At 33.4% G+C, this 72,089-nt stretch overlaps 3 protein-coding genes across 6 annotated transcripts in view; 1 reads left to right on the forward strand and 2 right to left on the reverse strand.

The window, feature by feature from the left end:
* Window positions 1-9,989: 9,989 nt before the first annotated feature.
* Window positions 9,990-52,258, reverse strand: LOC143071351 (uncharacterized). 3 transcript variants are annotated; one of them, XM_076245601.1, is made up of 6 exons: window positions 51,669-52,258; window positions 44,258-44,514; window positions 43,502-43,637; window positions 39,177-39,290; window positions 37,609-37,809; window positions 9,990-12,161 (listed from the first exon to the last, which is right to left on the reverse strand). In XM_076245601.1, the coding sequence occupies exons 1-6, from the start codon at window positions 51,736-51,738 to the stop codon at window positions 10,954-10,956; spliced, it is 1,986 nt and encodes a 661-aa protein (XP_076101716.1). In that variant the 5' UTR covers window positions 51,739-52,258; the 3' UTR covers window positions 9,990-10,953. The 3 variants fall into 3 exon arrangements, with proteins under 3 accessions (XP_076101716.1, XP_076101724.1, XP_076101732.1); XM_076245617.1 differs by lacking the exon at window positions 9,990-12,161 and adding an exon at window positions 34,572-37,418 and having other exon boundaries at window positions 51,669-52,252; XM_076245609.1 differs by lacking the exon at window positions 39,177-39,290.
* A 9,157-nt stretch (window positions 52,259-61,415) lies between these two features.
* LOC143071292 (uncharacterized) lies at window positions 61,416-64,204 on the reverse strand. The gene is made up of 2 exons (XM_076245519.1): window positions 63,938-64,204; window positions 61,416-62,630 (listed from the first exon to the last, which is right to left on the reverse strand). Exons 1-2 carry the CDS (start codon window positions 64,084-64,086, stop codon window positions 61,745-61,747), a joined length of 1,035 nt encoding a protein of 344 aa, XP_076101634.1. The 5' UTR covers window positions 64,087-64,204; the 3' UTR covers window positions 61,416-61,744.
* Window positions 64,205-66,543: 2,339 nt separating this feature from the next.
* LOC143071371 (uncharacterized) overlaps window positions 66,544-72,089 on the forward strand; it is a 14,976-nt gene continuing 9,430 nt past the window's right edge. The window contains exons 1-2 of one of the 2 annotated variants that reach the window (XM_076245626.1): window positions 66,544-66,696; window positions 71,726-71,824. In XM_076245626.1, coding sequence (XP_076101741.1) covers window positions 71,758-71,824 — 67 coding nt within the window. In that variant the 5' untranslated portion in view covers window positions 66,544-66,696; window positions 71,726-71,757. Of the gene's footprint in view, window positions 66,697-66,859; window positions 66,878-71,725; window positions 71,825-72,089 lie in introns of those variants that run through there. The other variant, XM_076245633.1, reaches the window with a different exon arrangement.

A 72,089-nucleotide genomic window follows, 5' to 3' on the forward strand; every position in this document is an offset into this window, starting at 1 on the left:
AAGAACACATTGTTACACCAAGAGACATGGGCACAATTGAATTTTTTTTTTTAAAGGTGCAACATACAACAAACGTATTATAAGTGAATAAGTAACAGGGTATTAACCGAGCACTGGAACGGTTGCAATCGCGCTTATAGGGTCATTTCATCTGTAAGAACACATTGTTACCACCAGAGACATGAACACAATTGAAAAACGATTAAATTCAAAGTGCAACCGTATACTCCGCGCATTAAAAACGAATAAGTAACAGATGTGCATATAGAGAAAAACTATGTGCATATAAAGTAAACTATGTGCATATAGAGAACAAGTATGTGCGTATAGAGAAAAAGTATGTGCATATATAGTAAAACTATGTGCATATATAGAAAAACTATGTGCATATATAGAAAAACTATGTGCATATAAAGTAAACTATGTGCATATAAAGAAAACTATGTGCATATAGAGAAAAAGTATGTGCATATATAGAAAAACTATGTGCATATATTGAAAAGTATAAGCGTATCTAAAAACAAGTATGCATAAGGCAGCTACGGCGTTCCATATAAATAGCTTCTTGTCGAAGTATTGATTGCTCTACTTCTACTTTCAAACGTTGGGCACGATGTTCTTGCAACACGACGTTACACTTAAAATGCAGCATCAAAGAGGGTGTTTGACTTCGATTAATTTTTGCAAGTTTTATTCGGTTTTTTATATTGTTGGTTGATTCTGGTTCTGTTCGTTTTGTGATGTCATTTTATCAAAAATTACCTCGAGTTGTGGAAATCGATTTAATAATGTTTACCCTTTAAGTTATTTCAACTAAAAATGCACTACTGTCGCAAGTAATGTAGGAAGGAAAGATGGGACGGAAGTACATGTATACGGTTTAGTTAATGAGAAAAGAATCTTGGCATTTTTAACTCTTCGTGTATCTAACTTTTGTTTTGATCAATTACAAAAAATACGCGTTAACTGCTTTGAAAATGAAATATCAACTTGGACAAAATGGCTACCGTTAGAAAAACGACTGTGAAGAGAAGATTTTATTGAATCAGCAATATTTTAACTCACGAACAATGAGGCAAATATTTGTACTTTTGTTAGATATTATTAGACTAGTGTCTTACTCTTTTTATTCATTTTCTGCTATATCTACTTATAAAATTCACTTTCAGTCGTTGAGTTAACGAAATACGTCGTTGGACATTTTTTTTATTCCAGCTTAATATGCAGCCACCGAGTCAAATGAAATTTGGCAAAAAAACGGCTTTAACGCCACAAAGAACCGACACATGTCGCTGTTCCTGCCAAGAATCAAAGAGATCAGAGAATAATAAATAGGATCACTTTACATAAGAGTTAAAACAGTTTTTCATAAATAAAACGTTGGACATTCGTTTTTTTCACATAGCTTTGTTATTTTAATCCTCAAATAAACTAGGTATTACTTACTAATGATGAAGAGCTGTAAAAACATAATTTAAAACATATATTGATTTTGTTTTAATATTGGTTCGTGTTTTCTAACATTTTTATTTTGTTTTGCGGATGAAATTTTGAAGATTTTGTTTTAAATCCTAGGGGTTGTAGGAACATCGTGCCCACCGTTTGAAAGTAGATATAGAGCAATCAATACTTCAGTTCACCCTTTTTACAAGAAGCCATGTAGTTTGCGCTTTTTACAGGGAGGAGTCAACTTGGCTTGCCTTGGTAGGACTGAAACAAATAGAAGTTTTTATTGACCTTGACAGGCTATATAGCCCTTCCACGATCGGCACTTTGTTTAACTTCAATGGGATCTATAAAAATATATAAGTTTCTTACAGAAGGTAACCAAAGAAGGTACCAGAGATTTTGCGACGATGCAAAAATTAAACTTTACAATATAAATAAATATCTTTAACCAATGAATTAAAATAGCAAAAGCTATGCAATTAACAAATATATACTTATTACGCTTCATGTAATTATTTAACAATGAAATACATTAAATATGAAATTTGGAGTTTTACCAAGGGAGCTAATAATTAATTAATAACAATGTCTGCCACACAGCATTTTGGAGACTCTCCCTCTAGTAACTTTCGACCGTCCCTCTTTTATAGCTGACTATGTGGGGACTTTTCTAATTATTGGGGGCATTATGATGACCTATAGTTGTTAATTTCTGTGTCATTTAGTCTCTTGGCAATCATAATACATATTATTTTAAATATATAGCGATGTCGTTATTACGACATAGCTATGTCGTTAAAACGACATAGTGTATGTCGTTATTACGACATGTTATGTCGAAATTACGACATAGCAATGTCGTTATAACGACATGTTATGTCGAAATTACGACATAGCGATGTCGTAATAACGACATGTTATGTCGAAATTACGACATGCTATGTCGTAATTACGACATAATTTATTTTTTTTTGAATGGCCCTTATCGGCTTCCGTAATAATCCAAACTGCATGTTAAGTTTAGTACTTTGAAAGTTTGATAAAAAATTAAAACTATCAAATTTAAAAACGATATTTAGAATTTATGAATTTTAATTATTTGGTGACAAAATTTGGAATTTTGATATTTTAAAACTGATCAAAATTCTAAAAATCTAAAATTTCAAAACTTTTTAAAATTTGAATTGATAAGTGTTACACGGACCATTTGTATAGTGACACTATGAACCCAATGATTTGTCACTCCTTCTCACTATACAAATCCTTAATAAATCAGATATTAGACAAATGATCTACATTTACACTCCATCATGAATAGCATAATAACGCTAGGTATATTTTTTTTTCGTCAAATGATATATACATTGTTGTTACCTAGACTCTCCTATGAGAATAACAGTGTACCTTCTTGTATTTATTTTATCATTGACAATCAGAATTTTTCCCATATTTTATATTTAACTGTTTTTCTATTTGGTACTATGAAAACTTTGGCATGTCATTTAGCATTGTCCCTTGGTGCCTCTTGCAGTCGGGTCCTCTTACAATATGTATCAACCCCTTCTGCATCAGTCACAAGGATGACATACCAGCTAGGTTTGTGCATCTGCTCATAATATCATAACCAATTTATCTATTTTACATTCATGTATACTATGTGAGTATCTCCCACCTTGCCATGCAACACCGTCTCTTAGTGGCTTTTGAAGATAAGCGAAGTATTGACGGAGTGAAGGTCTTTAATTTCTATATTACATATGTAAATAATGTATTAGGAAGTGACGTTCAATGTTCTTTCTGTGTATTTTCTAATTATATTTTGCAAGAATTTAAACATGCATGTTATTGAGGATATCATTTTCTTTTTAAACTTCATAGCTTGTTGCATTAGTAATCTTGTGGATAGTTGTCTCATTGGCAATCATACCCGTGACATCTTCTTTTTTATATTATATTCTTAACTTCTGCCTTTAACATACAATTCTTGAAATCTCCTGATAAACTTGCAAATTTTCTTTTCTGATGCAGCGTACCTCCGTAGTTGTTATGTGTTTAAATAAACAGTTTTTTGACAAAGGATTTTAATTTTAAAAGATGTGTCCCTGACATTCCTGACAAAATGTCAACTACGAAACGAAGTAATTAAATTTTGCTAATCAAGTTTTATAAAATCAATTTTTGCAAGAGACTTAAACATTAGGGTATTTTACAATAGAAGTGATGCTTTTATAACGGCAGTTAAATTGTTGGCCAAAAAAATGAGCGCATCAAATGGACCCGAGTGATACCGTAATTTTTTTCTTATGTCCACTACGAAATGGGTCAAATCTCCTTCAGTATCTGGTTTTAAAATTATGAAAAAAAATATCAGTGTACAGCTTAAGCATGAGCTTTGATGAAAATAATTATTTTTGTTACTATTGCAATATAGAAACTGTGGGGAAAAAATAAAACATGTGAATATGTCCACTACATAACGGTCAACTACGAAACAAGATTGGGAGAAAAACATTTCGTAGTGGACACTACCACTACCCATCTTCGCTAGCCAATGTTTACGATCCACTCCACTCCTCGGGAGTGGATTGTAACCCTCGGCTAGCGAAGATGACCACTACCATACAGTCGTATTTTTATTCTTTTTTCAATAATATTTGTTAGTTTAATGTAATTTTCCATATATTTTTATAAACAAAGAATAGGGTTGATGTCAACTACGAAATTTTTTGTCCATTACGAAACTATTTTCGTCAACTACGAAACTCAAAATGTCCACTACGTAACATGAGTTGTACCTTCATTTTTGAAGTAACTGTCTAATCTTTATCGATAAAAAAAAATGGTTCTCTATTTTTTTATAAGTGTTTGCATACGACAAGAAGACAGCAAACAAATGTAATTAGTAATATCTTCAAAAATGGTTTTATGAAGAAAGAATAATTTGTTTTTCTGTCGCCTAACCTGGATGGAACCCAACCTAATTCCTTGTATTTAAGCAGCAGATGATTGTACGGACTCCATAAGATCTGATTTTTCTTTTGTACAGTTATCCCAAATTATGATCCGATATTCCAAAGTAGGTCTAATATAGGCAATATAAAGTCTTTCTAAAGACTGCCTTTCAATCTTATTTTTTAAATATCTCATAATATTAAGACCTCTACAGGCTTTAGTATAAATATCCTTTGTGTGACCTGCCCATCTCGCATTATATGGTAGGGTTATGCCAAGATGTTTATGTTCTGATATTTATTTTTTTAGATGTGCATTATTCGTGCATAATGATGTAACATCACCATTACTTTTTCTCGTAAAGTAAATAGATTTAGTTTTGTCTTCTTACTTCTGGGCTATTGATGCGTTTCCCTCAGTTTTAGTTTGTAACCCGGATTTTTTTTTCTATCGATTTATGACTTTCGGAAAGCCGTATACTACTGTTGCCTTTATCCATTGATAGCCCCGAGCACTCGCGTATCAATAGCAGAGTTGTTCACACAATGATAGAACATAGAATTCAAACCTTATACATCTAAATTATGTCCTAGGCGACTTACTAACTTCTGGGCTGATGATAGCACCGGGAACTGACATATCATAAGCAGAGGTATACCCTAACAGTAGACCATGAAAAATGAATTTTATACATCAAAATAATGTCCGTGGCGACTAACTAACTTCTGGGCTGATGATAGTACCAGAAAATCGCTCATCAATAGCAGAGGTATACTCTCAACGATAGAACATGAAACATCTACATTATGTCTGTGACGACTTGCTGACTTCTGAGCTGATAATGGCACCGAGGACTCACATCAATAACAGAGATATACCTGACAATAGAACATGACTATGACCCACACCCCTAGCGATAGAACATGAAAGTTACACTTTATACATCTAACATTATGTCTGTGACGACTAACTGACTTCTGAGCTGATAATGGCACCGAGGACTCACATCAATAACAGAGATATACCTGACAATAGAACATGACTATGACCCACACCCCTAACGATAGAACATGACTATGACCCACACCCCTAGAACATGAAAGTTACACTTTATACATCTAACATTATGTCTGTGACGACTGATGATAGCACCGGCAACTCGAATATCAATTACAGAGGTATACCCTAACGATTGAACATGAAAGTTAAATTTTATACATCTAAATTATGTCCGTGGCAACTTACTGAATTCTGAGCTGATGATGGCACCGGGACTCGCATATCAACAGCAGAGGTATACACCCTTGATTGAATATGAAAGCAGTGGCGGATCCAGGGGGGGGGGGTTCCGGGGGTGCGCACCCCCCCCCCTTTATTTTTGCCGATCAATGCATTTGTATCGGGACATATGTTTTGCACCCCCCCCCCCTTTGCCCTGGGTTAGCACCCCTTAGCACCCCCCCCCCCCCCTTTCGAAAATTCCTGCATCCGCCCCTGGAAAGTTAAAACTTTATACATCTAAACTATGTACGTGGCGACTTGCTGACTTCTGGGCTGATCATAGCACCGGGAACTCACATTTCAATAGCAGATGAATACCCTAACGATAGAACATGAAAGTTGAACTTTATACATCTAAATAATGTCTGTGGCGACTTACTGACTTCTGGGCTGATGCTTTAATTAAACAAATTGTGACATGGATGGAAAGTTGTCTCATAGTCACTGCAACCAAATCTTCTTATATCTATGATGATAGCACAGGGAACTCTCATATCAATAGCAGATGTATATCCTAACGATGGAACACTAAAGTTGAACTTTATACATTTAAATTATGTCCGTGGCAACTTACTGAATTCTGAGCTGATGATAGTACCGGGACTCGCATATCAATAGCAGAGGTAGTCCATAAACGATAGAACATGAAAGTTCAAATTTGACACTTTCCCAATTTCCATTCTCAATTTTATTTTTATACATCTAGTATGAATGCATGCATGATACAAGATAAAGAAAAAGAACGGACAAAAATATTACATGATTAAACCGAAAAATAAGCCCTGCAATTGTCTACTGGTCGAATGCTATCCTCGAGGATTTATAATTCACTAGCTGTGGTACATAACTGTTTACTAGGCGAATGTTACCCTCGAGGATTTATAATAAACTAGGTGTTGTACAGAACTGTTTACAAGGCGAATACTATCCTCGAGCATTCATAATTCCCTAGCTGTGGTACAGAACTGTCTAGTAGGTGTATGCTACCCTCGAGGGGATTTATCAATCACAAGTTGTGGTACAGAACTGTCTAGTAGGTGAATGCTACCCTCGAGGATTCATAATTCCCTAGCTGTGGTACAGAACTGTCTAGATGAATGCTACCCTCGAGAATTTATCAAACACAAGTTGTGGTACATAACTGTCAACTAGACGAATGCTACCCTCGGAGAATTATAATTCACAAGCTGTGGTACAGAACTATCTACTAAGCAAATGCTACCCTCGGAGAATTATAATTCACCAGCTGTGGTACATAACTATCTACTAAGCAAATGCTACCCTCGTAGAATTATAATTCACAAGCTGTGGTACAGAACTGTCTACTAAGCAAATGCTACCCTCGGAGAATTATAATTCACAAGCTGTGGTACAGAACTATCTACTAAGCAAATGCTACCCTCGGAGAATTATAATTCACAAGCTGTGGTACAGAACTGTCTACTAAGCAAATGCTACCCTCGGAGAATTATAATTCACAAGCTGTGGTACAGAACTATCTACTAAGCAAATGCTACCCTCGGAGAATTATAATTCACAAGCTGTGGTACAGAACTATCTCTAAGCAAATGCTACCCTCGGAGAATTATAATTCACCAGCTGTGGTACATAACTGTCTACTAAGCAAATGCTACCCTCGGAGAATTATAATTCACAAGCTGTGGTACAGAACTATCTACTAGGCGAATGCTACACTCGAGGATTTATAATACACCAGCTGTGGTACAGAACTGTCTACTAAGCAAATGCTACCCTCGGAGAATTATAATTCACAAGCTGTGGTACAGAACTATCTACTAAGCAAATGCTACCCTCGGAGAATTATAATTCACAAGCTGTCAGTGTGGTACAGAACTATCTACTAAGCAAATGCTATACTCGAGGATTTGTAATTCACCAGCTGTGGTACAGAACTGTCTACAGGGCGAATGCTACCCTTGAGGGTTTGTAAGTCACTAGCTGTGGTACAGAACTGTCTAATAGCTTCTAGTTGTTATTGTGTGTGTGATGTTAGTTAGATATGTACCCGTGCAATTGACGTTCTTTTTTATAGTTTTTATTGTGTATGTGATGGTACTTCAGTAGATGAAAATGTAACTGTGACGTTGACAGATATGTCCTCTATTCATAGTTGTTATTGTGTTTGTGATGGTACTATAATAGATGGAAATGTGCCTGTGTCATTGACAGATACGTCTCTTGTTTTAGTTGTTGATTTGTTATAAGCTGATGCCATTTGGAAATATATTGAAAGTGATTTTGAAAATCAAATCACAAATAAGGCACTGAATGCATAACATTAACAATCCTTCTATAATTTTGTATCGGGAATTATTGGATGTTAACACTTGGAAACATTGATGTACTAGCAGACCATATATAATTAACTCATAAGTTAGTGTCTTGTTTGCGCGCTACATTATGTACTCAAGGCCATAGGTCTGCAAAACAAAGGTCATCGTAAGACAAATCAAACCTTGAACAGAGTTATATGAGAATTCAGAAAATGACAATTTAATGGATAGCAACATTGCTTATCAATTCAAAGTTGATGGACTATGAACTAGATGACAGAGCCTCGAATGGTCAACAGACTAAGACTAACTGATAGTAATGAAAATTTTATAAAGGCTTTTACTGTTTTTCAAAACAATTTAGGATGAAGTACAAATGTCGTCTTACTTCGACTATGATTTTTCATTGTCTCTTTGGTATCCTCTGCTTCTTTTATATTACTTTCACATATAGGAAATTAGCACATGTTAAAGTGTCTGTCAATCATGAAGAACTTCAACAGCGATGGTCTTTTTTAAAATGTCTTCGGAACTTAGAGAATCACATCGGTATTTCATTGTAGCTTTCTGGCCTCGAGTGTGCGTCGCGTCAAACTAAAGACATGGCAAGTGATGATGGCTTATTCTTTGATAAACACCCGGACTTCGTATTTAAACAAAAGACTGCATAGCCGTCTCAGTTTCAGAATTTTGTATCCCTGTATGGTGCATTATAAGTCTTCTTGCAGACTAATACTTTGTGAACTAGCATGTTGAAAATCAAACCCAGCGTGTTGACCTTAGTACAAATCCTATTATATATATATATATATATATATATATGTGTGTGTGTGTGTGTGTGTGTGTGTGTGATAGTTGCCACTGGACGTTAACATTTACCCATCATCATCGTTATTATGTTTATGGCAAATCTTTGATGGTTTCAGTTAAATCTATCCGATACTATTCTAGACTCGGTTCAGAGATTGACAAATTGTATAGACACCGGTTCAGTGCAGAAGACAGTATCATATGTTCATCTAGTTAAATCTATCCGATACTATTCTAGACTCGGTTCAGACATTGACAAATTGTATAGACACCGGTTCAGTGCAGAAGACAGTATCATATGTTCATCTCTAGATATGATTTTGTGGTGGTTTTTTTTTTGTCTGTGGTGGCTTTGTTTTAGTGTTGTCCCAAAGGCGTATCCCCACTCTCGTTCTATTTATAATATTACATAAATAGACAAGTGACTGCCCGTGCATTGTCTTCGAGACAAACTGTAAAAATACCTGTAAAATTTGATATTGTAAGATCTTATATCAAATCTTGACAGGCATACACTTACACATTAGGTGTCAGACCACAAATTAATAATCCCTAACTGTTCAACCTAATTTTGCAATTTTCACAGCTTTCTAAATAATTTACCTTAAGTTTAACTTCATAGAAACCAGGTATATCCTGAATTGTACATGTATTACCTTTCTACATGCCAATTTTCAACCTACCTTTGAAGTCTTAAACGAAAATTTGACCTTGAGAACACAGGTACTACCAAAATAACCCCTGTTTTTCTGGAAATCTTAAATTTGTATACTATAGATCGCATTAATCCTGAATTGTTAATGCAAACTCATAGACAAGTTTTTGGCTCAAAATGGTCTAACAAAATGAGAATGGAAAATGGGGAATGTGTCAAAGAGACAACAACCCGACCAAACAGCAGACAACAGCCGAAAGCCACTAATGGGTCTTCAATGAAGCGAGAAATTCTCTTTCACCAAAAGTTTCATTTCTGAAAATTTTTGTTAAGTAAACAATGACACCAAAAGCATTATTTTGTATCAGAGTAGAGCTATTTTCTACATTCTAAATTGAAGGGAGTAATTGGTGGTCTGACACCATTATTGTTCCGGATAAGGTGATTTGACCAGATTGATTTGACTTTTCTTTTCAACATTTTATATATTTATTTCTACATCGCTAAAACAATATTGTGTTTTCACATTGGATATACAAAAAGTACAATGATGATCAATGATGTATTTACATATTAAAATTGTTTTACTATTTATAAAGAACAACATTTGTCTAAACTTTAATCTTGAAGTTTACGGTTCTTTTTTATACATACACCTCAAACATGTAAAAAGAAAATCATTTCCGATAAGTTAGAAATACTGCATCTCAACCGATATTTATAGCATTTCATGCTTTCTCCTTAACGTTTGGGTGGTTAGATAGTTTCTGAGTAAAACCAAATTTGTTTGCATACAGAGAGAGACGATAGATAAACAAGATGGTGGCAATAAAAATTGCGTCTTAATTTCCATCAATGCTGCAAGAATTCGAAGATGCATCTAGATAGTTAGTACTAAATTATAAAAATGTTAATGGTAGAACCCTTTGTGCTAACATAAAGCTGTAATACTTGAAAACTTTAAAAAAAAAATTGAAAGACGTAAAATAGATCGAGCTCAAATGTGAAATACTCGTGGAGGGATTTGCCCTACTTGTTTGTAAACTTGGAAGATAATGACATATAATACATTGTCAAAGATACTTGGTTTAGGAAAATGATTGATTTATACTTTATTGCGTGTCGAAAAAAGGCATAAGGCGGTAATGTTCTGCCTTTAAGGTTTAGCATTTTTACGATGTGTTGCTTTTCATCTTTTAAAGTAGAACCAAATTGGACAATAAATCGAGGAAGAAAAATATAATTTCAGAAATATTATTATAAAGGGAAGTCAACAAATTTTACTCGTACTTTATGAATTCTAAGTGAATCGTTTCATCTCGAATATATATATATGTAAAATAAACCTATATTATATTGAGAAAAGAATTACTTTTCTTTCTGGTGGTAAAGAATCTGACATACATTAATTGAGAGGCAGATAAAATGTAATGAAATAGTTGTATTGCTGAAATTTGATTGGTTGTAGAAAATCAAATAGATTAAAAAAGTAAAGACCTAAATAAAATGAGGCTATCTATATGATGATCTACTCCTATGTCGCCCACTTTGGGACCTCGAACTTTCACGTCGTCTTAAACCCGAGTTCCGTTCATCTTCAAAATGACTTCTCTGGTCTCTATCCCTGTATCTATCATGATCAGAATATTTTCCCTGATGAGATGAAGAATGACTTCGCTGCCTACCAGATTCTTCACGCCGAGAACGTCTTCTGTCAAACTCCCGTTCTTCAAAGTCATGATTTTTTCTACTTTGCATGTCAACACGACCTTGTCTTTGACTAGATGATTTTTCTGAGTATCGATCCCGATAATTACGGTCATCACCGTATCTACGATCATCATATCGTTCGTCACGATGTCGATGTTCGTGTTGTCGATCATCGCGATATTTTCGATCGTTTGGGTATCGACGAGTTTCCTGTTTATCAGTTTGTCTGTTCCATCGATTGTTTCTTTCGTGATAACGATCTGACACAGATGAAATATAAGTATTACCACTGTCATCAGTGTTAACACTTTCTGTTTTATGTTTGTCACTCTGACGATACTTTAGGTGTCTATCGTTTTGATTTTTCTCATGCTTTTGTGGTCTTTCATCGCGTTCATAAAATCTTTCATGGTCTCTTTCATCAGAACTGTAGTCGTTATCGTCTCGATGTTTGTGTAGTCTATACATACCTCGTTCTTTATCTCTCCTTGCCGATTCAGACTGTTCCCTAAAGTCACCTCTCTTCGTTGAATCACTTCTGTGTTTCGATTTTTCCTTTTCTTTTTCGGATCTTCTTACCGAATCACTACGACTTTTTGTATTTCTAAAATCGTCATCGTCATAGTTTTTTGTTGGCCTATTCTTTTCACTTTTTCTAGCCGAATCAACAACGTCCGGATAGTTTATCTTTTCTTTCTTCTTATCTTTTCCAGTGCTTCTTCTAAGATTATGATTCATCTTCAGATCTTCTTTATATTCGCTTTTGTTATTTGTGTTACTGGCACCTTCACCGTCTTTTGAATTTTCAGTACGAGTGTGACTGGATGAAACACTAGTACCATCTTGCGAAAATGCATGATTGTCAAAACTTTTTTGTGATCGAGATTTTGAAATGCTATCACTTGGGTCACTTTTCTTAGAAACTGTAGAAAAGGCAACATGTGACTGTGAACGAAAAGATCTTCTACTACTCCCTGGAGCAATGCCACAATTCGATAAAGGAGGAGCAGCTGCAAAAGAAAGAAATATAACGTCAATATAATATCAAATATCTGTTTATAGTTGCCATAATGAGTTTTAATATTTGTCTTGCTATCTGTGTAAAAAAAATATATTTATAAATCTTGGTAACAAATGTTCTGCTATTGTTTGTTTGAAAGGCAATTCAAACCGTCCTTTCGAGAGGTGTTAGTTCTGAAATAAAAATTGAAAAAATAGTAACATTTTGAAAAAAATTACATCGCATTGCGCAGAGCTGTGTTGTTTCCGATATCTACATTGTCTGTATATTATGAAGCTTGCCGACGTTCCTTGATTTATGGCCGGATTTTGAATAATTGATGAAATTGTCCTCTTTTCCTGATTATCCAATCTAGTCCAATTATAATTTCTGTAGAATATTTTCTCTATTAACATGATATTTTTCTCCAACATACGATTTTTTGAAAATAAATGATGAAGTGATCAGCTTATCTCCTGTATTGATACATGTATCAATTTTGGACATATCGACGTATGTCATTCCCCTGTGTATGAATACATCAATTCACATGCATACCAAATTTTACGAGTGAATGAATTGATCATTTCATTCGAACGGAGAAAGTTGATGTCTTCGTATCGCTTACCGTCAACTGATTTCGAAAAGTATAAAGTTGACATCATCTCGATACATGTATTTAAAAGTATCCTGGCAACGAATCTATCTCATCGGTTCTCCCTGCTGGTACTAGTTATATGTCAATCTCAACAACTGAAAAACCTTGTTGTACATCGACATAAATGTTACACGTATATGGGATGTACAAAAGTATATGCAACACCAAAATCAATTATAACATTTGTTTAAAAGAAAATCTATAACCTATTATTATAAAACTATCTTGATAGATATTTGATATATATGTATACGTTTATTTATTTTTTTCAAGTATTTACAACAGTATATAATAGTTTGTAACATTTATATTGTATCAACGTTTTTTGTTTGTCCTACACGCATCAAGTAAAATAATTCCCTTAAATTTCATCTACCGGGTATATTTCAAATTAAGGCAACGTTGAAATATCATAACCTAGACTTTGAAAAGAGGAGTAATAGTCTTTATCAAGGTAAAACATAATAGATATATATAAGAATATGAAATGTATGTCGTTATAGGAAAACGTTCGTGAGATAGACACTGACGTAAAAGTCCATGAGACAGACACTGCCGAAAGAGTCCATGAGACAGACACTGACGTAAAAGTCCATGAGACAGACACTGATGTAAAAGTCCATGAGACAGACACTGACATAAAGGTCCACGAGACAGACACTGACGTAAAATACCGTGAGACAAACACTGACGTAAAAGTCCATGAGACAGACACTGATGTAAAAGTCCATGAGACAGACACTGATGTAAAAGTCCATGAGACAGACTCTGACGTAAACGTTAAAGTCTATGAGACAGACACTGACGTAAAAGTCCATGAGACAGACACTGACATAAAAGTTCATGAGACAGACACTGACGTTAAAGTCCATAAGATAGACACTGACATAAAAGTCCATGAGACAGACACTGACATAAAAGTCCATGAGACAGACACTGACGTAAACGTTAAAGTCCATGAGACAGACACTGACGTAAAAGTCCATGAGACAGACACTGACATAAAAGTCAATGAGACAGACACTGACGTAAACGTAAAAGTCCATGAGACAGACTCTGACGTAAAAGTCCATGAGACAGACACTGACGTAAACGTAAAAGTCCATGAGACAGACACTGACGTAAACGTAAAGTCCATGAGACAGACACTGACGTAAACGTTAAAGTCCATGAGACAGACACTGACGTAAAAGTCCATGAGACAGACTCTGACGTAAAACTCCACGAGACAGACACTGACGTAAACGTAAACGTCCATGAGACAGACACTGACGTAAACGTTAAAGTCCATGAGACAGACACTGACGTAAAAGTCCATGAGACAGACACTGACATAACAGTCCATGAGACAGACACTGGCGTAAACGTAAAAGTCCATGAGATAGACATTGACCTAAAGGAAAAAGTCTATGAGACAGACACTGACGTAAAAGTCCATGAGACAAACACTGACATAATAGTCCATGAGACAGACTATTATATATAAGATAAACGTCAATGAGCCAATGATATAATGGCACCATATATTGTAAAAACTTAATATAAAATAGAGAATGAGAAATGGGAAAATGTCAAAGGACAAAAAAAACCGGCAAAACAGCAGAAAACAACCAAGACCACTAATCAGTCGTCGACACAGCAGGAAAATTCCGGACCAGGAGACGGGTTTTTTGCTGGCCACTAACAATAATTTATACTAGCGAAAATGTAGCTTTTCGGCTTTACGCCTTTTCCAGGAATAGTTAGATTGTCGTGTTGGTGTTTCTGTTGTATTGTCTAATGTCGTTTTTCTAATGTTGTATTGTCCAATGTTGAATTGTCTAATTGTTATTATCTAATGGTATATTGCCTTATGGTTTATTTTCTAATTGTGAAATGTCTAATGTTGCACTGTCTAATTCTCTATTATCTAATGTCGTTTTGTCTAATGTTATATTGTCTAATATTGTATGGTCTAATATTGTGTTGTCTATTATCTTAACTTCTATACGTTTCTAGGTATATGATTGGTTTAAAGCGTTCGCGTGGAGACCGTGTATATTCCATATTAGGTTAGTAGGAAGGCGAGGCTTATTCCAATACAGGTTAGTAGTGGAGTTACGAATTTGGCACTATTTGATTATTTAAATAAATTGAAAGTTTAATATTGTTATATCAATTAAGGTTGTTGATGTTAAATTGTTATTGTTGACATTAGTTATTTTTGTGCAGACCAATGGAAGTAGGTTCTTAAAATTGAACACTTGAACACTTGAATAAAGGAATAAGAAGATGTGGTATGATTGCATATAAGACAACTCCAGTCTAAATTTAACAAATAAAAATAGTCGGAAAGATAATATCGTTACATAGTGTGCTAGTGACCTAAAACAATATAAACGGGTTTAGTGAATACCATATAGGGTGAGAGCTCAAACGTCCACGGAACAGGCGTTTACATGTAGGATGAACGTCAATGGAACAGGCTATATAGCATGTAGGGTAACGTCATAGGGACATGCTATATCATGAGGAAACGTCCCAGGAACAGGCTTTTACATGTAGGGGGAACGTCATAGGGACATGCTATATCACGATGAGGAAACGTCCCAGAAAAAGCCTTTTTCATGTAGGGGGAACGTCATAGGGACATGCTATATCATGATGAGGAAACGTCCAAGGAACAGGCTTTTACCTGTAGGGTGAACGTCATAGGGACATGCTATATCATGTTGAGGAAACGTCAAAGGAACAGGCTTTTATCTGTAGGGTGAACGTCATAGGGACATGCTATATCATGATGAGGAAACGTCCCAGGAACAGGCTTTCTTTTACCTGTAGGGTGAACGTCATAGGGACATGCTATATCATAATGAGGAAACGTCCAAGGAACAGGCTTTTACATGTAGGATGAACGTCATAGGGACATGCTATATCATAATGAGGAAACGTCCAAGGAACAGGTTTTTACCTATAGGGTGAACGTCATAGGAACATGCTATATTATGATGTGGAAACGTCAAAGGAACTGGCTTTTACCTGTAGGGCGAACGTCATAGGGACATGCTATATCATGATGAGGAAACGCCCAAGGAACAGGCTTTTACATGAAGGGGGAACGTCATAGGGACATGCTATATCATAATGAGGAAACGTCCAAGGAACAGGTTTTTACCTATAGGGTGAACGTCATAGGAACATGCTATATTATGATGAGGAAACGTCAAAGGAACTGGCTTTTACATGTAGGGTGAACGTCATAGGGACATGCTATATTATGATGAGGAAACTTCAAAGGAACAGGCTTTTACCTGTAGGGTGAACGTCATAGGGACGTGACGTTACGCAGTGTTCGGTTTAGTAATGGTAACTTTACTCGACGTAGTTTTTCAATTATTTCAACCGACTTCTGTACAAAACGTCAAAGCTTTGAACTATATTTAATACAGCTGACATTTTGATGTTTAACTACTTAAAAAAATAGACTGTAAACATGACTCATTATATATTTTTGACAAATAAACTGTATTTCCTCATAATCTTTACTTATTGAAAGTATATATTTCAAATATTTGTCACTGCCCAAGCATGTCAATTGTTGCAAAATGGATATACTGTAATATGATGTTCAGGATTCCGTCATCACAAATATTTAAATCTAGACATATATATCGCGTGGATACAGCCAGTACCAAAGCTTTTTAGTGCTTTAAGAGTATAAATGTTATCAACTTTAGCCTTCAAATGTTCCAAAGTCGAAAGGTTCGGTATTATAGAAAACTTATTTTTTACCAAAAACTTCGTCGCCTTTAAGATCATTAAAAGGTTTACAAAACTTTGATGGAAGTCAAATTTTCTTGTTTATTGATTACCTTTTAAAAGAAATTATTAAAAATTATGTCCAACAAATATATCATTACACAGAACGTGTCAAATGCTAAAGACACAAAAATTCTAAACTTTCAGTCAATGGAAAATAAAATTATATATATTACGTTTTATTGACGTTCCGTGCAAAAAAACCGTTCAATTCGAACGTGGTAACATTTTGGGGAGACACGGACAACTTGGTGGAAATTGATGGAAAAAAATAGCATTTCCTTAATATTGAATGCTTAAATAAATCTTTAAAAAAATCACATGTCAGTAGTCACATTTGTTTTCATAGTTTATTTGTCTGTCACAAATTTGAAATACCCTTAATTATCATGGTACTGAAAAATCTTGAACAATTACTCTATGGTAACATTTAAGGGAGACACGGAAAATACTAAAAAAAAAATAAAAATGAGAGAAGCTGTGTTAGAAATAAAAATGTGTACGTAATATTAAATAAAATCACATTTTCATGTAGAGATGGCGAACCTTTTCTATTATTTATGTGAAAATATTGATATATCAAAGTGCTTGCTTTCATTTTTGTATACTCGAATTTTCAAATCTTGCAGCTCTTTTGAATTTCGTAAATAGCCGCTCGATTGCGAACTGACAGGATATTTATCTCGACCGTTTCACACCATAAATATGATCATATTATATTCCATCTGTACAAATTTCATCGAATTCCATTCAGTAGTTTGTATGTTTTCTTGGTTTATATTTGGATGGTTAGTTATTGTTGTTACGTCTTACACGGCAAAAATGGCATTATGAACACGGAATCATTGCTTAATTATGTAATAATACATAACATTAAATTTATTAAAATCAGGTTTTATTTAATTTCGATCCGAATGATGAATCAAGTCCATTAATTATTTAATAATACGCAGAATTGATTTCTTTTTGTCCTACTTATGCATCAAGAAGTGGTCAAATGAAAAATAGACCGAATACCGTGCGTAACGTCCATGATATATCATGATGAGGAAACGTCCAAGGCACAGGCTTTTACCTGTAGGGTGAACGTCATTGAGACAGGATATAGCATGTAGGGATAACTTCCATGGGACAGGCAATAGCATGTAAGGATAACTTCCATGGGACAGGCAATAGTATGTAGGTTGAACTTACATGGAACAGGTTATAGCATGTAGGGTTAACGTCCCAGGGACAGGCTATAATATGTAGGCGAAACGTCCATGGGGAAAAGTAAAATAACAAAATACTATAGCAGGTAGAATACACTTCTATTGGACAGGCTATACCCGGCCACGTCCACATGTATTTTTGTCCATCTGATGAGTTAAGCCTTTTTCAACTGATTTTTATAGTTCGTTCTTATGTTGTACTGTTATACCACTGTCCAAGGTTAGGGGAGGGTTGGGATCCCGCTAACATGTCTAACCCCACCACAGAATTTATGTATGTGCCTGTCCCAAGTCAGGAGCCTGTTAAAGTAATTCAGTGGTTGTCGTTTGTTTATATGTTACATATTTGTTTTTCGTTCATTTTTTTATACAAATAAGGCCGTTAGTTTTCTCGTTTGAATTGTTTTACATTGTCATATCGGGGCCTTTTATATCTGACTATGCGGTATGGGCTTTGCTCATTGTTGAAGGCCGTACGGTGACTTATAGTTGTTAATGTCTGTGTCATTTTGGTCTCTTGTGGATAGTTGTCTCATTGGCAATCATACCACATCTTCTTTTTTATATATAGCATGTAGGATTAACGTCCGAGGGACTGTCTTTATCATGTAGGCGAATCGTCTATGGAACAGTCTTTACTCGAAATCCATTGGATGTCGGATGTGTACGGATTGAAAATTAAGTCTTAGATGCATGCTTTTTTCATTAGTTGTTAGAGGCTTTGAACTAGCTGTCATTTAACTGAGAGTACTCTCAGATATTTACCTAGTGTTTTTTGTTGTTGGAATGTACTAGTACCCGTCCACGTCCAATTGTATTTTTATACATCTAATGAGTTGAGCCTTTTTCAACTGATTTTTATAGTTCGTTCTGATATTGTACTATTTTACCACAATCCAAGGTTAGGGGGAGGGTTGGGATCCCGCTAACATGTTTAACCCCGCCACATTCTGTATGTATTTGCATGTCCCAAGTCAGGAGCCTGTAATTCAGTGGTAGTCGTTTGTTTATGTGTTACATATTTGTTTTTCGTTCATTTTTAACCGGATTTTTGTGACAAAAATGTCGGTTATTGATTTGGGGATGTATGGCGGGCGGGCGGGCGGCAATCAAATGTTGTCCGTGCATTAACTCATGAACCGTTCAACCAAAGCTTTTAAAATTTTAATATGTTGTTACTGACAACTAAATGAAGGTCAAGTTCAATAATGGCGATTTTGACTTTTACCGTTCAGGAGTTATGGTTCTTGAAAGATTGAAAAATGGAGTTTCCAGTCGTGTCCGTGTATTTACGCATGAACTGTTATACCTAAGCTTCCCAAATTTTAATAAGTTGTTACTGAAGACAAAATGGAGGTCAAGTTCAATAATGGCGATTTTGACTTTTACCGTTCAGGAGTTATGGTTCTTGAAAGATTGAAAAATGGAGTTTCCAGTCGTGTCCGTGCATTTACGCATGAACTGTTCTACCTAAGCTTCCCAAATTTTAATATGTTGTTACTGATGACAAAATGGAGGTCAAGTTCAATAATGACGATTTTGACTTTTACCGTTCAGGAGATATGGTTCTTGAAAGATTGAAAAATGGTGTTTCCAGTCGTGTTCGTGCATTTACGCATGAACTGTTTTACCAAAGCTTCCCAAATTTTAATATGTTGTTACTGATGACAAAATAGAGGTCAAGTTCAATAATGACGATTTTGACTTTTACCGTTCAGGAGTTATGGTTCTTGAAAGATTGAAAAATGGTGTTTCCAGTCGTGTCCGTGCATTTTCTCGTGAATCATTCAACCAAAGCTTTTGAAATTTTTATATGTTGTTACTGATGGCAAATTAGAGGTCAAGTTCAATAATGATGATTTTGACTTTTACCGTTCAGGAGTTATGGTTCTTGAAAGATTGTGAAATGGCGTTTCCATTCACGTTGTTGCATTTACTCATGAACCATTCAATCTAAGCTTTTCAAATTTTAAGATGTTGATACTGATGACAAACTGGAGGTCAAATTTGATATTGACGATTTTCACTTTCACCATTCATCAGTAATGGTTCTTGTGATATTGCCAGGACACAAATAAATATTAATAAATCCGGTTTGCTGTCGTTGTGACAGCCTCTTGTTTGTATATAAATATAAAGGCCGTTAGTTTTCTCGTCTGAATTGTTTTACATTGTCATATCTGGGCCTTTTATAGCTGACTATGCGGTATGGGCTTTGTTAATTGTTAAAGGCCGTACGGTGACCTATAGTTGTTAATTTCTGTGTCATTGTTGTCTGTTGTGGAGATTTGTCTCATTGGCAATCATACCACATCTTCTTTTTTTATATATAGTACCGGTATGTAGGGTAAACATGCATGAGACATGCTATAGCATGTAGGCGAAACGTCCATGGAACAGGCTATAGCATGCATGATAAACTTCCATGGAACAGGCAACAGCATGTAAGTTTAACGTCCATGGGACAGGCAATAGCATGTAGGATAAACTTCCATGGGACAGGCTATATTATGTAGGATAAACGTCTCAGGAACAGTAGGCTATATCATGTAGGATTAATTTCCATGGGACAGGCTATATTATGTAGGATAAACGTCTCAGGGACAGTAGGGTATATCATGTAGGATTAATTTCCATGGGACAGGCTATATTATGTAGGATAAACGTCTCAGGGACAGCAGGCTATATCATGAAGGACAAACGTCCATTGAAAAGACTATGGTATGTAGGATAAACGTCCATTTTATAGACAAAGACGTGTAAGGTAAACGTCTATTGCAGGGACAATGGTATACATATGGTATGTTTCCACAAGGAATACAATGACATGTAGGATAAAAGTAAAAAAAGACGGACAATGGTTTAAAGGATACACGTCCATGAGAAACGTTTCATGTAGGGTAAAAGTCCATTGGATATACAATGGCTCGCAGGGGAACTTCTATTTGACAGACAATGGTATATACTGCATGGTACTCTATTTGACAGATCAAGTGTCTTGTATAGTGTATATTGATTGCAATTGTTAAGCTTGAAATTTGAGTTTTATGGAATGGGAACGGAACAGTAGCGATAACTGACATTCTGTATGTGAATGATATGATGATCTTATTCAGGCATCAGTCCTATTCCAAGAATTACGGCATCCTATATGTAAATGACAGTCATACTCTGTATAGGAACAGAACTGTAAAGGTAACTGACGATGTTATTAATACTTCAGTCTTATGTTGATAGTTACTGAACGGGAACGGAACCGTAAGGTACCTGGTGATGCTATTCGAGAAGATGCCCTGTTCTAAGAGTAGATGCCCTATTCTAAGAATGGGACAATAGGCGTAACTGATACTGTGTGGGATAGGGACTGTAGGGGAAACTGACACTGCATAGGAACGGGACTGTAGGGGAAACTGACAATATGTGGGAAATGAACTCTAGGGGAAACTAACACTGTGTGGGAAATGGACTGTAGGGGAAACTGACACTGTGTGGGAAATGGACTGTAGGGGAAACTAACACTGTGTGGGAAATGGACTGTAGGGGGAAACTGACACTGTGTGGGAAAGGGACTGTACAGGGAAACTGACACTGTGTGGAAACGGGACTTAAGGGGTAACTGCAACTGTGGGAAACGGACTGTAGGGGAAACTGACACTGTGGGATAGGGATTGTAGGGGAAACTGACACTGTGTGGGAAGCGGACTGTAGGGGAAACTGATACTTTGTTGAAAAGGGACTGTAAAGGAAACTGACACTATAACGGAAAGGGACTTTAGGGGAAACTGAAACTTTGTGCATGGGAAAGGGACTGTAGAGGAAACTGATACTTTGTTGGAAAGGGACTGTAGAGGAAACGACACTGTAATGAAGAGTGACTGTAGGGGAAACTGACACTGTGGGTTGGAAAGGGACTGTAGGGGAAACTGACACCTTTTTTTTAAGTTATACTATTCAATTTTCAACTTTAAGTATGAGCAACATTAGGGTGTTAGACCGATTGGCCGATTATCTACAACTAATGCTACTGCTTTAAAATAAAGGTCACAATTGTGTTTTTGAGCAAGAACCTGCATTCTGTGGAAAAGATTTGGTATGTTTTAACACAATGATGTGTTTTTGTTTGTAAGATTGCTATAGAACATCATTAAATAAAATGAATAGGAAAAGTGTCTATGGGACATAGATCATGCCCCCGCTTGTGTATCACATAGAGTTATAAGGGACATAAATTAAGAACAGTTGATTAAACGCCACCAAAATTCAAAATTGATCTGTGGTTTTTTTTTTTTTGGTAGTGAGCACTGTGTTTAAAGTTTCATAACATTTAGTTGAGGCAAACTAAAGTTAGATAATATGTGAAGTGAAAAGTAAATTTATAAATCATTAAATTGTTTTACATTATTTGACCAAAAAACAACGTTACATCCGACGGTCTCTTCTTTGAAACGTGAGGACAAAATATGAACCAAAACGTAATTGACGAGGAACGTTAATGTTTCATTTCAGTTGACCCATGACAAGATTTTTCTGAATGAATTTAGTATTGAATTCAATTTGTTATCAATTTTCTATTTTGAATAATGGCGACAGTCATGTTTGATGACACCCCATGTTATCATTCATTAATCCTAATGATAGTTGTAAATGTGTAACTTAAGTTAATACATTTACTTCTCATTACAAGTCACGAGACTCGACCTTTGAATTAATTGATTGATTTGTCAAAATTTATTTCTAAATTTTGCATTAATTTGCTGTCATGGTTCACTGTAGGCTAGGTTCATCGACCAGTATTGTTATCAGAAATCATGCATATAAAAAAAAATCTGTTACCTCTTCACACGAATTTTTAGAAAAATGTTAAAAGAATTTCTTATGGGGAAAAGAGCCGACCCTAAAAAAATACCCTTATCAGAACACGATTCAGAGGATAGACATAAATGGTTAACTTAATGGGTCCAATGCACTAGTAAGTATATAATTGACAAGTAGAATGTACTAGTAAGTATATAATTGATAAGAACAATGTACTAGTTAGTTTATAATTGGCAATTACAATGTACTAGTAAGTATATAATTGACAAGTACAATGTACTAGTAAGTATATAATTGACAATTACAATGTACTAGAAAGTATATGATTGAAAAGTAGAATGTACTAGAAAGTATATAATTGATAAAAACAATGTACTAGTTAGTTTATAATTGGCAATTACAGTGTACTAGTTAGTATATTATTGACAAATACAATGTACTAGTAAGTATATAATTGAAAAGTAGAATGTACTAATAAGTATATTATTGACAAGTACAATGCACTAGTAAGTAAATAATTGACAAGTAGAATGTACTAGTAAGTATATAATTTATAAGTACAATGTAATAGTAAGTATATAATTGACAAGTACAATGTACTAGTAAGTATATTATTGACAAGTATAATGTACTAGTAAGTATATAATTGACAAGTACAATGTACGATTAAGTATATAATTGACAAATACAATATACTAGTAAGTATATAATTGACAATTACAATGTACTAGTAAGTATATAATAGACAAGTTTAATGTACTAGTAAGTATATAATTGACAAGTACAATGTACTATTAAGTATATAATTGATGAGAACAATGTACTAGTTATTTTATAATTGGCAATTACAATGTACTAGTTAGTATATAATTGACAAGTACAATGTACTTGTAAGTATATAATTGACAATTACAATGTACTAGTAAGTATATAATTGACAATTACAATGTACTAGTAAGTATATAATTGACAATTACAATGTACTAGTAAGTATATAATTGACAAGTACAATGTACTAGTAAGTATATAATTGACAAGTACAATGTACTAGTAAGTATATAATTGACAATTACAATGTACTTGTAAGTATATAATTGACAAGTAGAATGTACTCGAAAGTATATGACTGAAAAGTATAATGTACTAGAAAGTATATAATTGATAAGAATAATGTACTAGTTAGTTTACAATTGACAATTACAATGTACTAGTTAGTATATAATTGACAGGTACAATGTACTAGTAAGTATATAATTGATAATTACAATGTACTAGTTAGTTTACATTTGGCAATTACAATGTACTAGTTAGTATGTAATTGACAATTACAATGTACTAGTAAGTATATAATTGACAAGTACAATGTACTAGTAAGTATATAATTGACAATTACAATGTACTAGTAAATATATAATTGACAAGTAGAATGTACTCGAAAGTATATGACTGAAAAGTATAATGTACTAGAAAGTATATAAATAACAAGTACAATGAAATAATTATTATATAATTGACAAGTACAATGTACTAGTAAATATATAATTGATAAGAATAATGTACTAGTAAGTATATAATTGATAAGAATAATGTACTAGTTAGTTTACAATTGGCAATTACAATGTACTAGTAAGTATATAATTGACAAGTACAGTATATAATTGACAATTACAATGTACTAGTAAGTATATAATTGAAAAGTAAAATGTACTATTAAGTATAAAATTGACAATTACTATGTACCAGTGAGTATATAATTGATAAGTAAAATGTACTAGTAAGTATATAATTGGCAATTACAATGTACTAGTTAGTATATGATTGGCAATTACAATGTTCTAGCTGGTATTTGATTGGCAATTACAATGTACTAGTTAGTATTTGATTGGCAATTACAATGTTCTAGCTAGTACATATATTTCAGCCTATCACTTATAACTCACAAAGCAGATAAGGTGTACATGTAAGATATGTATGTTATTTGTTGCTTGTTAGTGTTTAATACAGGTTAGGCAATGACTGTATCGTTTAATTTTATCAATTGAATGGAATTAATATGGGTATTTACTGAGTTTGACTATAAACTGTGATTGCTAACATCATCGCCTATTGGATGTGCGCAATTTGTGACCATTGGAATACGCTCAGCCTGTCGAAAAACTGTGTTGCCTAAACGTTCATCTAATATGTTGTCAATGAATGGTTTTACACTAGTCATTTTGGAGCCCTTTATAGCTTGCTGTTCGGTGTGAGCCAAGGAGCCGTATTGAAGATCGTACTTTGGCCTTTAATGGTTTATTTTAGTAAATTGGTACTCATACCACATCTTTTTATATGTAATCAAGGAGACAAATTAAAACTGTAATCATCTCATCACACTTCCAGTAAGCATATCTAGCATATTTAACCTTTTCATTACATTTTGATTGAGTTGAAGCAAATTAGTTAGAACTCGGAATTTTCAAACAACCATTTGATTAAATAACAATATGTTGTTTTGATAAATTTGTGTGTAAGCGAAGTAAAGAGTCGAAAAATGAACATTGTTTTTTGAGTTAAATAGACCATCAAAAGCACTTAATTTATCTTAAACATCTGAAGATTTTTTTACATTCCAAAAACAGTAAACTCAATTATTTTCATATGCTTTATTACAAAAGCTGATAATAAGCAATTAGATAACTATCTAAAGGCAATGCAAGATTATTTTTAGACGGGAAAGTACCATTGTACGAGGTCGCTATCTATTTATTTGTATGTGTATGTTTATATCGGCGGTAGTCTTCGAATGTCAACTTGGTAGTCAATTAGATTAAAGAAATAACAAATAAACATACTTTCTTATAATATTAAGCCCACGTTTGGCATAATTTGAATATATCATTTATATAAATTCTATGATATCACAATTTTGCCCTAATTAAAGCCTATTAAAGTCATATGAAACCTCAAATTAAAAAAAAATATGCATCTGTTTTATAACTAAATGGATAGTTTTCATTATAAAACTTTTGTACATATACTTTTTTCTGAGGAAAATTCTTTAATTTGTCCACATTTAGAAGAAGTTTACTTATTTTTAATTGCTTGCTTCCAGGAAGCAATTCGCCGACATATTTTCCGTATGCATAGTGACCTGAGCGTAACCCTCCTCGTAAAAATCCGGTGATCGCAATACGCATGAATCTGTCATTAAAATAAACAATTATCTGATTGTACATGTTAAACACGTGCTCAATACCCATGCTTTTTGTTATTTATTTACTATAAGGTGACAATCGGTAAACTTCGGCTTCATAACACGGCATTTAATGAGCAGCCATATTTGTTAAATCATAACAGACAGAGAGAAAAAAAATTGACGATTATACGATATATTTGCGTAAAAAATGATAAAATCGTGCACAGAGGACTTAGTTTGTGATATATACATGCATTGGTTCAAGAATTGGAAAAACATTATTTTTCACCACTCACTCGTTTCATATGACTTAAATTAATATTTGATGCTGTGACCTAATGATCTAATCAAAGCGCTGTAAGCGCTGAAGGCAGTTAACCAAAAACCAAGGCAACCGTAATTATGAAAACTGGCAATGTTGCCTCAACATTAAACATTCATATATAGTACATTCATGTTTATCTAATGATTTATTTATTAAGGCAAATAATTTATATGTTATCAAGGTTTCAAAAGCAATGCATATATGAGGGGGGGGGGTAGGATTTGTTATATTGTCCCATACATGAATATATATGGTTTAGGGGTGGGGATCTGGACCATTTTTAAATTCTAAAACAGGAAGGGTGGGGTGACCCCAGCGACTCTTCCTATATTTCATTTGATTTTTCATATTGTCACAAACATGAATATATATGGTTAAGGGGTGTGGATCTCGACCATTTCCAAGTTCTCAAACAGGAGGGGGTGGGGTAACTCCAGGGACTCCCCCTATATTTCATTTTATTTATTATATTGTCCTATACTTGAATATATGCAGGGGCGGATGGTGGGTGTTGCGGGCTTGCACCCTCCTTAAATTTGCAAAGCATGGGTTGTTCTCAGCTTAATAAAGAATATTCCGATAATTTTATCTCAAATTTTTTTTAGCCTCGCTCTGCTCGCGAAAATTTAAGTTTGTGCCCCTCCTAACCTAAAATCCTGGATCTGCCCCTCATATGGTTTAGGGGTGGGTAGCTCGACCATTTCCAAGTTATCAAACAGGAGGGGTAGAGTGTCCCAAAGAATGCCACCTATATATCATATGATTTACTTACATTTAGGTATACATAATATAGTTGCATTATTTGTGAAAATAAAGAAACTTTCAGCTACTTTAATTGACCCTTCAAAATTGAGAAAAACAAATAACCCTTCGAAATTGCAGTAATATGTTACACTTTAAAAGCATCTCACATGCATTATCATCATTTATAACTGATAAAGAAAATTTAGACTGTGACCATGAACATGTATATTGTTAGATATACTGTTCCCAGCTGTTACGTTGTATTGGATTTTTAAATTAAAATTTGTCAAGAAGTAATTTTGAGTTTCTGTATAAAATATTTTTCTGCTTTTTCTTTCTTTTACATATATCTTTTGGTTTACAATTCTAGTGTTTATATTCATTTACCATGCATAGATTTATTTTTTCACCTGCTTTGATTTATTTCGTAATTGATCGCCAAACCCGGAATTATCCTTATCCGCTTCCGGACTCGAATTTATACAATATTTGTCGGCGATTTTCTGTATAAAGCTAGCGGTTGAACAAAATGAACATCGCTGTCATGAATAATAATGATAAAAATAAGTTTTAAGCTCGTTTAATTGGAGACTTTGGTGACTTGCATGGAAGGTTTGCAAAGTAATTTAGTGGAAGGTAACTACGTCGGGCGTAGCTAGAAAACCAACTATCCTAGTCGAAATTCCGCTTGCAAAAGTGGAAGGTCGCGGACCTCGGACCACCGCTAATTTGCACACCTGCCTCAAAATTGAAAAGCTACGAAAATTTCTTTTTTCTAATTTGAAATTGCCGCCAACAGCATGAACAGTTGAACTCATTATATAATAGACTACTGACGTAATTGTACTACGTATTGATGACAAACAATATCCCTACGACTTTTGCCATTTGGGAAATCTAAACTACTTGTCTTAATAGATTTTCGGCGATTAAATATTTCATACAATTGTTCCTTGACATCTTAGCTAAAAGCACAAGTCATAATGAACTACACAAGGATTCTTAATAAGCACTACTTCCTATGTGTAACTTCAAAACTTTTGGATAAATCGGCGATCATTTAAGGTTTTTCTGGTCATATTTTTTGTAATCCAGAATAAAAAGTATTAAAAAAGTGTTCAATTAGTTATATATAACATAGTAGCGAGCTAGATAATAACAATGGCAAGTATTTCAGCATTTATTGGGTAGAACACAAATCTAGGGTGCTCGCATAATGCAGCTTAACTGCATAAAAATCAAACGGTTTTACTCAACCTATTGCATTATTCCACAATGTTAGTACAAGTTGGATATATGTTAACATCCGGAAGGTAATTTCAGTCAATCCATCGCTCTTGCAACCGTGGCATATTAACTCCAAAATCCATATGGGTCGCTCCCACTCAAAGATAGATAATCAAAAGTCTGGTACAAGTCGGGCGATGGTTCACAATATTACCTCAAAAATCAAGCAATGTGCCCAAATTTAAGTATAAATTGCGACCTTGTTCTGTTGACATAAAAATCAATGTATGGGCGCCTTTCTGTCACATGGTTACAGGTAAATTGTCAAACCAAGTTTGTAATATATAAAATAAACTACTTATTGTAGGATATACATTTTCACGGTAAATACGATAAAGATAAGACATACGTTTCAAAAGATATCATTTGAAAACTTTCGACCTAGTGATAAAACAATAGCAGGATTCTTTCCGGAAAATCATCGACCCAAAAGTGTTACACGTTGGAAATGATTCAAATTATGACATCCTTTCAAATTATCCAAAACTTAGCCTAAATTTCAGTCTTGATTCTGTTGTGATCTTGAACTTTGACCTTATGATCTGAATGTAATAAGTAGTCACCCTTATACCATTGGATAAAATCAAACCGACTTTGCTAAAGATATTGTTATAAAACGCAAAGGATTTTGTCTTAACCCAAATTGATGATGACAGTCGGATGCCCAGAAATCCCGCACTACTGCCGGTGGCGTTTATCAAATTATGAGCCAATTTCGACTTCGCTACAGTTAACTAAACTATGTTACAAAAAAATACATTTCCGTATTGTCGTTGCTGTGCTGTTCCAATAGCATTTAGAAACTGCCTCGCTGAGCGCAGCTGGATACACACGCACAGGTCCAACCCTGAACAGTTCAAGGTCAAAAATGGACACAATATCCAAGCTTGATATAGGTCTGAATTTGGATTGTGATTAAATATTTGACATATTATAGGTTTCGGAACAAAGGTAGTCAAATAACTTGAAATTGGTTATATGAATTGAATTTTTATGCAATTAAAGATTTCTTGCTGTTGTGCAATACACTGTGTTGTTGCGCAATATTATATACTTAGTAAATCTGTTGTCAGACTATTAACAAATAATGTTCAATTACTTCTCAATGTCATAAATGAAATTTATGAAAATTAATAGAGAGATTACATCAATAGTTAGAATCATATTCAAAACAGTGTGGCTGTGGCCATTGATTGACGACCTAAATTATCCCATTGACTGGGACAGATTATGTGAACGTTTGTCTGTAACGACCACTGCTCACTACTTACTTATTATAGAATTTAAACTGTGGGGTCACCAAAGGTTTTTAACGCCTTTAATAATAAAATAAATCGAAAAACTAATCAGGAATAACCTTTATGTTTTGATTTATATTATTGATATAAATCAAAACATCATGTTATTCCTGATTAATTTTTCGAATTACTTTATTTTGGTGTTGAGAACCTTTGGTGACCCCACAGTTTAAGTGTCTTTAACAAGTACATAGTGAACAGTGGTCGTTACAGACAAACGTTCACATAATCTGTCCCAGTCAATGGGATAATTTAGGTCGTCAATCAATGGCCACAGCCACACTGTTTTGAATATGATTCTATAAATAATTCACCAAAGTTTCATGAGAACTGCTGAAAGCATTTTTGAGTTATCGTCCAAAAACTGGAAAATACCCCCTTTTTTAATGAAAAAAAAACATAACTCAGAAATGTAAAATCTAACTTTATATAACTTTAAAGGGAGCTTACATCAACAGATATAAACAATTCACCAAAGTTTCATGAGCTGCTGAAAGCATTTTTATTGTCTGAAAACTGGAAAATCCCCCTTTTTTTATGAATAAAACCCTGCAACGCGGAAACGTAAAATCTAAAACTTATAAAAATCTAAAGGGAGCTCATATAAATAGATATAAACAATTCACCAAAATGTCTTGCAAGTTGGTGAAAGCATTCTTGAGGTATTGTCGGAAAACAGGAAAACCCCCAAATTAGATATAAACAATTCACCAGTTTAAGGGTTTTTGAGTTAATGTCTGCCATGTTGACATCGGACTGACGGTCGGACGGACAGAGATTCAACGGTATTCCATTATACGTTCCGTAAACGGGCGTATGAAAACGGATCGAACACATTAGTATATTGAAAGTGTACACTACAATGTTCTATAGACAGCAGCAAGAATTGCAGAAATGCTTGGCGTCAACATCACGTGGTCCTTCATTGAACATTTTAATTCTCACCTTAGTCACATAATGTGTTATGTAGGCTGCGGTGATCCTATTATATATGTACATTAAAACGATGTATAATGTGCCCGTTTATTATTACTTACATAATTACTATATTTACAATAATGTCAATTCTGATGATACCGAAATGCGTGTGTAAAATACAAAAAAAAGAGCTTTTCTTATTATCGACCAAGATGATTTTTAATTTATCATACCATAACTATTTATTACAAAATTGTTTGGGTTGCTGCTGACAATTATTTTTCCGTCTTTCTTTTTCACTATATATTGAATTGATTTGCCTCAGTAAATTCCCCTTTTTTATGTATCTTTTATTCATTTTTAAGACTATTTAGAAGAAATATGCGTAGCAATAGTGTATCAGTAATACCCACTTTTCAATTAACTCACAATTTTTAAATTAAGACGAGAAATAGTTTGACATATATAGTATGGACAATTGTTAGTTATTGAAGACCACATGTCAACCTCTAGGTGTGTTTTAATATCGTTGGGTTGCTGTCTCATGGATGTGTAAGTAACTTCTCTTTATTTTAACATGAAACTGAAATTACCTCGGTTCATAAAAGTGTCGATTTTTGTTTTCACCGAGGATCATATGTGAAATGTACCATATCTCGTTAGGTTGCTGTCTCATGGATGTATTCGCAACTTCTCTTTCTTTTTACATGCCATCGAAATTATCTTGGTTCATAAAAGTGTCGTTTTTTGTTTTCAACGAGGATCATATGAATGGTCAGTATTTCAACAAAGACCACATAAGAACATTCCTCTTGGAGGTTGAGGTTAGCGTTAGTATCTCAACAAAGACCATATAAGAACATTCTACTTGGAGGTTGAGTGTCAGTATCTGAACAAAGACCACATAAGAACATTCCACTTGGAGGTTGAGTGTCAGTATCGGAACAAAGACCATATAAGAACATTCCACTTGGAGATTGAGTGTCAGTATCTAAACAAAGACCACATAAGAACATTCCACTTGGAGGTTTAGTGTCAGTATCGGAACAAAGACCATATAAGAACATTCTACTTGGAGGTTGAGTCTCAGAATCTGAACAAAGACCGTATAAGAACATTCCACTTGGAGGTTTAGTGTCAGTATCTGAACAAAGACCACATAAGAACATTCCACTTGGAGATTGAGTGTCAGTATCTGAACAAAGACCACATAAGAACATTCCACTTGGAGGTTTAGTGTCAGTATCGGAACAAAGACCATATAAGAACATTCTACTTGGAGGTTGAGTCTCAGAATCTGAACAAAGACCGTATAAGAACATTCCACTTTGAGATTGAGTGTCAGTATCTGAACAAAGACCACATAAGAACATTCCACTTTGAGGTTGAGTCTCAGAATCTGAACATGGACCGTATAAGGACATTCAACTTGGAGGTAGAGTGTCAGTATCTCAAAAAAAGAAAAAATAAGAATCTCAATTTGAGGTCGTGTCAGTTTTTTAACAAACACAATATATTAGAAACATTTCAATTTGAGGTGAAAGAATTTTAACAAAGACAATGTAACAACATTTCAACTGAAGGTCTTGTGTGTCAGTATCTGAACAAAGAAAATATGAGAACATTTCAATTGGAGGTCTAGTGTCAGTATTTTAACAAAGAAAATATTGGAGGTCTTGTTTCATTATCTCAAAAACAAAATTGGTGATATTTTTGGAATTAATACGTCTTGTTTCGCAAGCAAATATTTTATCATATGTATCTACCACTGATATTGAGCAGTTGTTCGTTTGCATCAAATTTTGCAACACTCCATGCACATTTTCCGCGAAATTTTATTTGACTTGAGATAGCGGTGGGCCGGTAATAAGAAATTTTATTAAAGAGAGGGTAAGTATTGAATTAATGGGAAGATAAGATAATTATAAGATCATTCAAAGAGTGTAAATCAAAGCTCCCTCGGGTTGTTCGTAGATCGGTCTTATTTCCCCCTTAAGTTGCATCGTAATAGTTTTCAAGTTACGAGTTCTTAATAATTTTCTGGCGTCTCCGTTTTTGGTTCCTCTCAAAGATATTAGAATCACCTTAAATGAATCATAAATACGTTTTTAAAATGAACGATAAAATGCGCATAACAATCAACTACCCATTTAACCTAAGATAAACAATTCTGGTCTCAGACCACCATTATTCTTCCCATTTGCTACAATGCTTTTTTTTTATAGAAGTCAAATTGAATTAAAAAATTTGCACCGCTTCAAACATGAAATTTATTTAACTGCTTATAACCCATTATTATTTTAATAAAAATGCTTTGTCTCAGGACAATCCATCAGTGCTTTTTCTTTTGAGTGCCCTATTAAGTTCACCAGGCCAATGGTAGGATTTGAATCTTGTATAAATGACGTAGGCTTGTTTTTCTATCCTACTTTCATTTCGGTCAAATCACTACTATAATGGTTTACTTTTATAAATTGTTATTTGGATGGAGAGTTGTCTCATTGGCACTCGTACCACATCTTCCTATATCTTTTCACTTTAAACAATTTTTTTTTTTCACATTTTGAAACCCATTAAAAACTGGGGATGATTTCAGATGATCCGGAAGGGTAAGCAGATCCTGCTTCACGTGTGGCGCCCATCGTGTTGCTCATTATATTACGAAGCCGGTAAATAGTCTAATTCCAATCGGAACAACTCGGCCTTTCTGGTTGCACGAAGAAATAACCTCGTATGCATTAGGCGGAGGAATCATTGTCCGGAAAATTTTCCGATTCGATTCAAAATTATATTTTTTCGACTGGACTGGTACATTTTTTTTACCACTACTGATTTAACTTGCTCCTGTCCGGAAAATTTTCCGATCCGATTGAATTTTATATTTTTTCGACTGGAATGGTACAAATTTTTTACCATTACTTATTTACTTTGCTCCTTCTTTCGCGCCAAAATATTTGGCAGAGTTAAAGTTCTTGATTACTGTGATATGTAACCAAATTATAGCGCCACCTGGAGGATAGAACTTCTTTGTGTCGCGGATCACTACAATTCCGGCCAACAATTTAAGAAGAATTTCTCCGTAGTGCATACGAGGCTATTGTACTGCGTAGCGAGAATGGCCGAGTAGTTACGATTGAGTCTAATTCGTTAGGTCACATTCGTGAAAAAGGAATGGGACTGTAGTTACGACATAATGAACATATCCGATATCATCTGCGTAACGGATATTCCATAACGGTCAACCAACTCATACAACTACATGATTGCTTCCGTAAAATTTAAGAAGTGATGATTAAAACTTCACCATTTGGAACTCTTGGTTTAAAATTGAAAAAGGTCACAAATTTCTCCTTGTTTTATATTTAACACTTCTTTCAACAAGCCAAAATTGTAATGATTTACAATAAAGAGAAACTACCATCCTCCACACAAATTGCCAAGAAAACACTAATATATAATTTCCTATTCAGATGAATTAATAATTAGAATAAAGAAGTTCTAAGGTTCACGTATAACATTTTTTAAGCAACTTGTTCTATTATTAACAAGTGAATGTACAGCTAAGAGCAGTCGGGACCACTGTTACAAAAAATATCAAGTGAAGCTATTGCGAATTGTTCTTGGTGCACCACTAAGTTGCTAAGTTTGTTTTAAGAACACTTAATAACTGACTAAAATTTAAGAATGATTTTGTGTTACCGAAATTAGTAAGATCACTTTAAGGTAGACGTAAGAATCGTTCTTAAATCATGCACTTTTTCAAAACATTAAGGGCTGTCAATCAATTTAAGGTAGGTCTGAGGTTGGGTCTTGTTACATTCTTAAATCTTAAGACGCCCTTTAGACGTTCGTAAGACATAAGAATGCTTCTTGTTACCGGCCGGTCAGTTAGAAGAAATATCACTTGAAAGTCAGTTTCAAAACAAACAAATCATTCAGTGAAAACAGCAAAGCGAGAGAGAAGGGAGATAACAAGGGTAAAATGAAACGTCCGACAAAAACCGACAAAACTATTCATGTTTTATTTATATGTTCGCAATAGGTAGATGATAAGTTCTTCCTCATTTAGTCAAGACAATAACAACGTTCAGCAGTTTGATATTTACCATAATTTTGAAATGTTATATTCATTTCTCAAATAAAAGACAAGCAATTTTTTATCAAGAGAGAAAGTTGTAAGAAAACAAATTATAGTAAAAATGTTTTATTTCCTAGTTTTATGAAATATTTGATTTCCTTAATTATTAAACAGGTTGAATTAATACTCTGAGGTAAAGATAACAATATGGGTGTAATGTGATTCCCTTCACTTGTCCATCACACTCTATCCGATTATACTTTGCCAAGTAAGTAGACAATGCAAGCATTTTCTCTCTTATGATCTTAAGAGACAAAGGTTATACTTTGTCCTTTCTGGCTAACTACTGCTTTATGACGACCTGGAGATTATCATGCTATATACTAGTATGTGATTACGGGAAAATAATATTAGTAGGGTTTGAAGTATATCACTGATCCTATAAATTTCATTTTCTTTTTTTTTTATTCAAAACATAAAAGAAAAAATTGGTCATGAACTTTTGATATATGTGAGTAAACTGAAGGTAATTGGAAAATGGTGATCAAACCCTAAACCCCAAAACCAAACTTGGAGGTATGAAAAAATGCATTTTTTTCTAATTAACACAAGCTACTCTGAAATAATTTATTGTAATGGAAGGGAATCACATCTTAATCTACACCAGAATGATGAACATAGATAAGAGAAATAATGTACATGAACTCTAATTTTGTTCGAATTTAGACACAACATAGTTATTGTACTGTTGTGTCAGAGCAATGGAGACTGGTATCTGTACGATACAGGTATGAATGTACTGTTGTGTCAGAGCAATGGAGACTGGTATCTGTACGATACAGGTATGAATGTACTGTTGTGTCAGAGCAATGGAGACTGGTATCTGTACGATACAGGTATGAATAACCTGGTCATATTCGTTATTATATATCAAATTAATTTTGGCACTTTATACAGTGAGGGGGGATAGGAGGGGTCATGATCCCGAAATCCCGGGCTTAAAAACACGAAATCCCGAGGTCCCGAATTTAAATAAATAAAAATCCCGGATCCCGAAATTCGAAATAAAGAATTCCCGGATCCCGAAGGAGTAAATCCCGAAATCCCGAGCTTAAAAACACCCGATCCCGGAGTCCCGATAAAGGTCCTATCCCCCCTCTACAGTTAATTGTTTTATAAAAACAATATTTTTTTGTACAAAAATATGGGGTTTTTTTTCAAACGAAAGAAGAACAATACAAAATGAAAAGTGGCTTTTTAAATATCCTATTATTCTATTAAAGGTAATCGTGACATAGGCTGATCATATAACTTTCAGTGACTTTTCCTGATCATATACTTTTCAGTGACTTTCCTAATTTTCAGATATATATGAGATAAAAAAATGTCTTTGATAAATTTTATATATTTTTATACAGTATTTTTTGAAGTAACCTCATGTGTTCATTTAGCTCTAACGAACCCTCAATATGGTCCTGCATATATAATGTATGTGCTACTTTGGTGTAAAGCTTCGGCGAGTACTGATATGAATAATATTTTCCGTATAGTCTCCTTTTCTCTTATCTGGGACCCAGATTATATACAGAAATAAATTTGCATAATTACATATAAAATAGATCAAATGTACATGACCTTGTTCATAGAGTATATAAAAGCATTTAAGAACAGGAGGTTAATATGATAAATATAAATCAACAGTTTCTATATAAAAATAAATCAATATGAATATTTGTACAAATGTTAAAAAAAATTGTAGCACATTGATGTAAATTATTAAAAATTTGTTAAAAAATTTCGGAATGTAATTTCTCCATTGTCATGTTCATAAGTTCATTAATATAAAAAAAAGTCTGTTCACTATTTGAGTGTTCCTTTGAAATCTGATATTTTTGCATAGAGAAATTTGATTTCTTACAATATTATCACACATCCCTTTTGATCATGATTACCCATCGTATTTAATCATGATAAGGCACAATTCGAGTACAGATCACTGCTGCTAAATCATGATTGACCCGCAATATCTAATCATGGTTACCGATGTATTTGATCATTGAATCATGATTATCCATAATGATATGACATCACCAAGTAAATGCTACATCAAACAAATAGATTTTATCAGTGCTTTCTATGGGATTTTGCTGATTTCTTTGTTTCTGCGAAAATGGGTAAATAAGGAGAGGGTTGTTCTTGTTTCTTTCTTCTAGAACTTCTACTGGATCCTCTGTGATGATTATGCTGGCCATGACCATGCTGACTGCCATGTTGACTGCCATGCTGACTACCGTGTTGACTGCCATGTTGGCTACCCTGCTGACTCTTCTGGTCACCTGCTCTGTCAGCACTGGATGATCGCGGCTGACTTCGCCTCGTATTTCCAGACTTAGATGAGGACATGCTATGAGTCCTGTTACGACTTCTGCGAATACTTCCTTCCCTTTCATTTCTTTTGTATTTTCCTTTAGGATTATATGATATAGAATTGTCCCCGTCTGCACTACTGTCTGAATATGTTCTGTTTGTTGTAGTATCTGTATTAAAACTACTTTCAGTTCTTGATTCATCCCCGTTTCTTCTGGACCTGCCAAACGTACCATTGCGATTGGCTGACAAATCAGCTAGACTCATGTGCCCCTTTTCTTCAGTGGCATCTTTGTACGATTGTCTATTGCCACCATACCTATCTTTTCTATTATTCTGGACAAAATCATCCTCAAATCCAGAGTTTTGGTGGCCACGGTCATTCTCTGTCCTATCTCGGCCTCCCCTACGTGAATATGACCCTCTCCCTTTTTCTGCGTCGTAATCATCGACAGGTCTTTCTCTGTATCTTGAATTTTTAGTTTCGCTGGTATCTGAAAATGCATCATTGTCAAATCCACGCTTCTTTCTTGTACTTCCACCGGAACCCGGATGTTTTAGAATGCCATTCACAGTAGATCCTCCTGAAGCTATAAACAAAACAAACATCAATCACCAAACTGCGTTTCTTATTTTAATTTAAAATAGACTTAAAAAAAGAAATCCACGATTTATCACATATGAAGTGTAAGTAATTAAAATATTTATAAAACAAACTCCAAAAAAGGAAGCTTAGATACTTCAGTTTACATATATCAAAATATTTTGCGTAATACTTACATATAACAGATATAGCAGGCGGTGGCTCGGCAACATATCGTTTTTTCTCCTCAGCTTGTCGCATAAACTTCCATAGAAGGTAAATACATATAGCTATTATAATTACCACACCTACAACACCGCCGACGGCTATCCCAGCTATAGCACCCGAGGTTATCCCTCCACCCCCACTTTCTCCGGCACCTCCGGTTAACGGGGCAGCTGTAAGAGAAACACAACAATTATATCTCATGTTAAAATCAATTATTTTTTATTTAGATAATTTTAGATTTTAAATTTGCCTATTGCGTATAGTATAAATTGACATTTGTGTATATAATATTCCGGTGGATGGAACCATTATTTGTGTGATAATTATATATATATTCGTGGTGGTGGATGTCACTCCAGCTATAAGGCCATAATAAATAATAGGTTTGTTTGCCCAAACGCTACCTACCCAGATAAAAGCTGCCTACTCAAATTCTTTTATTGTCCTGATTTGAAGAAGTTTTTTTTTTTAATCAAATAGGCATGAAGACTAATAAACATCTGATACTACAATTTCTTTTTTTGAAAAAAAGAAAAGAAAATGCCTACCTACCTACCCACTGTCTCAACCTTTGGGTAGGGTTTGGGCAAACCAAAATATTTTTAAGTGTGGCCTAATTGGAGGTGTGCCTTGACTGGAAGAATTTATTATACAGATTACAGATTACATAGCAAAATAAAGTATAATGGCTTAACTTTGATTATGGGAGTAGATATCCCTTGTCGGACAATGTAACAACTACAAATTAGGGAGAATTTGACTCAAAAAGAGCCATAATAATATCCCACCAAATGAGATACATGTACATATTGATTTGTTTATAACGACATTCTAACAAAAACAACAATAGTCTGTCGCAAAAAAACACCACTGTAGATAATTAAAGTTAGGTATTTTAACAATTTTAAACTCTCGGCCATGTGAGCATTACACAATTTGTTGCCCTAAATTATTGTGGATTACAATGCTTTAGCACATCAAATATCAACGGACTAGAGAATATTTTTGTTTACAAACACGTCTAATCAGAAATCAACACCAGAACAATGTAAAAGTAAGCCACTAAGGGGTGCTTCATAATGCCATCATAAAATAAAATGCACGCGGATGCTGATGCAACAGCATTGTTAAGAATAAAGAAAAACATTTGAAAAGAAACTAAATCATAACAGAGTTTCAAATTCTTACAAACATTTAGGTGTTATTTATATCTATGGGTGCTGTTGTAACAGCAGTATACCATATACCGATAATGTATTATGGTATAGGTACTTATTATGTTAAGGACATAGTGTTGATGATAAGCATGGCGACGGAGTAGAAACACCAACGTCCCAAAAAACATTGGTTGAGCGGTTAATACGTCTGTTTGTCAACCAGGTTAAAAGCCATAGATTGAATTCTGACAGTTCAATTGGGACACTAGATACCATCACCGGGGCATAGTTAAGTGATAACTTATTTGAAGAAAGGGTATATGCTATAATTAAAAGTTGTACTGGATATATCTGATTCAAGTATATACATGCAGACTTACTATAGCTGGGTTGATTGACAGTTTCTCGGCGCTTCCTGTGTTGTAGGATGGTGTCTGGTAAATTTAAGGCTTTGTCTGGTTTATTTAAAGCTTCAAAGAATAAGTATGGTTCCTCTGCAATTTAAATAAATTTAAATTAATCAAATTACTTGTAACACCAAGTTTAAATGATGATATATTAAAGATAATGTTTGTTTTTTTGTGAAATTATGTCTGTGGTAATTCATGAATCAGATATTTCCATTGCTTTATGTATTGTCCAGTTCTTCGCCTAGGTCTTACATAATAGATAAGGTTTAAAAATATTTAAAGTTATCATTAGTTGCTTAGGTTAAGATACTAATGCTTTCCCTCAAATTATGGTTGTACAAATGGGTTGAATTCTAATCACTCTTCAGATTTAACAGTATAATTTTGTCAAAGACTCGAAAAAACGTTTATGTTTTTGACTCAACTTGACAAGAACAAAGTCCTTATACAGTTCGAGCCATTTGTTATTATAGGTAAAATTTTGTGATTAATTATTATTAGGTAAATTTCAGAATACGCTTAAACAACAAAATTAACCAGAAAAAAAGATGAAATTCATAAGCTAGAGCTAGATAGCTGTCAAAAACTGTTCTACAGATAGGACTTTCTGAATCTGTTTGACTCTAGAACTGCCCAAAACTGCTCTAAAGTTTAAATGAAGCTAAATAGCTGTCAAAATCTGTCCTACAGATAGAACTTTCTGAATCTGTTCGACTCTAGAACTGTCCAAAACTGCTCTAAAGTTTAAATGAAGCTAAATAGCTGTCAAAATCTGTCCTACAGATAGAACTTTCTGAATCTGTTCGACTCTAGAACTGTCCAAAACTGCTCTAAAGTTTAAATGAAGCTAGATGGCTGTCAAAATCTGTCCTACAGATAGAACTTTCTGAATCTGTTCGATTCTAGAACTGTCCAAAACTGCTCTAAAGTTTAAATGAAGCTAGATAGCTGTCAAAATCTGTCTTACAGATAGAACTTTCTGAATCTGTTCGACTCTAGAACTGTCCAAAACTGCTCTAAAGTTTAAATGAAGCTAGATAGCTGTCAAAATCTGTCCTACAGATAGGACTTTCTGAATCTGTTCGACTCAAGAACTGTCCAAAACTGCTCTAAAGTTTGAATGAAGCTAGGTAGCTGTCAAAAACTGTTCTACAGATAGGACTTTCTGAATCTGTTCGAATCTAGAACTGCCCTAAAACTGCTCTAAAGTTTAAATGAAGCTAAAAAGCTGTCAAAATCTGTCCTAAAGATAGAACTTTCTGAATCTGTTCGACTCTAGAACTGTCCAAAACTGCTCTAAAGTTTGAATGAAGCTAGATAGCTGTCAAAATCTGTCCTACAGATAGAACTTTCTGAATCTGTTCGACTCTAGAACTGTCCAAAACTGCTCTAAAGTTTAAATTAAGCTAGATAGCTGTCAAAATCTGTCTTACAGATAGAACTTTCTGAATCTGTTCGACTCTAGAACTGTCCAAAACTGCTCTAAAGTTTAAATGAAGCTAGATAGCTGTCAAAATCTGTCTTACAGATAAAACTTTCTGAATCTGTTCGACTCTAGAACTGTCCAAAACTGCTCTAAAGTTTAAATGAAGCTAGATAGCTGTCAAAATCTGTCCTACAGATAGAACTTTCTGAATCTGTTCGACTCTAGAACTGTCCAAAACTGCTTTAAAGTTGTCAGTATAAGTAAACTAGAATAGATTTCCTAACAGATTTTTAGAGAGGTAAGAACTGTTCCTAGCTGTACTCGACTACGCCTCATCCTATTATATACACTCAAACGAGTTTTTTTTTTTATAATTTCATTTCAGTTGTCACTCATATGTTTCTTGTTTAATAAATAAGGAGCTGAACAACGTTTGATGTTTCAATGAAAATTCTTTACAGCAGACAGAACATACAATTTTAATATTTTTACTCTGTAAAACATACAAAAGATAACTTCTGTTAAAGTTTCGTTAAATTCCACAAAGGTTTGATAAATTCATTGATGTCTGGATGACTTATACCTTAGACTTATCTTAAAGTAAACTACAAGAAAAATTATGTCCATCAATAAATATGAAAAAAATGATGAAAAAAATATATTCTAAATTTTACTTGATATACTGGCTTTTGATCAAAGTTTCATACGATTCCATGTAGGTTTGACAAATTTATTGATGTTTAAAATTACTAATACACAGACTGAATCTAGATGACTCCATCGACGATGCCGACGACGGAATCTAGAATAGCAATATCGCAGGATCAACAAAAAGATAGCAGCCGATGACCAATAGTATTGGACAGCAGTACAACAGATCACACAAACCCCAAATACTCCACTTCTTTGGGGGGGAGGGGGAACGTGCAACAACGAAAATGGTCAAGATAGCACTTTGCAACAAACTTCGGAGGCGGTAAACATATCTTATACAAGGTTTTAATATAAATTGTCTCATTGAATGACAAAAGCTACACAAATAAAAAATATTTCTAATCGGTCACTCTCTTTGTCCGTATTACTCTTCTACTCTTCAGAAAGTTGTCATGGTATACCGCCATCTTGGATTGTACTTTTGCAGTATACAATCAGTTTAGTTATTTACCCAAATCTGCAAATTTATAGACAAATTTGCAATTTTATTGATAACACTGTTCATTTACACGAAGAAAACTTGCTGATTTATTGCCTTATTCAAAATATTTAAAGAAATACAATACATTTGTGTTTTAGAATCATTTTTTTCAACTAAGCCGTTTAATGGGAGATAACTTTTTTAGTAACAAATTTATACTGGACTGATGGGGATTTTTTTCATTTTTACTTTAGCAAGAAAACAAGTTCGGTGACACCATTTTTTCTTTTTATATTCTTAAAGCATATTATAAAACCTATCTTCTCACAATTTATTTTAAATTATATTTCATAGATTTTTTTTAGCACAAAAATGTGTTTTGTCATGATCATTCTGAGCAAAGGAGTAGGTTCAGTAAGACCCCTTTTTGGCCCCAAAATATAGCAGTTTTACAAAAATGCGAAAAGGTAATCTTTAAGTCATTTATTGGAAAGTAGAATGCTTCTGCTTCACAAATATGGGCACTTTTTGACAACACAATGCACATATATTGGATACTAGCATCATTAAGTCATGCTAAATTACTGATATCTTCACAATTTCAGCATTTTAGTTAAATTTTAGACGGTTTCCGTCTGAAATGAAAGTGGTCGCATTCGTGTTCATTCATAATATTGAAATGTAAGTTGTATTTGATGATAATACATAATATATACAAAGGTTGAGGATGAACACGGATGCGGCCACTTTCATTTTTGAAAAAAAAACATCTGAAAAGTGACGTTTTTTGGCATATCTGATAGATTTTTCATATTTAAGCTTGAACCGGACCGTTTTTAATAACTAAATCAGTTAAAATCTTTCACATAAACTAATCGAATAAATTGAAATAGACATTTAAGTGTTTAAAAAGAGACTTAAATCTTTCGTTAGATGAACTTGAAAATTGAGGCCAAATTCGGCCCTAACCGGACCTACTCCTTTAGGCCATTTTCAACGGCTCGTAGCTTGAAAAATAGTTCAGTGACCCATCCTTTTAATTATATTTTTGAAAAGAGCACAATAAAATATTCATTCCGGCAAACTGTAGGAAACTTCTGTCTCGGGGAAACATATACCTATGATCTACCTTAAAGCAGACAAAAACATTAGGGTTTATGTCTGTTGAACCCTGTCCAAGAGATAAACAGACAAAAGGTCTAGATCCTTTATTGACAAACAGAACTATGTCCTATGAATCGTGTCTGAATACATTGCAATGGTCATGTGAACTAATTGTAGCCAACAGTCTACTTATTACTCATGGTAACTGAAAGAAAAGCAGGTGATGAAAAACTAGACATTTCAAACAATATCTGAACCATGAAAATGAGGTCAATTATGGACAACGGAATTGTTTCAGACGGGAACACATTGGTATACAATATGAAAATTATCCATCCTTCTGAAATCTAAAGCTTTCTTCAAACATTTAACATGCATGTGTCTCACATTCTTGGACATTTCTCGTGAACACTAGTCAGGATTTGGTGTCTCTACAATGCTCTATTTCTTGCAAATCAACTTCTTCAAAAGCAGGCAGTATTTTGACTGAACCAGTTTGTGTTATATTGACAGTACTACAAAATGTATTAAAAAAATTAAATTTACAAGACAGATCCCACTCTAACATGTGACAATAGTATTACCACGCCCCCTGCCATGCAAATATGTGTTTCTATCAAACAAACTTACCTCTGTCTGTAGTCAGATGGATTTTGAATCTGTAAAGTTGTGACGTGTCTACTGATGGCTTGGTAAATGCTATGATGACCTGATTTGTTGATGAGGTGTATACATCTTGAATTTCTGTGTTACAACTAAACTCCCACTAAAGGATAAAGACAAAGCAATATTTTAAAAATATTTTGAATAAATAATGTAGACGTGAAATACGTTTTCAATTTTTAAAAATTCAACAATACTCTTAAACTTAAATACGTAGAAGTAAGAAGCCCTTAAAACATTGTAAAACATACATTTTAGGTAGCAACTGTTATAAAAAAGAAAAAGGCAAATTTGTTTTGTTTTCTTCTCATAAAATTCGATATTCAGATCATTCATTATGACAATTATGAGGAAATGAAGACATGAACGAATATACTGATATTGAATTCAATAGACGAAACTCGAAGTTTAAACCTTCACTCCACATCTTCAGAAGAAAACATATGGAAGTAGAACCCTTCGATGAGAGTAAATAAAAACGGGGTTATCTCGTAGAAATTTGTTAAACGGTTTTCAAATCTTTAAAGTCATGTATATCATTTGATCTCTTTAACATTCTTTATCCACTAGGTTTCACAATTTTCCAATTTGAAAACTTGAAAGCGTTAAACAAAAAAAGGGAAATCAATAAATGCAACAATAAATAAACATTTAAAAGAATTTATGAACACTTGACCCTGTCATTTGTTTTTCAGATAAGATTGTGGAGGTTCATGTAGATACCTTTGGGTCTTGACTGACGAATTCAACACCATCATATATCTTTAGTTTATGTCCACAAGCTCCTGGGCCCATGAAAAAATCCTTTATGTATATCTTTAGTTTTCTATCAGCTGGTATTGCTTGAAATTTTGCTTCACATTTTGATGAATCCGGTAAGACACCAGCTTGTGGTGTGGCAATAACTTCAGCAATAGTATTATCTCCTACCATTAACTGTGTATTACAACCGTTCCCTTCAAAATCTATACTGTTTGTTACTGAAAAAGTAAAAATAACATAGTTGTAGAGGATTGTGAAAAATTGTAACTAAAGGTACTTTCTTGGATGTTGGGAATCATTAATATGATAAGTAGCTCATAGAAGTAATTCTTTCTACATAAACATTGATTTATTCCTCCATAAATTTCTACAAAACATGGATATCTTTCTACATAAACATTGATTTCTTCGTACGTACACATAGATATCTTCCTAAATATGATTAAATATACTTTAATAATCTTTCTACATACATATATCTAGATATCCTCCATCATACAGTAAGATATCTTTCTATATGTAAACAAGAATGTGTCCACAGTACACGGATGCCCCACTCACACTATCATTTTCTATGTTTAAAGGACTGTGAAATTGGAATAAATTCTCTAATTTGGCATTAAAATTAGAATGATCTTATCAAAGGGAACATGTATACTAAGTTTCAAGTTGATTGGACTTCTACTTTATCAAAAACTACCTTGACCAAAAACTTTAACCTGAAATTTGCACTATCATTTTCTATGTTCAGTGAACCGTAAAATTGGGGTCAAAACTCTAATTTGGCATTTAAATTAGAAAGATCATATCATAGGGCACATGTATACTAAGTTTCAAGTTGATTGGACTTCAACTTCATCAAAAACTACCTTGACCAAAAACTTTAACCTGAAGCCAAAAACTTTAACCTGAAATTTGCACTATCATTTTCTATGTTCAGTGAACCATAAAATTGGGGTCAAAACTCTAATTTGGCATTTAAATTAGAAAGATCATATCATAGGGCACATGTATACTAAGTTTCAAGTTGATTGGACTTCAACTTCATCAAAAACTACCTTGACCAAAAACTTTAACCTGAAATTTGCACTATCATTTTCTATGTTCAGTGAACCGTAAATTTGGGGTCAAAACTCTAATTTGGCATTTAAATTAGAAAGATCATATCATAGGGCACATGTATACTAAGTTTCAAGTTGATTGGACTTCAACTTCATCAAAAACTACCTTGACCAAAAACTTTAACCTGAAGCCAAAAACTTTAACCTGAAATTTGCACTATCATTTTCTATGTTCAGTGAACCGTAAAATTGGGGTCAAAACTCTAATTTGGCATTTAAATTAGAAAGATCATATCATAGGGCACATGTATACTAAGTTTCAAGTTGATTGGACTTCAACTTCATCAAAAACTACCTTGACCAAAAACTTTAACCTGAAATTTGCACTATCATTTTCTATGTTCAGTGAACCATAAAATTGGGGTCAAAACTCTAATTTGGCATTTAAATTTGAAAGATCATATCATAGGGCACATGTATACTAAGTTTCAAGTTGATTGGACTTCAACTTCATCAAAAACTACCTTGACCAAAAACTTTAACCTGAAATTTGCACTATCATTTTCTATGTTCAGTGAACCGTAAAATTGGGGTCAAAACTCTAATTTGGCATTTAAATTAGAAAGATCATATCATAGGGCACATGTATACTAAGTTTCAAGTTGATTGGACTTCAACTTCATCAAAAACTACCTTGACCAAAAACTTTAACCTGAAGCCAAAAACTTTAACCTGAAATTTGCACTATCATTTTCTATGTTCAGTGAACCGTAAAATTGGGGTCAAAACTCTAATTTGGCATTTAAATTAGAAAGATCATATCATAGGGCACATGTATACTAAGTTTCAAGTTGATTGGACTTCAACTTCATCAAAAACTACCTTGACCAAAAACTTTAACCTGAAGCCAAAAACTTTAACCTGAAATTTGCACTATCATTTTCTATCAGTGAACCGTAAAATTGGGGTCAAAACTCTAATTTGGCATTTAAATTAGAAAGATCATATCATAGGGCACATGTATACTAAGTTTCAAGTTGATTGGACTTCAACTTCATCAAAAACTACCTTGACCAAAAACTTTAACCTGACATGGGACAGACGGACGAACGAACAGACGAACGAACAGACGAACGAACAGACGAACGAACAGACGAACGGACGCACAGACCAGAAAACATAATGCCCCTACTACTATCGTAGACGGGGCATAAAAAAAAATCTCCGGTCGCCTTGTGTACAATGTACTGAAAATATCGGGATCTCTATTGCACATAGAAAATTCCGTAATTTACAGGCCTATAGAAATATTCATTAACATTAAAAAGAACCAGGATACCCTCAGGGCCTGCTGCAAGTCAAAGTTTCTGATCCTATCTACCCTCTTTTTCAATGTGAAGTCTAAATGATCCACCCTTTTCCTTTTTAACCTCTATTGACCTATTTTACATAACCTGCTAATAATTTTTGAAAATTTGATAATGGTCTTGAAATAAAACATAGAATATTTGCCATTGGACAAATAAGAACTGAAATCATTACCATAATTTACGCTATTCAAAATTCCGATGTTTCTTGGAATAATCCGACGGCGAAGTATTTGTAAATTTTGAAATATTTTGTTATTTTTTAGCAATCACTTGGTCTGACAGTTGTTACATATATGTTACTGTAGCTGAGCGCCGCGCTGTGCGTGAAAAGGCCTTGTTGCAAATATATATATATGAGGGCTCATGATGAGGCTTGTTGTAAGGTAAAACTTCTGTCCTTATCCAATATAACACTGTTTAACATTGGCAGTCCAATTTTCCAGCCCTTCCGCCCTGTTGTTCCCTAGTTCAGAACCTACCTGTTGTATCAATCATACTGAATATGCATGAAATACTTTAATACCACTTGATGTTCAGCAAGCAACAATTAATCAATCATTGATTTCTTTATAGTAACTGGAATGAAGTTCAATAGTTATCTCGTTCTTTATGATATGTAGAGGATGTACCGGCGGTAGTTATGGTATATTTCTTTTTTATACATGTATCTATATACTTGAGGTGTGTACTTGTCCCCCATGCTGAAATCCTTATTTATTGGGACCTTCAAATGAAAACAGCAATATAAGCGCTTTTTATCTGCTGTTGGTTTTGTGAATATTCGAAGGATTTCGTATCATATTCATCCCTTCCATTAGAAGGACATTCAAGCATAAGTCGGTTATTTCGATCGGAAACATGACCATAAAAAATTTTGAAAAACATCATTTTAAAACATGATTTTAACTTATGACTTGTCACTAAAATGTAGTTCATTTTAAATACCCGTTTTATTCTATATATAGTTTTTCAATCACGTTTAAAGCAGATGATAAGAATTTAAAGAAAAAAGTGGCTTATGGTTTACAATGTATGACGATAAATAACTGAGCCATGCGACTCACATATTTTCCTTTGTTAACTTAGCATAATAGGTCAAAGACACTACCACAAATCAGACTTAAAGGTATTACAAATGTAGCGTGAATATACATACATGTATTTGAGGTCAAAATCTATTTCAATTACAGATGTATAAGAACATATCCATGTACATTATTGGGGTGTGCGTCTATGAGACGGCAACTCAAATAAGCCAGAAAACCAGAAAAGAAAACATGTTACACACAGCCTTCAATATATTACTGATGATGAACGTACAAGAACAACTAACACTGTTAATACTGCTTCAGAATATCAAAAATTACTCAAAGCAAGTTATTGGCATATATAAATCATACCTTTCAAAACTCTGTTGTCAGCCGTCGTATTTCCTAATAGATTTTAGTGTTATAGGATTTAAAGCAGATCGCCACAATTTAAAGGAGGAAAAAGGAACACTGGCGCGGTTTCTCGTGTGAAAGGAACAAACTTCATCATATCTATATTGGAGTTGTAAAAAGATTCCAAGTATTTAAAATGATTGTATTGAATTTAAGAGAATTTAGTTTCGTTCAGAAAACAAAATTGAATAGGGCAGCATTAAAAGGGTAGAGTGACCCGGTAGATAAAAAGGACAAAGGGCAGAGGAGACAGAGGAATATGTGTCCCTCTAGTGGCAGCAGTCCTTTTGCGCCAATTACTGTTTTTCAGGGGTATCATTTGCGCCAAATTTTATTTTCCAAACGTATCAATTGCGCCAATATTCGGAACTTATTTGCGCCAATTTACCTGCATGTACACATGTCCATCATAAATATAAATGATTAATATTTATTCTTATTTTTGGCTTAAAAAGTATCATATGTTCGGATATATTTCACCATGAAGATGAGCATCTGGAGAGAAATGACTTAAAACGCATTACGACAGTCAATGTACAGAGAGATAAGAAAACTTATTGCTTAAGTGAATATTTAATCACAGATATGCCAAAAAGAGAAAGAAATATGTCTTTTTGGACAATAAAGTGACGATACAAGCTACTACATACATTAAATTGGGAAGTACCCATGCAACAACAGTAAGAAGAAAGTATGTTTCAGAAAAAGAAACATTTGCAGTGTAAACTGCCGGTTCCAAGTCTCAATAAAGGAGGAGGGAAGTAATTTTTCTTCTAATTGGCGCAATCGTATGTTTTATTTTTGGCGCAAATGATACCAAGTAATTTTAAAACAGGTGGCGCAAAAGGACGCATTTTTGGCGCAAACGGATATCTCCCCCTCTAGTTAGGCCTAGCTGAGACACTGGATTACATTCAACAAAGCCACGAATATTATACTTTTATGACATACAGTTGGTAAGAACAATTACGATTACCACGATATATGTACATGAATACATTGAGTCATCGTTCAATAAATAAGACGTTTACAAACCTTCACTACGATTTGTCATACCCGGATATTGTATATTTCCCCTACCTTATAAACTTACGTCAACACTTTAAAATTGGCACTGACTTACATACATTTTGTAGGTAAACTCGGATTATTTTTGCTTTTAGCATTAATAGAAAGGATTTACATCATTTTGCATTTGTGTATTATGTTATAAAAGAAACCGACCAATGTAAGAATTTTTAACACTACTGAAATATGTGCATCTCAAACTCAAATGTATAGCATTCTTCACATGCATATTTCCGATTAATACCACTCAATAAGGTAATGCAATGTAAAATGTGTATACATGTAGTTCTTTTTAAAAATATGTTATTTGTATACGATGAAGAATTTCAGTCTTTTGGATCACATTGGATAAATTACTCAATCCCTCAAAATCTCTACCCTTAAACCTAGTATTTTGTAAGCAGGAAAGTCAAAACAAACAAACTATCAACTTTTGCATTTTTTCCTTCAAATTAACGTCATGGTTGTCATCAAATCCAAAATGAAAAGAATAAATTGTATATCGGTTAATGTCAGTCATAGCTTGAAAACCAAACGTCACTGAAACAGGGTCTGTATTTAAAATCAAAATGGTCTTTGCAAAGTTGCGAATACTAGAATCATAGATGTAATTACATCTATGCTTGAATCATAACCCTGTTGAGAGAGTAGTAAAGTAATGGTTATTACATTTGTACATGTACAAAAAATGTATTTGAAGTCTAGTCACGCTGAGTCTGATTGTAACAGTCTACAAAAAGACATGTACATTTGTGCCCTATATATACATGATTGTATACATGTACATGTAATTACCATTAGTCCACTACTCTCCAAACAAGGTTCTGGTATCGTCTTGCATTTAATTTGTCATTGCCATGGTCAACATTATCATGCATCAACACCGACTAATTGTTGTTGTTGGTTACTGGTCCTGTCCATGGGTAGTAAATTTGGAACATACTAAATAGCTAATATAATATAACAAAAATGTATGTTCATATGTACAATGTATACATGTGTAGTGTACAGAAAACGCGAAATCCATTTTCCCGTCTCCAAGTACCGATAAATATAACAGGGAGTCTGTCAGGGTTCATGTACATGTATACAGTATATGTATATGTACAAATGTATGTGGTAGTATCTTGTAGTATACATGTCGGTATGCGTATAAAAAATGTAGTTGACGACTTTACAAATCAACATTTTTGGGAAGGGGGCTTAAAATGAAATGATTGGTAGTAATGTTCCGCAGGAATGCGTCACTATTTGTAGATGCATGATATTGATAAGGTCCGAGAAATTATGAAGAAATACTTCACAAGGTTTCTGATTAAATCATTAGTACAATTTATCAGAAACTAATCAGATGTCGATTTTTCACATCGTAAATGCATTTAATTTTTTGACAAATCTATTTATCTCTTCATGAAAAAAAGTACTCAATACATAGCTAATGATATACATTTTTATATTGTTTCCAAAAATATATGAGAGAGTACAGATTCTTTTTTTTTTAATTTAAAATATACGAAAAGGGTGGTTACTGGGTGCCTCAGCTGTTCACCCCTGCCACAAAAGCGACAAAATACCTAAGTGAAGATTTAAAGCATCTGAAATATTAAATGCTAGACTTCAAAGTACCGTACTATTAAATCCTATAAGAATGATGTCCATTTGTAAGCGACTGACAATTAAGCTCATAAATATGACAGATTATAGGTACAATCTACACAACATGTTTGCCTGAAGGTGGTTACATAAAATGTACAAACGCCAGGACAAACAATCTACACACAGTTTGTCAAGCGAATTACAAGTATTTTGAAAACGAGAAGTGTGATAATATACTGGCGGTCAAAAAGTTACTAATTATGTACAGGGAACGTTTTCTTTTTCACATTGCACTATTCAGAATGTCGCATTTTTCTGTCTTTTATATATCTGTGAACTGATTCCTTCTCTAAAGATTCACTGCATGGTCAAAATAAAAATATAAATCTCGTTGCTAGTTACCAAATGCAATATATTGTATCTTGTTATAATAACTTTAAGGAATATTCAGAGATATATTTGGAATATTTATTTGACCGTTAGAACCTTTTAAAATTAGCAGGTAACCATGGTAGCATCGACACATATCCATCAGAAGTTCATGTACATGTAGATCACAGGAATAATAATTGTGAACGACCTAGTTCCCACGAATAACCCAACCCTTTGTAGATATTTTTCATAGAGTTTTCATGGAGCGTGTAATTTTGTAACCCTTTTAAAACTCGTCTTGAATGCATAATAGATCGTAAGCTTATTATGCCGTACCTGTGTGTTATGTAATTTTGGATTACACATTTCAAATGTGTCGTGTGTTAGTAGTAAAACAATAAATTTAAAACTTTCTCATAGCTTTGTATCTACGCAATGAAATATTCGACTCTTATTTACTTACCATCATAACAGGTAACCGATGATATAAATAAATACAACAGGTATAAATAAGTGTTACACATTGTCTTCATTCTAGTTTGATATTAATTAGTGACCTTTGTTAAGGTAATCCTCAGGTAATAACGGTTAATTCAATATAGTTCACACTGCGAGAGGTAAACAATGAGTTACCTGTGTCATTCCACAGATCACAAAACCACTGACAAATGGTCATAAAATAAAACAACAAAAAACTCGTATATTTCCATAATATAAAACGTTAATTCCTAATAGAAAATAAATTCGTTGTTCCGCCAAGTATTAAATTCCCGGTGAAAAGTTACACATCATGTCATGGTTTGATTTGAAAAATACGGAAGTTGATATGTTTTTTGAATTTCTGTAAGTATGCTCCTTTGATTTACCAACAGGTATTCTGAATAAGCAATCCGAATCAAAATAATATCATAAATCAGTAACAGCTGTCTTAACTAACAAACAAATTAAATCACAGAACTGAAATTATATAAACAATTTTCAAACATCGGAAACGGTCATGAATGAGATCACCTCCGCCATTGACACACCTGGCGGTCACAGGTAAATAATTACATAAAGCGACATCTGTCAGTAATAATGTTCATTGACAAGTGAAAGCTTAAGGTAGACAATTCGTTAATATATAAAAGAGATATGGCCCGAGAACACAGTTATTTCGTAGTGCATGCATTTCATTTTAGTCGAGTAAAAAAAATATAAAAAAATCTACCTGCGCTTTCTCAATAATATTTTTACAGTGTTGTACTACTATAGGGACAAATTAAATTCAGAGGCGGATTGAGGGGGTGGCTCAGGGGGCCTGCCCCCCTTTTTGTGCGAAAAGTTTGATTGGTACATAGTGAATCACTGAAGCGTTTGAATAGACAGTCAGTGGGCCCCCACTTAAAGAAAAATTCTGGACCCGCCACTGATTACTCAAATTATAAAAACTTTATTGATAGCTCGTAATAACTTAAAATATAGACAATTTTATGTTTTATATCAATACAAATAGCAACACATCAATCAGTTGAGCAGATACAGTGTAAATTCAAGGCAGCCAGATTTGTCTTTTTAACGATTATAAAAACAGAACACCTGGAGTAGTCTCCATCTTGATAAATTCTTTGGAATGCGAAAGTTTACAAATTAGAAGAAACAAGGCCAGATTAACTATGCTATATAAAACAAGCATTAGCCTTTCAAAAAGGGCTAGTCGACTCTTAGCTGATGAAAATGGAAAGTGCTCTCGCTTTGTAGATTAATTTCATTTACTACAATAGCCACGTGCATCAATCAACAAATTTTACCACACACGTGAGGTCACACTTTATGAAGTTGTATATATCGTTTAACGTTGTTGTTTACGAAACTCCAGAAGATTCGACTATTTATAGATAAAAGTTACCTGTGTACCAATATCATGAATATGCATGATTAATGACCATACAAAATCTAATTGCTAAAATAGAGAGGACAAATCCGATACTCTACGGGATTGAAGGACATTTACTAGGTTTGGATTGTCCTAACCAATCAATAAACTTTGATTATTCACGTCTCGTAATATCTTCCAATCAGGTAGCAAGAAAAATTCACGCACTGACTGTCCATCGTTCAATTCTTAATATCGATAACTAGGAGTCGATAATTAATTAGGGGTTAGTTGAAGTTCAAAAGGATAATTTAACAAAATCAGACAGGGGAAACATACATTTAGGCAACTTGAATAGCAACCAATAAAGATTTTACTAATTTTCATTCTAGCCTCACACTATTTCTGATTGGAATTCACTATCTGAAGCAATAGCCTATTAGGTATGTCTGACACCCTGGAATCCTTCAAAAGTGGCATTTCCACTCTAACATTTGAAGGACACACAACAAACTTGTACCAAGCCACTGTACATAATGTAAATATGTTATTGTTAACTATTTTTTCTTTATTATATTAAGTCTATATGTACATAGCACACATGTTCCAGGAAATTTTACACTCCTACTAAGAAGTTTACTCCCGTATTCGGAATAAGACGAAGGAGGTCTTGAAATCTTTTGACAGCTTCCGAAATGCTAATTCAACCTTGCATGACCCAATTCTTTTTACAGTGCAGTTTCATTTCTCTACTTGCCATTTGAGGCATAAAATAATGAAGAAATAAATAAGGATTAGTAATAAAAAAAAATGGCAAGTAACACACTGTCAACATGCACTAGGGAATATATTTGGCAATCAGGCAAACGGATACATGTGTAACGATATATAATAATCCAGGAAGGCGGACACTAAACGTAACAACATATTACAATCCAGGCAAACGAACACATACGAAACAACATATAACAATCCAGGCAAACGAACACATACGAAACAACATATAATAATCCAGGCAAACGAACACATACGAAACAACATATAACAATCCAGGCAAACGAACACATACGAAACAACATATAATAATCCAGGCAAACGAACACATACAAAACAACATATATGAATCCAGGCAAACGAACACATACGAAACAACATATAACAATCCAGGCAAACGAACACATACGAAACAACATATAACAATCCAGGCAAACGAACACATACGAAACAACATATAATAATCCAGGCAAACGAACACATACGAAACAAAATATGATAATCCAGGCAAACGAATTTTGCTTATCTGTATTTATCTTGACTTGATCGGGAGACCACAGTCATCTGCAATTTGTAAAACATTAGTAAATGGCATTAAAACTTTAGGATAAGAATGTTAAGGCATAAATGCATAGGGAGGGTATGTAAATATTTAACAGAAGTATTTTCCGTCTGTTTTTCATTTATATTCGTCACACAAGCTGCGTGCAGATAGTATTATTCAGGTTCTTTTATTAGGATATGAGTAGATTCCTGTAAAATTATTTACCTACACATGAATTTCTTTCATTCAGCAAATTTTCGGGCAAAATTCATTAACCGTGTCTAAGAGATAAAATAAACGGCCAATAGTCGATACTGCCCCGTTGACAACTCAAACAAGTTTCTAGTGGTAAAATATTTTTTTCTGGTGCTATTAAGCCGTCACCCCAGTCGTCCAAATACAAATATATGAATCCAATAACCGGCAAACATGGTAGAACATTTGACGATCACTGCTTGATTCTATATAACAATAAATCCTCCGATATTTCAGTGTTAGTATCTCTCTAGAAAAGTTAGTCATTATGTAGGGTCACTTTTTACATGAGCTCGTAATGAATCAGCGGCACTTTTTACATGAACTCGTTACAATTGAATCCAAAGGCTTAGTACTAATTCAATGACGAGCATTGTCCTTTCCCTCTGTCATATTTCCGTTTCCAGCAATTTGAAATATAGATAAATGACAATTTGACATAACTAGTTTCGGTTATGTACTACTTCTATAAGATGTTTTCATTTGGTTTGCCTAAACCGTCAATGTGAAGTTCAGAACAAACAAAAAGTTAAACGATGTTTCAGCAATTTTAGTGATGCAGTACAATCTAGCTTAAACTTAACTATATACAAAAAAACAGAAGGACAAAGCGCACCTTTTAATTTTTAACATTGACATTTAACCTATGTTATCATAAAGTTTACGGGTTTCGATAATTTGCATGATAATTTGATAATGTATCTGCAAATATATTGCAATTGTGCATTTAAAACAAAAGATTGGCGAGTTATTTCACGTTATCTTTCAAGGAGTTTCTCTCGGTACAAATGTTCTAATGTATAGAATGGACTCCCATGTCCGTCATATGATACACAAGTTTCATTGGTCTATAACTGTGTAATTATTCATGTTTTCATGGACTCCCAGCGATTCCAAGCTTGACATTTTCAACGAAAATTGGTGTTGAGATATCGTATGTTGACCTTTATCTGAAGAGGTTGTGATTACAGGAAGAGGTCGTGATCACAGGAAGATTTTTCAAATTCATTACATAAAACTTTCCGTCGTATGTTACCGCGCTAACTTTTTGAAGTACAAAAACTGGTATTTTTTTCTAAGTTTGTTTAAATGTGTGATTACTTTTTTTTTTATCGAGGAACCAATGTGTTTAATGAGAAACTATTTACATTACACGTGCACGTTTCATTATAATACGTTATTTTGATTGGCTAACAGCAATCTCGCGTCATTCTGAAATTAACCTTCAATTAAATTCAAGATACAAGTTACATTCTTAATGACACGAGTTAGGTAACAGAAACACTATAAAAGTGCACAGGTTTATTAAAGAAAAACTTGATAGAAATTGTGTATTCATGTTCTTGGCAAAAAAATGTTATTGAATGCTTCTTTTGGTAATTTTATACGGCTGTGAAAGCGTTGACCGTGCACACATTTGAGAATGAAGCTCGGAATGCTTTAGTTTTCTGTTGTGTTTAAGAACTAAAATCGTTTGTCTGTTTCTTTTTTTTAAGCCATGACGTTGTCATTTTTTTTTCGACTTATGAGTTAGAATGTCCCTCTGGTATGTTTTCGCTTCTCATTTTCACCCCAACAAATCTACAAAAAAGCATTCTATTTTTGAGTGTATACAATCTTTCAAATTAAGACAAGGGGAATAGTGCATAGTGATTATGATAAGATGTCTTCACGTAACTTATTTGTTGTTATTTTTTTCTTCTTATGTTATTTCGGCATTTAGTTAAAAGATTTTTAGATTTTCTCAAATTTACATCTAGCTAAACATATAGGTATAATGTTTGTTGATATCACCAATATCTTGTGCCCATCAATGGCCACTAATTGGAATACTAAACATGTAATTGGTGATATCATTTTTGTGTGCTTCTAAAATAGCAGTCATCAGAAAGCTGGCCAGCAACCGTTTAGAAAGCCAAATATAGCACTTTGGCGAGAACCAAAAACAAAGCGACTTAAACAGAACTATATCACTTCAAATATTTACAAAGGTCAGAATCATGCATTTAAAAGGGGGTTCCAACCATATGTCCCCATTCAAAAGCATTGATCGTCAAGGTTCCAACCCATGCCCCTCCCCCGGATCCGCAACGGCTGCATACCACTTTTCATGCACCGCATGATACTAAATGCTTAAACACACAACATATGTCATTATATATTTATTAACACTTCGTGATGTTTCTGCTACAGAGGTTCGATCATCGCAGGTGCCTAGACTGTCTCAAACACGGTACTCACAGACGTAAGAATACCTGTTATACTAGTATAAGGACACTGACTTCTATAGGTAGGTACTTATATAATAGTTCTTGAAAAACTGGTCATTATCGTGATATATGGACTGCCCACAGGACAGTGGTATTGACTAAGATAGTGATAATGACTGAGCCGAAGGCGAGGTCATTATCGCTGTCGCAGTCAATACCACTGTCCTACGGACAGTCAATGTATCACGATAATGACCAGTTTTTCAAAAACTATTATGTTTATTTCATTGAGAAACCATGTTTTGGAAAATTCGCATAATTTCAAAATGCCTAAAGCAAACTCGATTAGTTGTATTATTTTTATGGCAAAGAGTGAAGACCAGTCGTAGTAATACTGCCATTAATTTTAGTGCAATTTTTCAGTATATAAATACTTAAACAAGTTCCCTATAATTTTATAATTAACGAAAACATATAATAAATACGGAAGCGTATTAGGGACATAGAAAAAATAAAATTGGCAGTGAACTTTTTTTTCAAAGTCGAAATTTTGACTTTTCAAATCTCGAAATTTTGACTTTTACTTGAAAATTTGACTTTTCAAATCCCGAAATTTTGACATAAATTTGAATTTTGACTTTCAAAAATCTTGAAATTTCGATTTTTGAAAAGTTGAAATATTGACTTTTTTGAAACTCGAAATTTCGACTTACAAAAAACTCAAAATTTCGACTTTTTTAAACTCAAAATTTCGACTTTTATAAAACTCAAAATTTCGACTTTTTTAAACTCAAAATTTCGACTTTTATAAAACTCAAAATTTCGACTTATTTTAAACTCGAAATTTCAACTTATTTTAAATTCAAAATTTCGACTTTTTGTAAACTCAAAATTTCGACTTTTTTAAAACTCGAAATTTTCACTTTTTTAACTCGAAATTTCAACTTATTTTAAACTCAAAATTTCGACATTTTGTAAACTCAAAATTTCGATTTTTTTTTTACAATCGAAATTTCGACTTTGATCTCTTTTAAAACTTTGATTTTAGTATTCAAACATAATTATTACAATTTAAGAAGGAGTAGACATGGAGGCAAATTATTAAAGCGTCATCAACACATTTTGGCAATTTATATTTTGAAATAGGTTCTGTTCCATGTTTTAGTTCCCACGACACTGTCATAGAATCGTCATATCTGAGAACATATAGCATCGCAGTTTCAAAGGCCTGTTTGGTTTCCCTATAGCAAGTCACTGACTTTGCCTTGTTTAAACAATGGTAAATCAAGTAGCCAAAAATGCCATGCATATTCAGGACGACAAATGAGCTGCTCGGTTTTCTAGTTTTGAATTTTGAAATAAATAAATGGTTCTTTTTTTCTGGAATATTGATTAAACTCTACAAGTTGACATTCTTATGACACAACTATTAACCCTTGTCTTCATATATCAGACTGTTGAATAAAAGTATGTCGTAACATGGGTGTATCGGAATAACGGGGTTGTCTTGATACACATATCTGAAGTCCAGATTTGAAATATGTATTTGAACGTAAAAAATATTTTATTTATTCTTCGGCAAAAGCAAGATTTTCTATCGAAAATAACCTCTTTAAAATGGTTTAGTTTATTAAAATGTGCTTATTAAGTTTATGATGTATATGGCTCTCCGCTTGCTGATATAAATGACTGTGTAAATGTGGTAATCGCAAACGTATAAATACTTAGGAAAATTCGAAATTTTGAGTTTAAAACAAGTCGAAATTTTGAGTTTAAAACAAGTCGAAATTTTGAGTTAAAAAGAAGTCGAAATTTCGAGTTTAGAAAAAACCGAAATTTCCAGTTTTAAAAAAGGTCGAAATTTTGAGTTTAAGTCGAAATTTCGACTTTTTATAAAGGGAAAATTTCGAATTCTAAAAATGTCAAAATTTCGACTCTTTGAAAAGTCGAAATTTCAAGATTTTAGAAGTCAAAATTTCAAGATAAGAAAAGTTAAAATTTCGAGTTAAAGTCGAAATTTTAAGATTTGAAATGTCAAAATTTCGACTTTGAAAAAAAAGTTCACTACTACTTTTATTTTTTCTATGTCCCTAATACGCTTCCGTAAATAAACAATTCAACAACTTAAATATAATATTGAAAACAGGAAAATGTTTTATTAGAGGGACATCTCTCTTCTAAACAGAGAAACCACGCCCACCGGTCATTAACAGAGAAACCACGCCCCAACGGTCATTATCAGACTGAAACCACGCCCCACCGGTCATTATCATGTAAAAGTTTGTTAACGACCTGTTTTCTGGTCCGTTTTGTTCTGTTGATGACCGATTGAATTAATTGCTGAAGAATAATGAATGTCATGTGGCCCCTTTTTATCCAATAAGAGAAGCTTATTCTCAACCGATATGAAATAAACGATAATACTACTAGTGACCCAAATGTGTTACTTGGTAAACTGTTAGTATTAAATTCAGTGGTGGCTACAGTGAGAAGTCTGTTTACAATAAAGTTTTTTATTTTTTTGCCTAGTATCCTATTCTTGCATCGATAGTACACTTTTGGTAAACCTATATACCAGTAATTTCCAAAGGCAAAATAATTTTCTCTTTTCTGTACCTCTTTAGTTTCTTGGTGTCCTTCTGTGTCTTTGTATCCCATACTTAGGAGCAGAATGCCACTAAAAGTAAACTACTGTTCTGTTTACTGCTTATATATGGATTTGTTTGGGTAGTCACTGATGTAACAAGAAGGTACTGGTGATTTTATTTGTGCCCGAAACAACCTGTCGAGGGGTATTATAATTTGATCTTGTCTGTCTGTTCGTCTGGATATAGATATATGGTTTGTCCGGCTATCTACTCCTACAGGTTTATGTTTCTACACATGATAGAGGTGTGCATGTCAACAGATTTTTTTGATTTTTTTTAATATTCTAAAAAATTCAGGTATTTTATATTTTGTAGGATGTTTCTACACGTAATAGAGGTGTGCGTGCCCATAGGATATTATTTTCATAAAATGTCGGATATTTGGTTAATGGTACTTGCTGCATAAAGAGATAATGGTTTGTCCGGCTATCTCCTCCAATAGTTTTTGATAAACAGCTTTGATATTTTATTTATTATTCACTGGACCAACTAGTGAGTAGGGCCTCGAAATGGTTGACAAATTGAGATGTACTAACAGCAATGTAGATTTATAGAAAGTATCGTTCCTATCAAACTTACTAGCTTTATCATAAGACTTAACATTGAACACTGTTGATTGAAAGTTACTAGTAATTGGCCTAGAGGAGGCAGGGCCTTAAAATAGTCGCCAAACTGATTTGTATAGACTTGCTACATGTCCCTTCCTAATTATGTATTTTTTTCAATGTTGCCCCTTTAACGAGGGTGGTAAAGGGTTATTTTCGTGCAACGTGTTTTGCCATTTTTATTTCACGTGCAGCCGTGAAAAAGGTTTGTTATTCACCGTGTTTCGTGAAATCGGTAAAAAGATCAACGTGCAAGACATTTTTAATTGTTCGTTCATCGAGAAATGGCAATTTTATTTCGCGGTCTTCCGTGCAGATACCCCCCCCCCCTTTATGCCCCTCTTTAACAGTTTTACTGCTATTACTAGGAGATTACCATTATTATACTGACATCTGCCTTCTTCTTATTCTAGGGTAGATACGTTTTCAAATTATATTTTAAACGACTAATTTTTTCATCGATTTTAATCGTTTTCCTCCACACAAAAATATACTGTAAGATGCATAAATTTAGAAAAATACAGGAAAAGAATCATTGAAAATAAACTCTATTTCACCGAAAAATAATGTTTATTGATAAGTTATAACAAAATAAAACAATATGTATATATAATACATGTACAAAATATGGGAAAATAAAATATGAAAAATAAAGTTATGTATCCGGTACAGTGCATTAGTACTGGATTCACCGCTCACCCATTACAAAACATGCGGCATTGTAAAGCGATGATTATGTGAACAAAAATCAAATACTCATCAAATAATTTATCAACTATTCCTTTTTGCATAATATTTCCAAACAAGCAAAAGTTGTAAATTTATCATGCAACTATACACGAATGTTCAAGCACTGGATGATTTTTAGATTAAACAACTACTGCAAAAAAAAGATAAATAAAAAATGAAGTCAATGTATCCTTTTGTTTGTACATACAGGAAAAAATTGTTCCAATTGTATGCGTAAGTTATTGATTGTGCACAGATAACCAACAGAATTAGCTTTAAGAATGTTCGCTTTAATAATTGTCTTTTTTACTCAAAATCAGTTAATCGGAATTCTCTGGTTTTATACATGAAGTGCCATTTCAATCTTTTTCACATTCTATTGCTTATGTTGCTTAAATTTAAAAGTCCATTTTTGAAAATCTTATCGATTCTTGTTATTTTAATAGTTTTAGCAAGAAAATAGAGCCAATGTTAAATTTATGAACTATACCTAGAGAATTTTAACTACTTATTTATGACAGCCCTTTAAAAAGCTTGTTTATTTGAAACAGAGCAGCAAACATTCTTCAAGTCACTTCTGTTTTTATCCAGTCTTTAATGTTTACTTTTATGTTTGACATAAACTTTGGATTGAAATTGACATTTGAAATTTGAATTGAAATTTTCTCAGTTTTTTATCTTTGTTATTCTGAATCCACGTTTTTGTAAATTCTATTTTGTCTTCTATGTTGTTGCTCCCTGGCATATTAAACAGAGACTTGACAACACATAAATTACAATTAATGAAAATAACTACTGTTAGATATTAAAAAAAATGATTTACTAACTAATGCAGAAAACTAATTTTACGAAACTCTGATAGCACAAAATTTATCACAGAATGTATAGAATGCATTTTTTCTTCCGTTTAATTCCAGTTTCAAAAGTTTTCATCATCGGAGGAAGACGAATCCCCACTCATCTGTCGTCTGCGTTCTAAAAGTCCGCGCAGTTCCTGTGCCACATGACCAAGACGTCTGCCTAGATCTCGAACTTCCTGTAATTGTTCTTGCCTCCGACGTTCTCTCTCATGTTGGAAATCAGCAATGTCTCTACGACCTCTGTCAAGTTCTGATGCAAAACTGGTCATCATTGCATCCAACCGATTTCTACTGTCCCTTAACCTATCTCGAATATTGATGTTTCCTCCTTGAAAGCTGCCATTTTGAGTGTTTGTACCAGTGTTCCGCCTGGCGGCAGTTGTTCTACCCTGTGCAGTTCTCCTATCAGAGTTCTGATTTACTATACTTGGAAGAGTAGGAATGCGCCTTTGTCCTTGTCCCTGTCCTTGAGGGCGTGACGAAGATGGCGGTCTAGGCGTAAAAGGAGACGATTCAACTATACTATTCCTACTAGAATTTGAGTTATGTCTACGTGCAACACCACTTGCACGAGCGTTTGTCATTGATCTAGGCGTGTCACTAACCGACGGTGTTCGTCTGTCTGTAATCGCCGGTAAATCTTCATCAACACGTACCCTATTTGTCGGTCTATATGGCAGACCAGTCCTTGTGTATGTGGTGTGTCGGTGTCCTCCAAGTGACTTTAAACTTCCTTTCCAGTTGCAAGATTTTAAATTGCATTTAACTTGTTTATTTCCAATTATTTCGTCTAGTTCATTGTGTTTCCGATACGGACCGTCAACTCGACACACGGGACAGCGTCCATGATTGGCTTCCGGGGAACTCGTGGTCCATGTGTAGATACATGAGTAGCAATACTGATGATTGTTCCGACATTTTTGTGGTTCCTTTAGGACTTGGTAGCTGAAAAGTAGTATATATAGTGTATTAGTGGCTAAAACTTCAAATGTGAGCGAATAAAACGTCTGGTAATCTATAGCATTATAAGATGGATTGTGTATGTACTCTGGTTTCATACAAGCCCTTACATTGTACGTTTACTTCATGTTGCACATGATTCATTTTTATGTCAATATTCAAGTAGTAAATATTTTTTTGTTTAAAACTCATCGATAGATACCTTGACAACAACGAGTTTATTTTAATGTGTGTATATATATATTAAAATAAACTCCTTGTTGTTAATTATGTCGACTAATTTGTCATGATTTTTTCTTTTACTTTTGTTAACTTATAGGAATTCCTAAAGTTCAGCAATTAGACTAGACAAACACACCACTTGTTACATGTAAAATATACAGCATAGTAAAACAAGAGTCAATCTATAAAGAGTTCTGAGAGACTATAAAACAAATATTTGAATATTATACAAATACAAGACAACTAGTCTATAAGGAGTATAAAAAAAATACATTTTCGCTTTAATCAAATTTCATTGCAGATTTTGGCAGCATAAAATGCCATATTAGAGGTGCGACTTAAGTAATATTGTGAATTTTAATAATCTAAGATCACTTCAAAAACATTTCATATAGATTTATAAATTAGTTATATTCATATTCAAGCGGCCAAAACGAGAACCACAGATTTTTCTTTTCACTTTGCAAAAATAAAAACATTTTAAGGAAATGTATTTTATTTCCAAAATGTTATGTGGTATGATTCGTAAAGGAGATGTTGTTTGATTTTGATTTTGTTATGAAAACTGAGTACAAAACGGCCTTAATATGTCTAATATAATGAATGCTAATTGCTTAAATCCACGCCATTTTGACTCTGCTGGAAGGTTGTCTCATAAGAAATCACATCACATCTCCTGATTTTGTATTTTCAAGCACATCGAGCTTGCACTCTATAAGAATAAATGATTAGATGCACTTCACTTCATTATATCAGACATGAGTGCATGCTTTAAAAAGGAAGATGATTTTTTGTTACAAAAGCACATATATATCTTTAAATCATAGACTATAATTAAAGCGAGTCCTTGGCCAAAGGGCCTATGGATTATATCATATTATTTAATATTTTTTTGGTCATCTGTCAAATGTGTAACACCATTCGTTAACATTGCCACATTATACATATATAGGTATTTTATAGAAATAATTAATATGTTAATCAATGATATACTGTATACACTGTCATTTGTAAATATAATTTACATACCAAATTGGGAATTCATTAATTATTTTATATACTTTACATACCAAATTGAACATTCATAAGCTTCCTTTTCTTCCTCTGTGAGATCAAGAAATATATCATCACTATACCCTCCGGGTTTCACTCGAGGCTTGGGGCATGATAACTGCAACAGGACCTCCAGCAGTCCGATAAGGGGCTGGACATCCGACATGGCTTGTCCTACCCCTTCGCACACTGTAGATTTGAGGAGGGTCACGACATTGTTTTTAACAATAATCGTACAGGAAATACCTCATTTTTATTGGCAAAAGTCCCAGGCGTCTATGGTTTCCTTACATGCGACATCTACCGACCATTTCTCACAGGTAAATATTGATTTTGAACGTCATTGAATTTTTAAAGGTTCACATATCTATTTATTGTTATGGTCTATTATAAGTCTGAATAAAAAAAAATAAAAATATGAATTGCGGATTATAAGTAATTTAAATAATATTTTCCAATTTAACGAACATGGGCTTTTTTAATTAACATTGTTGATATTTTTTAATTATTGAAACTAATATAAAATTCAAATAGTAAATTAAATTGCCATTTCATGTGATAAAACATGGACAATATCGATATATATATATATATATATATGACCGCTGTCGCTCGGGGTAAAATATTACGCATAAGGCAGCAACCATTTGATTTTCTGGGGGGGGGGGGGGGGCTATGTTTTTTCTGGACAAATTTATTTTTTTCGCGACAAGTCGAAAACATATTTTTTTCTTTCAATTTTAGCATTACATATAGTGGCAGCTGAGGGTGAAACAAACAATTTTTTTTTCTCAAAATCAAAAACAAATTATTTTTTTCTCCAAAAACTGGAAACAAACTTTTTTTTCCAAAAAAAACCATAGCGATCTCACGGTTTACAAACGCTAGGATCTAGCCCCCCTGTTCTTTTCTGTGTTTAACCTGTGTTGATTCAAATCATATATAGGCACAGCGGGAACTTTATATAAACACTTAGAATATAAAAAAAATGACAGAATTGATACGAATGTTTGATCTACAATAGTCAAACTTGAAGAGATTTCACTGCTCGTGTAAAAAATATAAAGATATATGAATATAATAGTTATATAAATGCTAACAGCGTTACCCGGGTAGTCCACTCCTTTGTTTTTAAGCCCCGATTAGTTTGCAAAAATTGTTCTGCATTTTGGTATATTATTCATTAGATCCTGAAAATTATGATTCAATTTGGTCTATATCGGTAGAAAGGCTTCAATTTTTATTCTCTCCTTCATCCTTAAATTGTGTAATTTAAAAATTAAATTGAAATTCATCCCAAATGTCTCAGGACTGCATTTCACGTTTTTCTAAAGCAAACCCCCAAAATAATTTGCAGTATGTAACCGCCAGTGGCATTATGTAAGAAAAGATTCACAGGCTAGAATTCATATGTCCTTGAAATCAAGAGAGTAGTTTGATGCGAACTGTGGGTAAAAGGATCACACAAACCACATTTACTTGTTATGCTGCAAAACAACTATAAAAATATTTCTTTTAGGTTAATAAAAAAAGCCTCTAGATCGGTTGATGGAATAACCATATACATATACAGGAGGCTTTTTCAAATGGATATCTTGTCTAACATATGGCTCGTATGAAAAACACAATTAATTGCATTCAAATTGTTTGCAAGTTTCTTTGATAATTTGTCTCAACTGATTTTAAAATTAAATTGGGATACAAAGTCATGCGCGAACAGGACCATGCACAGAATGAACGACGGGTAACGCGATCTTTATATCCCCGTTTTATGCAGTGGGTATAAAATGAAATGTCAAATAAGTACTAACATTTAGGCAAATACTTTGATAACACGGTATATCAATGAAAAGTGGCAGCGCTTCCAATGCCAAAGCAAAGAAGACTCAGTACAGATTTCACTTAGCATATATGACACTTTCTTTAATTCTCATCCATTTTCAATTATTTTCTTTCCTAAAATGATTTATACAATCTCACATTTTGAAGGGGAACGATAAGCACTGCAAAAAGTGAAAAATTCTGTGACAATAAAGTTATCTTTCAGTTAACGAAAATAAAACTATAAGAGTGAACAGATTCATTATGATGAACTATAATTATAACTGTTAATTCCCATTTATGACCATATTATTATACTGATGTACTGTAACAGTGTGTTAGATAAAATTGTAGAACAAACATGATTTTGTTGTTTAAATTGTGCTTTCCTATTCGGCCTGACTGTTTCATATAGTTTTTGTAATTTCCTATTCGGCCTGACTGTTTCATATAGTTTTTGTAATTTCCTATTCGGCCTGACTGTTTTATAGTTTTTGTGCTTTCATATTCGGCCTGACTGTTTTATATAGTTTTTGTGCTTTCCTATTCAGCCTGACTGGTTTTTTTACATGTGAATTGGCAAAAGACATCACTCAAATAATGGAAATTGCTAATAAAACAATATTATGACTACTAGAGAATTTATTGGTGTGCTCAATTAATGTTTATATGCAGCCTACTGAATTTTGGAATAAATTAATGAAGTCTTAATTCTGTAATTCTTCCAATGTTTCATTTGTCTACCAATTTTATCCTTGGTTTAGAAAGATTTGAATATCGATGATGTGTTACCTTTTTATTGTAAATTCCGATTTTCTGATTAATGGGTTAATAATACTTCGTAATCAATATCTGTAATGTATTGTTTACCTTATTGATTTGCATGCGTGTGTTGGAAGCGCCACCTATCATCTTACGGTTACAGCAGCTGATTACAAGATGTAGATTCATTACGGTAAGTGTGTATTTTATACATTTACATGAAATGAATTATCATTTTAACGGTTTAATTTAAATGTTTGAAAGTAAAATTATAGATTGAAATAGAGGAAACAATCTTAATTACAATTAGAAACTGGTTATTGGAACATTATTGGATTGTTTCGTGAAATATTCTGACTCATCAACATATCTTGGTACATGATAATAATTATCTGATTATACATGAAAACACTATCCTTTGTTACATTACTAATGTGTTTGCAGATGGTTTGGTATTAAAATTGAAATAGATTTATACATTAACATATATAATTGGAAAATAGAGCATAATACGACAACCCACATATTTGTTCCAAAGATCAATAATTTAAAATTTATATTTCTGCAGATCACGATCTTCTGTGTTTTATTCTTTGAACTTTTTTTCTATATTTGTCAAAAAATATAATTTACGTCTTGGACGCATGCAACTTATCCTTATCTTATACATAGATATAAAAATGAAAGTAAGGAGGTTTAAATCGAGGTTTTAAGGTGAGCCGCAAGAATATTTCTATGCATTTTGTTTTCTTTTATACTTAAATTAAAAAAAAATATTAAGGAAACACATGAAACTATCTAACATCTATTTTATTGTTCATAAAATAAATATATACTTTAAAAATATTCAGATGCAAATCCTTTTTTTACGTGAGCCTGTGTCAAATCTTGGACCAGTGAAAGGTGTTGTTTGTGTGTAGTTTATTTTCCTGACAACTTGGACTTTATAGGTACAAGTCCCAGATGACATCGATAATTGATTGTTAACTTATATAGGGAAACGTTTATTAAATCTTGTATGTATATATATTATCATTTCAATGGACGAAAGGGTAAAATCAATGGTATTTGTGCAGTGACAATAAGCATTTAATAAGTTCAATTTATCATTCAACAAGGGAAACAACTGTTGATCAATAAATCGACATTTTCTACTGATATTAATTTACCGTGGTTAATTAATAAGTATTTAGTCGATATTTATTATAAGTAAACAGAGATGATCAGAGATAGGTTATGGTACATAGTTATATCGTATATAAGTACATTCCAGACACATTTAGATAGCTGCCATTACCTAATTATCAAGTGCTTGAACCAAAAAAAAAATCTTTTTCCTGATTTCTCCACGTCTTATACTGCAATGATGATTTCTCCAACTAAACTGCTATAATGATTCTCATTTTCTGATTTCTCCAACTATACTGCAATGATGATTTCTCCAACTATACTGCTATAATGATTCTCATTTCCTGATTTCTCCAACTACACTGCTATAATTATTCTCATTTCCTGATTTCTCCAACTATACTGCTATAATGATTCTCATTTCCTGATTTCTCCAACTATACTGCTCTAATGATTCTCATTTCCTCATTTTTCCAACTTTACTGCTATAATGATTCTCATTTCCTGATTTCTCCAACTATACTGCTCCAATGATTCTCATTTCCTCATTTTTCCAACTTTACTGCTATAATGATTCTCATTTCCTGATTTCTCCAACTATACTGCTATAATGATTCTCATTTCCTGATGTCTCCAACTATACTGCTATAATGATTCTCATTTCCTGATTTCTTCAACTATACTGCTCTAATGATTCTCATTTCCTCATTTTTCCAACTTTATTGCTATAATGATTCTCATTTCCTGATGTCTCCAACTATACTGCTATAATGATTCTTATTTCCTGATGTCTCCAACTATACTGCAATAATGATTCTCATTTACTGATTTCTCCAACTATACTGCAATAAAAATTCTCCCTTTTTCTGATTTCTCTAACAATACTGCTATAATGATTCTACTTTTCCTGATTTCTTCAACTATACTGCAATAATGATTCTCATTTCCTGATTTCTCCACTTATAGATTACATGTATTGGAAAAAATATTCTCCTATTCCTCAAGTTATTATTCAACTACTAGTATACTGCAATGATGAGTCTCCCTTTTCTAATTTCTGTAACTATACTGCAATTATGATTCTCATTTTCCTGATTTCTCTAAAAATACTGCAAAAATTATTCTCCTTTTCCTTATTTCTTCAACTATACTACAATACAGATTCACTTTTTTATGAATTATCCAACTAAACTGCTATGATGATTCTCTTTTTTTCTAATTTCTGTAACTATACTACAATAATGATTTTCATTTTCCTGATTTCTCTAAAAATACTGCGATGATGATTCTCCTCTCTCTGGTTTCTCCAACTATACTGCCATCGTTATTCTATTTTCTAATTTCTCCAACTATACTGTAATAAGGATTCTCCCTTTTTTCTGATTTCTCCAACTATACATCAATAATCATTCTTCATTTTCTACTGAGTCCAACTATACTGCAATAAAGATTCATTTTCTATTTCTCCCGTAAACTTCAAAAATGATTCTCCTATTGCTGCATTCTCCAACTAAACTGCTAAAATGATTCTCATTTCCTGATTTCTCCAACTATACTGCTATAATGATTATCATTTCCTGATGTCTCCAACTATACTGCTATAATGATTCTCATTTCCTGATTTCTCCAACTATACTGCTATAATGATTCTCATTTCCTGATTTCTCCAACTATACTGCTATAATGTTTCTCATTTCCTGATTTCTTCAACTATACTGCTCTAATGATTCTCATTTCCTGATTTTTCCAACTATACTGCTATAATGATTCTCATTTCCTGATGTCTCCAACTATACTGCTATAATGATTCTTATTTCCTGATGTCTCCAACTATACTGCAATAATGATTCTCATTTCCTGATTTCTCCAACTATACCGCAATAAGAATTCTCCCTTTTTCTGATTTCTCTAACAATACTGCTATAATGATTCTACTTTTCCTGATTTCTTCAACTATACTGCAATAATGATTCTCGTTTCCTGATTTCTCCACTTATAGATTGCATATGTTGGAAAAAATATGCTCCTATTCCTCAAGTTATTATTCAACTACTAGTATACTGCAATGATGAGTCTCCCTTTTCTAATTTCTGTAACTATACTGCAATTATGATTCTCATTTTCCTGATTTCTCTAAAAATACTGCAAAAATTATTCTCCTTTTCCTTATTTCTTCAACTATACTACAATACAGATTCACTTTTTTATGAATTATCCAACTAAACTGCAATGATGATTCTCTTTTTTTCTAATTTCTGTAACTATACTACAATAATGATTCTCATTTTCCTGATTTCTTTAAAAATACTGCGATGGTGATTCTCCTCTCTCTGGTTTCTCCAACTATACTGCCATCGTTATTCTATTTTCTAATTTCTCCAACTATACTGTAATAAGGATTCTCCCTTTTTTCTGATTTCTCCAACTATACATCAATAATCATTCTTTATTTTCTGCTGAGTCCAACTATACTGCAATAAAGATTCTTCATTTTCTTATTTCTCCCGTAAACTTCAATAATGATTCTCCTATTGCTGCATTCTCCAACTATACTACAAAAATGATTCTCATTTCCTGATTTCTTCAACTATTCTGAAATTATATGATTATCCTTTTCTTGGATTCTCCAACTATACTGCAATCCTGATTATCCTCTTCCTGAATTCTATTTGTACTATACTAAATATTCTTTCCCTGAATTATCCAACCAGATACTGAAATAATGTTTCCCCTTTTCCTGATTTTTCCAACTAAAATGCAATAATGATTCTCCTTTTTCCTGATTTCTCCAACTATACTGCAATCATAATTCTCCTTTTTTCTGATTTCTCCAACTATACCTCTTTGATGATTCTCCTTTTCCTGGTTTCTCCATTTATACTGCAATCGTTATTCTATATTCTAATTTCTCCAACTATAGACTGCAATAAGAATTCTCCCTTTTTCTGATTTCTCCAACAATACTGCAATGATGCTTCTCCTTTTGCTGGTTTCTCCAACTAAACTTGTCTTGAACAATAATGGTTCTCCTTTTTCTGCATTCTCCACTATACTACAAAAATGATTCTCATTTCTCGATTTCTTCAACTATTCTGAAATTATGATTCTCCTCTTCCTGAATTCTCCAACTATATTGAAATAATGATTCCCCTTTTCCTAATTTCTCCAACTATATATACCGCAGTCCTGATACTCTTTTTCCTGAATTCTCCAACAATATGCAATAATGATTCTCCTTTTCCTGATTTCTCCAACTATACAGCAATAATTATTCTTCATTTTCCCGTAGTTCCAACTATACAGCAATAAGAATTTTTCATTTCCTATTCATTTCTCCAACTATCCTGCCATAATGAGTCTTCTTTTCCTGAATTGGGGAATATTTTTGTTTAAACACGGTTGAACTCTATACTAAAATTTAAAATAGCACATACAATAATACTTTATTCAAGAGCAAAACAGCTTAAAAGGAGACTATTTCTTTTTGTTCTCTATTGTTAGTATTTCCCAAATATTTCGCTGTGCCCTTTTCGCTATTGACCACTTCGATGAACGTAATAGAAATCTATTTATAACGGTAAACTATTTTTAAGTCCGGGATTTCTTTACCATAAATTTTTGCGGTGATATCGTTCGTAACTTAAAATACGATCAATGTTGGCTTATAAGTCATTATTCTCACCGGTTACCAATTAAAGTAAACATGGCAGTCAGATCTATGGATATATTACATATATCGGTATTCTTAACATTGTTTGATTGTCAAAAGATGTATTTGGGACGTTGGTTTTTAAATGTTTCTCTTTTTTTCCCTGCATGTGACGTTTTATAGCTAACTGTATTATACATGTTTTTTATCAATATTTAAGACCGTATGGTGGCCTATTGTTGTTTATTTCCTTGTGGTGGAAAGTTGTCTCATTGTCAATTACAGTTACCTCTCCATAGAAATAGGAAGCAAAGAAAAATACATAACACTATCACTTTAGTTAGACAGGGATAAAAAAGCTCATCATCATAAAGTTGAAATAGTATTACTGAAATATGGTTTAAAATGATTAAATATGAATTGACAACATTTTATTTATTAACAGAGCTTAAAAAGATGTAACACATTGGGGACACAATGGACAATGCTTCATTGTGGGGAGTCATTATTTTACTCCCAATATGGGCAGCTCTTGCAGATCAAGGTAAGTTGTCATTGTTGGGAGACATAATTATAAAAAAAACGGAAATTCGAACTGATGAATGATAACACACCTAGTGTGAAAAAAATGGGATGTGGCCTATATATTCGCGAATGAGATCACGGTAACATTTGCAATGCCAAAATAAACATAAGACATCTAGAGGGTTAACAATACATAGTAACTGCTGTCTACGTTATATACTTTTAGTTTCTCAATCCGGTCACTGGCAATTATAACTCAATTTCTAGCTGTAGCATGTTCTCCT

The sequence above is a fragment of the Mytilus galloprovincialis genome, chromosome 1 (assembly GCF_965363235.1).
Source record: "Mytilus galloprovincialis chromosome 1, xbMytGall1.hap1.1, whole genome shotgun sequence".
NCBI classification, from domain to species: Eukaryota; Metazoa; Mollusca; class Bivalvia; order Mytilida; family Mytilidae; genus Mytilus; species Mytilus galloprovincialis.

What these genes read in the sequence shown, in the direction of transcription:
- LOC143071351 (XM_076245601.1), bottom strand. Translation starts at nt 51,738, where the DNA reads ATGAAGACAATGTGTAACACTTATTTATACCTGTTGTATTTATTTATA. An exon ending in TCGTCAGTCAAGACCCAAAG is followed by an intron (nt 43,638 to 44,257) that starts GTATCTACATGA and finishes TTTATCCTTTAG; the next exon opens with TGGGAGTTTAGTTGTAACAC. An exon ending in TGTCAATCAACCCAGCTATA is followed by an intron (nt 37,810 to 39,176) that starts GTAAGTCTGCAT and finishes TTTCTCTTACAG; the next exon opens with CTGCCCCGTTAACCGGAGGT.
- LOC143071292 (XM_076245519.1), bottom strand. Translation starts at nt 64,086, where the DNA reads ATGTCGGATGTCCAGCCCCTTATCGGACTGCTGGAGGTCCTGTTGCAG. An exon ending in GCTTATGAATGTTCAATTTG is followed by an intron (nt 62,631 to 63,937) that starts GTATGTAAAGTA and finishes ACTACTTTTCAG; the next exon opens with CTACCAAGTCCTAAAGGAAC.